The sequence below is a fragment of the Mastigoproctus giganteus genome, chromosome 11, assembly GCF_048544385.1.
Source record: "Mastigoproctus giganteus isolate SK-2022 chromosome 11, ASM4854438v1, whole genome shotgun sequence".
In the NCBI taxonomy this organism is placed as follows: Eukaryota; Metazoa; Arthropoda; class Arachnida; order Uropygi; family Thelyphonidae; genus Mastigoproctus; species Mastigoproctus giganteus.
In genome coordinates this window covers 48,416,731-48,488,819 of record NC_143585.1, presented here as the reverse complement: position 1 = coordinate 48,488,819, position 72,089 = coordinate 48,416,731, and the positions used below count along the sequence as shown (strand labels likewise).

General features: G+C 38.2%; 3 protein-coding genes across 3 annotated transcripts in view; 2 read left to right on the top strand and 1 right to left on the bottom strand.

The window, feature by feature from the left end:
* LOC150077986 (uncharacterized) overlaps positions 1 to 9,935 on the bottom strand; it is a 9,948-nt gene extending 13 nt beyond the window's left edge. The window contains exons 1-5 of the mRNA XM_090385130.1: positions 9,794 to 9,935; positions 7,389 to 7,484; positions 555 to 712; positions 256 to 379; positions 1 to 50 (exon numbers count right to left, since the gene is read on the bottom strand). The exon at positions 1 to 50 is cut by the window's left edge and continues 13 nt beyond it. Of these exons, the coding sequence (XP_090241256.1) occupies positions 260 to 379; positions 555 to 712; positions 7,389 to 7,484; positions 9,794 to 9,875 (456 nt within the window). The 5' untranslated portion in view covers positions 9,876 to 9,935 and the 3' untranslated portion in view covers positions 1 to 50; positions 256 to 259. The remainder of the gene's footprint in view (positions 51 to 255; positions 380 to 554; positions 713 to 7,388; positions 7,485 to 9,793) is intronic.
* A 17,473-nt stretch (positions 9,936 to 27,408) lies between these two features.
* LOC150077985 (uncharacterized) lies at positions 27,409 to 54,289 on the top strand. The gene is made up of 5 exons (XM_090385191.1): positions 27,409 to 27,550; positions 36,209 to 36,304; positions 42,998 to 43,155; positions 43,341 to 43,462; positions 54,192 to 54,289. The coding sequence occupies exons 1-4, from the start codon at positions 27,469 to 27,471 to the stop codon at positions 43,440 to 43,442; spliced, it is 438 nt and encodes a 145-aa protein (XP_090241317.1). The 5' UTR covers positions 27,409 to 27,468; the 3' UTR covers positions 43,443 to 43,462; positions 54,192 to 54,289.
* Positions 54,290 to 68,295: 14,006 nt separating this feature from the next.
* The window catches only part of LOC150077984 (uncharacterized), a 10,371-nt gene continuing 6,577 nt past the window's right edge, over positions 68,296 to 72,089 (top strand). Inside the window, exons 1-2 of the mRNA XM_090384899.1 lie at positions 68,296 to 68,418; positions 68,564 to 68,692. Coding sequence (XP_090241025.1) covers positions 68,355 to 68,418; positions 68,564 to 68,692 — 193 coding nt within the window. The 5' untranslated portion in view covers positions 68,296 to 68,354. The remainder of the gene's footprint in view (positions 68,419 to 68,563; positions 68,693 to 72,089) is intronic.

The following is a 72,089-nucleotide window of genomic DNA, read 5'->3' as shown; positions in this document are numbered from 1 at the left end:
TCTCTTTTCCCAATAAGGTGATCCATGTGAAACATGAGATTCTCATTCAACTGAAATATATAATAAAGCAGAATATTACATAATATGCCAGAGAGATTAAATATTCAAGCACACTATATTTTTACATGAATTGTGCATTTGGAAAAATAATTTTTCACGAGTATGTTATGGATATTTAACAAGATTAACTTAATTATTAATATCTATAAATACGCTTCTAGAATGAAAATAAAATAAAGTCATAATCATGCTTACCTGGTTAAGCTTGGGATATTTCACTACAAGATACAGGTACCGTCAGAGAAAAACAATATGTATGGTACCGCTCCTCTGAGATGAGTAAACTTGATTTTATAAATACGTAGAATAGTGTACTACCCTGCAATTCAGTAAGAAGCTATCAGTACTCGTAATTTATAAACGTGAAGTAAAATATCTTTATAAAACATGAAATTAAACAATCAGAAGATACAGATGTAATTTAAATTACCAATATATTAATCAACAACGTTTAGATAAACATGCAATTAAATAAATTTTGAATGTATACTCACAGAACAAGAGTCACGATGTGGAACTTTTATTAATAAAGTACAGGGGCAATGACTATGACAAGGGCATGCCGATTGCACTTCAGTGACATTATCTGGATCATTGCCAATATAAACTTCAATTTTTTTGGAAAAGATAAACAACAGCATATCGGGATCATCTAAAATATAAATATAGATTAATCGGCATTTGAACTGAACCAGTTGCCACTGAAATATAATGTACTCACCAAATAACGTGTTTGACTCATTTTATTTTCGAAACCATTGACTTTTCGTGCGCATTATTAGATATTCTGCATAAACTTTGACATAAACTGATACTATGTAACAATTTTGATATCTTTTATGATTTTCTACCTCTTTATTTCTTTGATTTTTTTTATTAGATTATCTTTTATAATATTAGTTGTAATATTATCTGTATGAAATCTGATAAAGTAATATAAATGCTTTAATTGAGGTTCTGATCTAACAGTCTAATTCGGAACTTAAATTATTAAGTAATAATTTGCTCCGTTGTGTAATACAGAACAGGATTTTCTAACTGCTTGCTTAATAGACAGAAGAAAGTCAATGAATAGTTTCTTAACCTGTGTTTTTTGAGAACAACGCAACTTCGCTGAAGTCCACTTTACTTGGTGAAAACAGACGTATAAACAAGTGGACAAGAATTTCCTTCAAGTATACAGAATTTCACTTGTACGAACAGAAAAAAAATCTGTGCTTATTCTTCTATATGTTTAATTCGACATGCGTTAAATTTAATGTTAGGGCGGTCCCAAAGTTTTCCTCTATTTTTAAAACTAAACATCAAGTACGTTACTGATGTCATTGTAAGAATCAATCCATTCAAAGAGGCCAGATTAATATTGAGGCTGCAAGTAATATTTTGGGAACTTCCGATGTATAGTCTTTTCAGGTACTTTGCCTCCAGGATTTCGAAATGAACAATCTTGAGAAATGTGGATACGATCAAAAATGTAGAAACTTATTTGGAATACGACTTTACGAATCTTAGGATAAAATTTAACCAATTATACTAAACGAAAAGGCAAAGTACACGAATCAGCAAATATTCACAAATCAGCATTCAACAGCATTTCCCACAAAGTCACCCAGATACTGTCCATCCTGAAAGTGTTAACAGATATATAATTGCACATGAAAATTCCATCGATTATGACATATTCAGATGCAAATATATTTATAATATATGCAAATATCATTACGATAAATATATTTTAGCGAGAGAGAGTGACAAAGAGAGAGAGCAATCGGAACTATGGTCGCTCTCTCTCTACGAAATTTATCTTTAGTTTTATTAACTTCGGATCGCATCCCAGATTTGTCGTTTTTTTTTGTTGATTTCAGTTTTAACTATGTTAATTTTGCACATAACTGATTAATTCGATTGTTGAACTTCGCATATTGACCATTCGATTGTTGAACTTCGCATATTGACCATTCGATTGTCGAACTTCGCATATTGACCATTCGATTGTCGAACTTCGCATATTGACCATTCGATTGTCGAACTTCGCATATTGACCATTCGATTGTTGAACTTCGCATATTGACCATTCGATTATGTCCATCACTATCTCACGACAATGGATATAATCTTTGGTCCTTGAGGTTGTCACAGACATTCTCTCAGATATGCCAGACAAGTTCTATTTGCTACCTGGGAGTCTAAAACGCTGATGTAACTGATATTCGGGTGACACTCAAGTCAAGTGGACCCAACTTCGGCGAAGCCCAGACAGTCTGTGCCAGCCAAATCCCCTGCTTGCATCTTCACGATGGTGGGACTGTTAGTAATCATGCGTATAACTTGGGTGATCACACAGGTGTGAACCAACGTAAGCAGGGGTGGAGGTGTGGCGCCCATACCACATGGAGGAATGCTGCTCCTCGTGTTACTAGGCAGTAATAGTTGGTAGATGACTCTCATTAACCGGAGCAATACCACCACTTTTCTTATTGAAGTCATGAAGTGAGGGAACCCATGTATAGTCTCCAGAGCTAAGTTCCGGTCAACACTTCCCAATCTCTTCCATCATGCAGTACGGCTGATGACTTTTCAGGTTATGATGAACATCGTGCCATATCGAATCTTCCTAACATTTCGAGGGTACAGCTCTAACACGGTGTACGCAGGCCGGCCGCTAGTTAGTACACCGGACCGCACCGATTGGGAAACTTCTAGGAGGCTTCCGGATCAGCTACTGTATAATCATGCTACCTCTGCTCTTCCAGATAGTGACTGGAGGGAGTCTTAGTAGTATGTATATGCAGTGGCATTGTCAAGGCCACGTTATATCAATGATCTGGGTATATTCTTACCATGTGTACGCCATATCCAAAATTTTCATTACTTCATACAGAATGTCCCACCCAATTTTTCTTTCTATTGAATACACCATGCATTGTCAAACTAATAGAGTAAGCTTATCTGCGAAAAGATCTAAACCTCCCAAACACTTCCCAGCTCATTTAACAAATATACGTTGTCTCAATTCTGATCTCAACGATGTCCATTTCCATCTGCAATCTGCCAAACCCCATGTACTTTTTTCTGACAGAAACTCAGTTATCGGTTGATTCAACTACTGCTCATCTCAGATGCCCAAACTATTTGCTGTATGATTCCTTTCGCCTCAAAGGGGATACTTGTGCATATGTCCGTTCAGATATTTCTTTTAGAGACTTGATAATTTGGAATATTTTCTTTTTGATCTTTTCTGGCTTAAAATCTCTCTACCTCCTTGTGTCAAATTCATCTGTTGTCTCTACCGTTCTCCCAACTCCACTAATCACTTGGAGCTCTTTGACTTCCTCTCTTTACAAATTGACTTTCTCCAGTCCAGCTTTCCTAACAGTGATGTAATTTTCCTTGGTGATTTTAATGTTCACAACTCCAGCTGGCTTCCGTTTTCTAGTCACACCGACACAGCAGGTCGAGATGCTGAGGTTTTTGCAATTACTAATGACCTAGCACAGATTGTTCATTTACCTACAAGAATATTGGACAATCCTAAACATACAGCCAATACGCTTGATCTTTTTCTCACAAACAACCCTTTTAAGAACGCGGTCGAAGTGAGAGGTCCTGTAGGCATCTCAGATCACAGCTTGGTGATTGTCTCCTCTCCAATGGAGCCTTTATCTCATGACTATTTCCAACCTTGTATTGTTTGGCATTACAAAAATGCAAAATAGAATGACCTGCGCGATTTCTTTTCTTCTTTTGTTTGGTCGGATTACCGTTTCAAAACTTCTGATGTCAACGTTTTCTCAGATCGTGTCAGTTAAATTATTCTTGCAGAAATGGAATCCTTTATCCCATATTCCACATTAAAATCTTGCCCTTTATCTAAACCTTGGTTTTCCAATAAATGTGCTAAGGCTGTTCAAGAGAATAATGTTGCATATCGTAGTTGTCTTGTTTCTAATTCTTCAGTTTCAGTTTCTGCATACACCAAAGCCGCAACAATTGTAAAGCAGTTATTAATCAGCCCAAACTAGAGTTTGAACAGGCTAAGAGTAGAAAATTTGCTTCTTGCCCTAATGGTTGCCGATCATTCTGGTCTCTTGCCAAAGCTATCGGCCGCAACTTTTGCCCATATCTGCTCCCACCTCTGTCCAAACCAGATGGTTCTGTTGTCACTTCAGCCAATGATAAAGTTGGCCTGCTAGCATCCCATTTTTCTTCCGACTCATGTATCAATGATCTTGGTAAAGCATCTCCGATCATTCCCAACACGCTCCGTTCGATGCCTCCTGTGGTCTTTTGTCAAAAGGATGTCAGAATGATTTTACAAATCTTGATGCTATGAAAGCTCCAGGTCCCGATGGTATTTCTCCACTTATTCTCATAACCTGTGCTCTTGAACTTACTCCTGTTCTTTGCCGCCTTTTTTCACTTTCTTATTCTAAAGGTGTTGTTCCTTCTGCCTTGGCAATTTGCTCATATCCAGCCAATTCGTAAAAAAAAAGGGTGACAAGACCCTCCCATCCAATTATCCTCCCATTGCAATTACTTCTACTCTTTCTAAAGTAATGGAGAAATCAATTAACAGCCAACTCTTAAACTACCGAGAAACCTTCTGTCTGATCAACGATTGCGAGTATGGATTCCGTCAGTGTCACTTCACTGGTGATATTCTGGCTTATGTTACCCATTTATGGACTTTTTTCAATGAAAAGTTCGGTGAAACACAAGCAGTTGCTCTTGACATCTCAAAGGCTTTCAATCGTGTTTGTCATAAATGTCTTCTAAACAAGCTTCCATCTTATGGTTTGCCAACTGTTTTTTGTAATGGGGTTTCCAGTTTTCTCTCTCATCGCTCACTGAGGGTGATGGTAGATGGCTCGCTGTCTTCTAACTTCTCCACTAATGCTGGTTTCCCCCCAACTTTCAGTTCTTTCCCCCATTCTTTTTCTCTTGTATATTAATGACCTTCTTCCATTGACTGGAAATCCTATCCATAGTTTTGCCGATGATAGCACACTGCATTCTACTTTCCATTTTGAGAAACCTTGCCCTGCTCAATCAGCTTGAACTTCTCGAAAATCTGCTACCAATTCCTTAAATGCCGATCTTCAGGTTATTCTGTGGGGCAAAGACAACTTAGTTGATTTCAGCTCTTCTAAAACTCATTCTTGTCTTATTTCTGGCAAATAGGATTCTTCTGCTCCTATGCTTATGTTTGGTGACACTTCGATTTCTAGGCAAAATGATATATCTCTTTTGGGGATTACCCTGACTTCTAATCTCTCTTGGCACAAGCACATTACAAATATTGCTTCCTCTGTATCTAAAAAACTTGGTTTTCTCATTCGCTCTCGGCGTTACTTTTCTTCCAAACAGCTGCTCACTCTGTATAAATCGCAAATCCGCCCTGCCATGGAATATTGTTCCCACATTTGGGGTGGTGCCCCCAAAACCTCTCTCAGGCCTCTTGATTCCATTCAGAAGAGGGCAGTTAGGTTAATTAATGATTCATCTCTAACAGAGTCTCTCCACTCGCTTTCTCATTGACGTACTGTTTCTGCTGCATGCCTCTTCTACAGATACTTCCATGGGCACTGTTCTTCTGAATTGGCTTCTATAATTCCCGCTCTCTCTTTGAAAACAGTCCGAGCACGTGCCGCCACCAGCCAACATCCATTTACTGTCCAACTTCAAACCCACAGAACCAACTTTTCATCTTCCTCATTTATTCATTCAACTGCCGTTTTCTGGAACAACCTTCCTCCATACGTATTTCCTGAAATTACAGTCTACAGAAGTTCAAGTGCAAAGTCAACAAATATCTTCTTTCGTCTTCTCAACCTCCCAACTACGCACAGTACTAAGTACTATATGTTCTAATACCTGTCGTGTTTGGAATTTACATAATAAAAAAAAAAAAAAAACGTCTGGAAGACTATCCAGTTGATAATATCAACATGATGAAAATTGTAAATTTCTAATTCCTGCCAGAGCACTAAACCAAATTGTTTCTGGGCGGCATGCAGTTAGCAGTACACTACTCATAATTTAGTTTTATCCCTTAGATTAAGCTAGATTCAGCTTAAAATTGCATAAATATGTGATTCATGAAACACAATTTCAAACATAACCGCTTATTGAATCCAAAAGACAAAGTTTGGTGGTTCAGTGTTCCTGCAGTGGAAAGAACGTTAAGCAAATGTCTGCGCCTTTATAACATTTTTTTTTTTTTTTTGATAATGAGCAAGAAATGTTAACGGCGTATAGTTTTAATATTCAACATCGTGCTGTAAGAATTTTAAAACAATGATGAAATTTTCAATAGGTGTCTTGTGAAGGAAAACCCTGTGATGGTTGAACTGCAGACCCTAGCACTGTGGATAACGAGCTATTTGCGTGTAATATAATTTCTTATAAATTGTAACCAACAATACTTCATCACTCAACATGATACAAATTTTAGAAACTTGAGTATTATATTTTTAAATCCGTCATTCTAAAATTATAAAAGCTAATCACCCTACAACTGATAAATTACCAAGATCAGATGTGAAAATGCCTTGCACTGAAAGTTTCCGGTTGATTTTGCATGCGCAACAAACACAGCAAGGGTCTGGCTCAAGTTACGGGTTGAAATAGGAACTCTTTCATCTCATCTCATCTCCCCAATTTCACTTAACTCAGTTCAATACTGGCTTGATTACGATCATGATACTACATTACATAAGATACAGAGATAAGAATATCCTGTAATTTTAAGATTCGATGCGATCAAATAACTTGATTTACTAATAATATGGATAATATGGAATGCGAGCATATACTTTGCGCATGAAACGTGAAAGGTTGAAGAAACGAATTTCGAGAATTAATCCAAATCAAAATTGTAGGATTCGTGAAAGATACAGCGTATAATATAATGAATGGTGATTGCGCCATAATGAATGACAGCCACCATCCTCAATTTGTGTCTCTTTCGATACAATAGACAGTTGAAAATTCAAGAGGGTTGCCAAAGGTTTTCTACAACCGAAAGCCACTACAATTCTAAGCAGTCAGTTCTAAAAGCGAAAACTTTTCAAGCAAACAAATATGAATATTAGGAAACACATAGGAGACCATAAGGAACATTTGCGTTTCACGAATTTTTCGCGAAATCTCCATATTTAAAGTCCTCATATATTTTCTAAAACCTTTTGTGAAATAAAAGCTGTAAAATTGAAATCATTAACACTAGTTGAATATTAGTAAATACACTAATGACTTTTCTAATGAAGAATATTGATATTTTAAAGGTATATGATGATACCCCAAACTTGGGAATTTATAATACTTACGTGCAGCTATGCAGATGTTTCTTTCATAACCAGAACCATTTGATTCTTTTACACGTAAAATGGCAGATGATATATTTCCTTTCCTTGTCGAATTACCTACACGAAAAAGGAAAAATCAACATCTGTGAGCTATTGAAGAATATTATAATAAAAATACACCTTATTTATTCATTTTAAAATTGCCTTTCTATAATATTGAAAGAAATACTTTTTCTTGAAGAAGCTACAAGAGCTGTCAAATTCCTTGGTAGACCAAGTAGACAACATAACAGTTATACGTAAACTGCACATAACTATTAATAAAAAGCAAAACAAAAATCTCTTTGGTATAAGTTCAAATTAGGGTATGTATTCGGAACGCTTTCAGAGATTGTACAAATGTAAACTCTGCAAATGATCTTATTTTCACTTGAGTATCCCTTGAGTAAAGTTCTCCTAGAGGCCGGGATAAAGATATATATGTACAGTACATCCTAACGATGCTATTTGTAACATTTAAGTGAGTTTTCAAACTAATTTCGGAAATTTACATTTGAGTTAATTTATCAATTCTCTATTGCAATTGAGATATTATTCTTAATCTTCTAATATCAATTGTGCTTAGTTGTTGGAGTTCAGCTGCTGCAAACTAATATGATCTAAATAGTCATTTAAGGATTTGTGACGTATTCTGCTGTATGTGAAAAAAAATTTAAATCATCGTCTTACGTCATAAGTTTAGTTATTACTCAAGACAAACTTCAAGTCAGCATCTAAGAGGTTGTAGAGGGTACGCAGACTTTATAAACGACGTAATGCACTGTGTATGTCTGTGTGTATGTTATGGACTATTATAGCACTGTTATAATATGACCTGACCTTGTTTTTATTAGACAGGAATGAGAAGAGCAGCAAAGAATATGGCAGAAAGATCGTTTACGGTACACCCTTGTAAATGGTGATATGTGCTTTAAGGTTAGGATGTTTTGCAACAATTTGCCTTCGCTTTAGTATTCTGGAAAAAATGTATATATACCAGATGTTCTCCAATATTGTACAGATAATATATTCATTACTATTAAGGGTTGTAAGTTATAAATGAATATAACTTAGTAATTGAAATTGCAAACTATAAATAATTGGAAATATTAAGATAACGCTCTAAACAGGAATTAAAGGAAAATCAAATATTCAATAGCGATTTATTGCTTCTCACTTTGATTAAAACGATGATAGTGTTTATTATCCAGCAGAACCGGCGATTTCTCCTACAAACTGCGAGGTACGTTCTGTAATGCAATACAAACTCTGTAAATGCCAGAGATAGTGTAAGTTTGTGTTGTGTAGTGTTGGTCTATTGTCCCTTCAGAATTTGGCTGCCAGGGTCCCTTGTGAGATTATGAAATAGTTCTCTAACGGGGGCGAAACCTGGGTTGTGTCTGAGCTTGACATGGAGGGCCCCAGTATAAAAAGAAAAAAAAAAAAAAAAACAACACGCCAGAAGTAGAAAACATGAAGAGGGGATGACAGTGAAAGGGGAGAGAACAGAGCAAGAAGATTAGAGTGGGCGATATGAAAGCACTCCACCTAGAAATAGGATGTTAAAGGGAAAGAAGGGTACCCCTGTGGAAGGAGACTAACTTTCAGAGAGGGACTGTCAAGGAGGAGTGAAAGGTTTGTGGTGGTAGGGTCCACCAAGAGAAAGGCGGAGGTGAGAGGGGTGAGAAATGAGATTGGTGTTTGGGGATTAAAAGCATAGGGCCAAGATGTGCTATGTGTGGGTGGAGATCTCACTGAGGGCTGTGGTTCTGTCTGTTTACTGCTACACCAATCAGACCAGCTTTAGTCACTGTCAGCATATCCTCGCCATGTCGCAATAGAAACACATGACGTCAGCACGGCAGAGGGGTTTCCAAGTAGGTTGTCCCCAGTGCAGTCCGATTTGGGAGAGGACCTGCCAGAACAACATACACAAATAATTTATTCCTCTTAAATATACAGCTACCATACTAACAGTTACAGTACACAATTACACACATTATATATACTTATTTAGAGGCAGACTGGTTATTAACAGTACACAACCCTCACTCACTTATTTACCTTGTTTCATCCATCATCATCCACTCAGGGAGGACACATGTGCCACCTAAATGAGGATAACTATGAAGACAAGCACTTCTTTTTATCTCAAATTACAATACATTCACTCAGCCACTGCATAATTTACAGTGGTGACAATCTCTTTCATTCACGTTTGTACAGCTTAATCCGGGGAAATTTAACAATTTTTACTGCATAGTTATTCAGGAATAAAGCGATTCAGTAGCGATTTATTATTTCTCACTTTGATTACACCGTGATTTGCTCTTCTCAATTTGTAATAATCAAAAGACAAGTGAGTTTAATTGATCCCAAATACTTACACGTCGAATTGACTCCAGTATCCGCGCTGCATCCCGCAGCAAAGAACGCTATCATAATACCGGCGACTGCGATTCCTTTCATCACTACACACTGGAAATGCGTCGACTTCTGAATGTGGTGAACACAAATCGTCTCTCTACAGTCAAGTCGCTAGTGGGATAATTAGCTATATATTTCTATTTGAGACGTGTGTCATGTGACACACGAACCAATACCAGATCCCATTCAAATCTGTTTCTCTTTTACGTCTATTCATTTATTGGCACAGTGACACAATAGTACTACTTCGTGCCATCTCTCGCTCTCGCTCTCTTTCATTTCTTCCACTCTTTCGCTGCTAAATCATCTGCGTATGCGCATTGTTTGCTAATAATACGTAACATATGCCAAGAGATTTACAATGCAAGATATTGCAATAGTTAGTAAGTCTAAAGCGAGGATAGCACTGTTTTCACTCCCGGAAACTCTGGATTTTCTCCCTACAAAACAGGAAATCCGACCAGAGAACACACGCAATTCAGAGACAATAAAAATGGGTGGATGAGGTTGTTTCTCGGGTATGCCTAATACGAGATTTTCTTTTTTTTTTAATTCTCTCTGTTTTATCTGCCAGGATAGCACAGTGGTTACGACCTACCCCAGTCTTCGCTACATTGCGTTGAAAAGGCTTGGGTTATATTCCATTAATCAGGTTGGGATCTTTTAACCATTCTGCTTTACATATTCTTTTCTATTGTCCACTTTATTCAGGCATCTGGTAACAAATTTCTATCAATGACCAGGTCAATTTTGATGCGCCATCCCTGGTTACTCCTCTCAGAAAAAAAACATTTTTTTAACAGTAAATGTACACCCAACTGTCAGTGTTCAGTGTACAATAGAAGTTCAGTGGCTCTTTTCTTCCACACCTTTTTTAAGGGTATTTTTCTTCTTGTAAAGGCTAATAAAATAAAAATAAGAGAAATCAATAAAATGATTTATTATTACATTTGTCAACGCATTTAAATCAAAACTAAAGAAAAATAATTTTTAATTATCCTACGTATATGAACACACATATCTTATAAGATAACATAAAGGAAATATAGCTTTTTTTTTACAAAAAACCGTGTTTTAAGGAGCTGCTTTTTTTTTTTTTTTTTTTTTTTTTGCTTCATTTCGTTGTACAAGCGCAAAAGCCTGTTTCAATTCTCGAACAATTTTCGTACTCCTTTCCATTGAAGGATCTAATTCAAGGATTTTGTGCTTTAAATTTCTAAAGTCTTTAAATAGATCCGCAATAGACTCTAGCGTCCATTGTTTACTTTCGTTTCCTCTTCCTCTTCTTTTTCTTCTACATCAGTTGAACTTTGTTTAAGCTCGTCAAGGTCCTCTTGGGTTAACTCATAATTAGGCTCTTTGTAAGAGTTCTACCTCCACAGGTACCATGTCAGATAATCTCTCCCCTTGAATACAATGTGTCATTTAACAATTTCTTGTATTTCTTTGTCAGCAGAAGGGATTTTCGTGGAATTTTTCATAGTTTTCGGCCATAACTTTTTCAATGCATTGACAGAGTCCTGTTTTAGTTCCTTCTGTGCTTCTTTAAATGTGGTAGTGCAATTTTCAATATTGAATTTATTCCAGGTTTAATTTACACCAACATTTGAATCCATTGCATTGAAAATTTGACGAAAAAATACAATTTTGTGTAATGAGCTTTGAACATCCGAATTATACCTTGATCTAACGGTTGAATGAGAGAAGTCGTGTTAGGTGGCAGAAAGACAACTTCTATATTTTTATTTAGATGTTTTAATTCCTCTGCATGTCCTGGCGCATTGTCCAGGATAAGCATAACTTTGAACGCGAGATTTTTCAGTCGCAGGTACTTCGTGTACAAAACAATGCATAAATCCAATTCAGGCATAATTATCTTGTTAACCAGCTCTTTTTGTTAATTTGCCAGTAGAAAGGGAGTTTATTTTTATTTTTTTTCCTTTAAAGCAGTCGGGCTTCGGGAATGGTAAAGCATAGCTGGTTTGATCGTATCACTTGCTGCCTTTGAACAAACTAAAACTGTCACCCTATCTTTACTTGCTTCAAATCGTGGCAACCGTTTTTCTTCTTGGATAACGTAGGACCTGTTAGGCATTCTGTTCCAGTAAACCCTAGACTCATCTGCATTAAAGACTTGTTCCGGCACGTACGCTTTCTCCTCAATTTCTATTTTGCGAAATTCTTCTGGTGCTGCTTCTTGGTCACAAGAAGCTGCATCGCTGATCACTTTTAAATTTCTTAAACAAAATCTTTTTTTTTTAACTCCTTCAAACTATCCTTTATTTACATTGAAAGTTTTTGTAGAACTTTCAGAAGATGATCCTTCTCCACAATGTTCCTCGTAGAAATGGTTATAAAGAAATTTCGCTTTTTCTCTTAAAATTGTCGAATCGATTCGACAATTATAGCAGATATAAATGGTAGTCTGTAATCAAGTCACAAAGGAGATTAGGCAAGCGAAGACAGATTACGAGAAATCTTTGGCAAAGAATGCTAAGAAAAGCATCTTTTGCCAAAGCAGGGAAATCTTTACTTGTATAAACTCTAGAAGGAAGGGGATGAATCAGATTGGCCCAATTTATATTGATGGTTCGACTGTTGATGATATTGCTCGGATTGCTGATAACCTGAATGAGTATTTTGCAACTAAAATCACACATGGAAAGTTATTAAGGGAGGAAAATGCCGGAATTTTATCAAACTGTAACAGGGTGCTTAATGATTTTGTAATAAATGAGAGCAAAGTGGAGGATAAATTGTTGAAGTTAAACATAAGAAAGGCACCTAGGGTGGATGGATCTATCCACAGTTATATTAAAGGAGGCGGCAAACGAAGTAAGCAAACCCTTAGCCATAATTATGAGAGCATCCTTGGACTCAGGGGAGGTCCCCACGGACTGGAGATGTGGAAATGTATCCCCAATTCACAAAAGGGGAGATAAGGGTGGTAAGAGTAATTACAGACCAGTTAATTTAACTTCAGTTAAAATAATGGAGTCACTGGTTAAAGCTGCATTGCAGGATCATCTAGAGAAGACTGCAGCAATAATTCAGACACAGCATGGGTTTGTTAAGGGAAAGTTTTGTCTGGAAAATTTGATTGGATACTATGATGTGGTTACAAAGGAACTGGAGGCAAAAAAAAAATTATTTTGATATCATATATTTGGATTTCAGGAAAGCTTTTGACACTGTTGCGCATGGAAGACTATTGTAGAAATTGGAGCAGAATGGTATTAAGGGTAAGTTGCTACAATGGATAAAAGGATGGTTAAGTGGGAGAAGACAGAGGGTAATCAATGGTAATCAGTGGTAATCAATGGGTGCTGCCCTTCGTGGACGAATGTTATTAATGGAGTCCCCCAAGGTTCGGTGTTGGGCCCAGTGTTGTTTTTATATTTATCAATGATATTGATGAAGGCATATCAGCCTTAATTTCGAAGTTTGCAGATGATACAAACGTTGGCAGGGTTGTTAATAACAGTAATGGCAGGGTTGTTAATAACAGTAATGGCAGGGTTGTTAATAACAGTAATGGCAGTGTGCTACTGCAACAGGATCTAGAAAATTTGGGCAGATAGACTGAGAAATGGCAACTGAAGTTTAACATTGACAAATGCAAAGTACTGCATATGGGTAGAAGTAACCCAAGAGAAACGTACCATCTGTGTGGTATTACACTTAGGGTGGTAGAAAATGAAAAAAATCTGGGAGTAATTTTGCAGTTAGATATGAAGTTTTCTGAGCAATGCCGACAGGCTGCCAGAGCATGTAAGGGGGTATTGTCGATGATATACAGGAAATTTTGCTAGTAGGGAAAAGGAAGTGATTATCCCTTTGTATAAGGCAATGGTCAGGCCACGCCTTGAGTAATTCGTTTTGGTCTGGAGGCTTCATTTTAGGAAGGATGTAGAGTTGCTTGAACGTGTACAGAGAACGGCAACAAGGTTGGTGAGGGAAACGAAGTGGCCCTCTTACCTTTCTTGGTTTAAGTTCTGCAAATTGCAGGCTTAAGTTCTGCAAATTGCAGCGGCTGAAGACTAGGCACCTACGAGTTAATCTGTTTGAGATGTATAAGGCCTTGAATGGGTTGAGCACGCTGAATTCTTATGGGTTTCGTTCGCTTGCCCAGAATACGAACCTGACGGGGCATAAAATCAAATCGAAGACAGACAGTTGTAGAATAGATGTACGGAAATTTGCCTTTAGCCATCAGGTGGTTAATTGCTGGAAAAAAACTTCCATCTGTTGTTGTGGAAGTTGATAGCTTAAATAAATTCAAGAAGGAACTGATAAACCTTTGGAGGGACTGGATGTGTGAAATTGTTTTTTTTTTTTTTTTTTTTTTTTGTTTTGGCTAATGCTACTTAAGCCCATACGCTTGCTTTTTTCCATCACTTGCCTCCATTGCTATTACTATTAATCACTTTTTTATATTGTTTTCCATCCAGACACTCAGCGCTGTTTCCACTTTACTTAACACTTTTTCGCGTACATGAGAAACAAACTTTGCACCCTTTGGCGCACTAGCCGCAAAACAACCACGGATTTCCTTCTCCTTTTTATAAAAGTACCACACTGTTGACTGGTTAATGCAGTATATCTTCCCTACGGACGTGAAAGATTTCAGATCTTTAATCTTAATCTTAATTTTCCACTTTCTCTGTTTCTGTGAGAACTTTTTTCTTCTCTTGGTTTCACAAAAAATATCACGTTTATGTACTAATTTTAGTATATAAGGGTAAAAAAGAAGTGCTCGTAGAAGACAACACGCGAACGTCACAGTAACAATCTCTCAACCACTCGCAACTGACGAAATAAATCGACTAAACGAATATGTGATTGTGCCTTACAGATGATGACACGTACATATGTACAGCCAGCTGCGTGTTTGTGCACACAGCTAGCACAGTGTGTAGACAGGAAACAGACTAGACGCGTGGCTCTTGCAAGCCAGATCCCGTGCAGACCCACGTGGGTAGCAGGGCTTCCGCGAATAATTCAAACCGCAAAGTGAGAGACCGCAAAAAGCAAAAGGATCACTGTATATACTGTATAATAGTGTTCACTATTACATACCTTGTGGTTATAAAATAAGTTTTCCTGTTCAAGAGATCCAATCTTCAAAACGGTTAAGGTGAGGTGTAAGGTATACTGTTGTCATGCGGCACCGGGGTTTCCCCCATGTCCGCGTTGCTTTCTTTGTTGGTGTACCAGTTTGCTGCGAATGCCAGAAGTTTAAAAATGTGTGGATATTGTACCTGTGTAATGTCGTGTACCGTTGTTCATCTGATCATTTAGCCGCTGGACCCCTGCTGGAGCCCAGCGTTGCCTCACCTTCGCCCCATGGACCATTAACCCAGTAGACTTAAGTTACTCTGGCAGGTCTTTCGGGGGCTAGGTCCTAAAAAAAAAAACTTATGTACACATACACATATAAGAACATACATATATCTGCATATGTACACAACACTGTTACTATATATATAAATAAATATATACCCATCCGTGCAGTCGTAATTACTTTGGATGTTTGCATACAGCACGTGTGCATGAATTCATATGGCAGGAGCAGGGCAGTGCCTGGGATAATTAGGCAGAGACTGGGCGAAGATTATTTTTTGGGCTAGATTAAATTTAGTGTGCAGGGCGTTCGCGTAGTGTATAGGTAGAGTGGGGGAGGGGAGGCAGAAGGTTGGGGGAGTAAAAGAAGAAGTATGGGGACGACAGAGGAGATGCCCCCAGGTGGTTAGTGAGGCACGCCCATGCCTCACCAGAAAGAAAGGTGGGGTAGCAGGGAGCCGAGGCGACTGGTCGGCTCGACCCCCTGCCATGAAGGGGTGTTAAAGGAGAGCCAGGCTAGTGCTTGGTTCAGGCCGCCAGAACGGCTGCTATTCGTCCTTCATTCAGATCTTTTGTCCATCTTCATGATTGCCCGGTAGGTCATCTTTGGTGTTGTGCACATTTTGGCTTCTAGCCAATATGTGGCTAGTGTGCGTTCAGGTCCCGTCTTCTTCTGTATAAGGCTTCAGCGAACTTGGAGAAGACAATATATTCCTGCCTCTCGTCCAGGAGGTGTTGTTCTCTATCTCTGGGCAAAAAGGTGATGGATGAGGTGGCAGCGGAGGTCATCATAAAGCTGGAATTCACGCATGAGGTGATGCTAGCTCTCCAACTCTCCACAAAAGCAAGTAGGGTCATCGGTAATGCCCAGAGCTCTGCGCGGTAGCACAGTGGTATCGTCACCGTCCTCCCCACACCGGGTGGAAAAGGCCTGGGTTAGAATCCCGTCGATGACGCGAGGAACTTTATTGGGCTTTTTTCACTCCGTGGCTGAGTTAGTCTCAGGCGTAGAGAGCAAGGGTTTTCTCCCCAGTAACTGGGGTTTTTTTTCGTCCAGCAAAACAGGCAAATCGACCATAGAACATAGGCAATTTACAGACACAAATACGGGTTAATGTATTTAATTACGGGCAACCCTAAAATAATAATAATAATAATGCTCACAGCTGTAAGCTTAGCCTTAAAGGCACTCTGTACCGTTAGCAGAAAGGTCGCGTGGAGTCCCGGCGTGAACCATGCTGGAACCATTGGGTAGAGTTTTCCAACTTTGGGAAAAAATCGTTTGGTGACTTCTCCCTTTGGGGAATTCTCCCATCTGGTTTGCCAGGCCTGCTTGAGATGATTTGTAAATCTCTTTTTCTCAGTCAAACGGTTTGTGGTAGGACCTGCGTCGAAGCCAGCGAAGGTACAGGCGAATTCATATTCATAATTCAATCCCTTGGAGAATTCATATAATACTCCACAATTAACCACTTCGAGGTCTAATGGTAGGGTTCCCGCCAGCACCTGTAGCGCGTGAGTGCTAACCGTGCTGCAGGCCCGGGGGGGGGAGTTTATAGCGAGCAGCATGGCTCTATGGACAGAGCTCAGGATTCTGCAATTTACAGCCATGGTAACTTTGGGCTACCATGCTCCGGAAGCATAAGCAGCTATCGGTAGGAAGGTGGCTTTGTAAAAAACTTGAAGGTCTTCTTTTTCAATCCCCAGTCCCTTTTTGCAGCTCTGTTAACAAGGGCTATGTAGCCCCGGATCTTCTTACGGATGTATTTCAAGTGTGCCTGGAAGGAGAAAGCAGGGTCCAGTATTACTTCCAGATATCTAAGTTCCTTGGAAAGTCGTAGTGTAACACCATCAATCTTAATCTGTGGAAATCTCCTGTAATCTAGGGCACCCTTGAAAGAACGGATTCCTTTTTGGTTGCAGAGATCCTAAGGAAGTGGATATTGGTCCACTCCTGTGGGATTTTAAGGGCATGATTTCCCTTTCTTTCCAGCTGGATTCTGCTGTTTACCTCTATCATCAGAATGACGTCGTCTGCAAAGGCTTGTCCAGAGGTATTTAGGATTTCATTCAAGACGATGTTCCATAACGTGAGTCCTAAAACGGAGCCCTCAAAACGGTTAGAGATATTGCTGTGAAATTGGTGGCTATGTCATTTAGGGTATGGGGAAGCGATTTGTAGAAGAAAATAGTTCAAATTTCTGCCACTAGGGGAGAAATTGGCACTGTAAACAGGAGATGGAATACTTATCTTAGGATTAGATTTTAATGTCAGAACTTAGAAATCTACAGATATTGTTCTGTGCTTTCCTTCACTTGAGATGACATTCTGAAAACTGCGTGCGACACAGTTTCGCGTAGCATCTCATTGGGGATGTTGGCTACATGCTGTTTAATGCTTGCATTCAAATCGACAAGCGTCTGCATGGCGCCACAGTAAACTGTCTTTCGGGTATCCCCATAGCCAGAAATCACAGGGATTGTGATCTGCTGATCGGGCTGCCCACAACTGCGGAAAGTTTCTATAAATGATGCCGTCATTTCCGAATGTTGAACGGAGCAGTTCCTTTACTTGTCGACCAATGTGGGGAGGGCCACCACCTTGCATGAATAGTACGGTCTCCAAGCATTGCCTTTCTTGCAGAGCTGTAATAATGTGATCTCCTAGAACCGTGCACTACTTACTGTACACCTTACCGGGGGGGTGAGGTGTAAACTCTTCAAAGAAAAATGATCCGATTATAAACTCTGCTGTGAATCCAAACCATACTGTAATATTTGGACTTTGTAGTGGTCTTTCATGCACAGCAGATGAAGGAGAATATGCGACAGTTTTCTGCATTTACAGCCCCGTGAAGAGTGAAACGTGCCTCATCAGACCACAAGATCATTCGAACCCATGTATCGTCAAGTTCCATACGAGCCAGAAATCGTAGAGCGAAGTCCATTCGTTGTTGCTGATCACAAGACTTTAGTTCTCGCATTACGTGAATCTTGTACGAGAACCAGCGTAAAATTTACATATAGAACACCAAGGTTTAAGACTCTTGACATACCTCTGGTAGTCCACTACTGACTGGTAGCGTTCACATTCTGACCGTTGCAACCGACACTTCATCCACTACCTGGGTTCCGAATACATGGTTGTCCCTTGCCTGGAATTACACCGAACTCCCCAGTTGGTCGCTAATGTCAAAGGTCCTTTACGCAAGTCTTTAAGTTTCCGATATTCACGTAGTGCTGCATTAGCGTTACTATTATTCTGGTAGAACAGTTTCACTAAAAGAGCACGTTCCTTTCTTGTAAGTGCCACAATGGTTATTGAAGATGGCGTTGACCTTTCTGCTTTTATCTAACAGGATGTTATTTGCGTAAGCAGCGTGTCTTGAAGTAAATGAAAATTTTTAGATATGTGCAGCGCCTTTTATTCCTGGTGGCCGAAAAATTGCTTCCCCACGCCCTAAATGACATACCCACCGATATATATAATAGTGAAACACTTCCATTCTCGTTTTTTTTCTTTGCTAGTTTTTTTTCGAGGATAAGATTTCTTGCTCTCATTTGTCTCCTTGACTGAGAGCGAGATTTCTTTCTTTTTTGTAATGACTTCAAAATTTTCCTCTGAGAGCACAAAAAAAAGTTTGCCCTATTAAAGTTTTTTCCCTAAAGTAGAGACCCGCCTCCTCGTTGACAAGGACATATACTGGGAATAAGCCTCCCTGTTGATCTCTGCTTCCCATTAAAACGATAGGCCAGACCAAGAGCAAAAGAACCAAAACCTCACTGAACAGATACCACATAACTCACACGTCTGGTCTTTTTTGCAGAACCTGTGACATCACAGAATATTGACGGAGTTGAATTGACATTCCGGTGCCGCATTCCAGAGGATACATACGTGCATACAGTATATGCCGTTTCTGTTTAAATCTTTTACACGTCCCCCTTCCAAGAGGAGAACAACATTTATCATTAATGGAAGAATAAAATTATAAAAGCTTTCACAACCTACATGCAGAAAATATTCAAAATGCATAGATCTATCCAAAGAAGGGCAATTCAGCCCCCCAACAGTTAAATAGTAATGAATAGCCAAAAATGGCCATATCCCAACCACGACGATAACTTTACAAAAACTGTCAGAATTGTTGTAATCAGCACCCTGACAGTAACCTGATAAGACTAAATAGAACTGACCAAGTTGCCCCCAGGACTACCTTGCCATGTATACGGACCTAGAATCCCCACATCAAATAGGTAACCACGACACTCATACATTCACATGTAGTACAGACAGCCAGAGAAGCAGATTAGCTGAAAAATATTAGTAAGCTAGTAGCAAGGGAATGTAATGTAGAATGAAAGAATAATGGATGAAAGGAATGAATGAAAGTGGATAAAAGACATAATTAATGGGCTGTGCACTGAATGAGAGTGAAATAGGTATTATGGTAAAAAAGGGAATAAATGATAGTTTTAGTGAAAGAGAGAGTGACCGATAATGAGGGAAAGAGAGAGTGTATGAGTGTTATGGTAAATGGGAATGAGGAGCTCCTACATAGGGATCCTTTCCCTATATTCTTTCATTCCTACAACCTGGGTTGGTTGATCTCTCACTCCCCCATCCCCATTCCCACCAACATGGGTGGCACCCTCCCCACTTCGCATTGTGGGTTTTCCCACTGCCAACAATCATATCCCATCAGCAGAGCAGGATGGACATCCTGACATGGGGATCCTCTTCTGTCCTCCCTTTCACTCAGGCCTTCAGACCTGCTCCCCTCTATATTTCTACCGCTTTCTCCCTCCCTCCCACTTCTGAGACAACTACAGCTGCTACAACAACTGCTTGTATTATCACTACTACTACAGCAACACTTTCTTTTCAACACTTCTGCTCCTGCTATCATCATATCAAATGCTACTCCTTTCCGATAAACTGTTTCAGAACTTCTTAGCAAAAATCATCTGCCTTGATAAAGTCAGTCCAATATCCACACTGCTCACTCTGGTGTGTTTTAAAAGTAAATAAAATCTTGCAGTGGCCAAAGACAGTGCGGAATTTTATTTACTGTTTCTTCTGCTTCATTCTTTTCCATCTGAATGGCGAAAATGTGAGAGAATCTATGTATGAGCTAATGCAGACTTCGCTGTGCAGGATTTTTCTTTGTTTTCCTTTTCTATTCTGGACTTCGATATGTTGTTATCGAGAGCCGCTTCCTCGTCTCAAAGATGGGTGACTTGTATGTGTGAAACGTACATTCATACATACATACATGTAATTTCTGCCACACATTGTACTCGTAATAATTTCACAAATATCTTCGAGGATAGCACATTAGTTATAATCACTAACCTACCTACACTGGTTGAACAAAGCGAATTCCCTTAATGACTCGAGGACTTTTTGTAGGTTTTTTTCCCACTCCGTGGCAGAGTTAAGTGGTCTGAGGTGAAGATAACAAGGTTTTAAGTTTTCTCCCGAGAATTCTATTTTTCTCGTCCAACGAAAGAGACAAACCAAACAGAGAACACAGGAAATTTACAGCCATAATATACACAGGTGGCTGAGTTAATTCTTGAATGACTTAAATTAGAGTCATTCGAGAATTAGAGGGTTTCTTTTTTTGTACACATTATGTTCAAATTTCGCATCCCTTATGTCTGACTGGCCCCATATCTCCAATATTCCTACAATGTCCATGTTTGATGACTAAGCCAGTATTTTTATAAATATATTTTATTTACTATACTCCTTGCATTAGAGTATACACTAGCATATATGACATGTTTTTGCTCTTAATAACTCAAGCACAGCCCTTGTATTGTGTTTAACAATAATAATAATTCTTATGTTTATATTCCGGAATATAAACTGAACTCCTCTGACCCGGATACAGGGTCAGAGGAGTTCAGAAAGTAGAGAGAATACAAGAAACAGCACTGTATTTAGCACCCAGGGATTTGAACCACGGCCACTCAAAGCACGTGTACTATGCATCCTTGCATTTGACCACTCGGCTACGACGGCCTCATTTTCTCTTCCCATATAGGTATAGGCATAGGTATATTTGGGTCTAACGGCTCCTGGGATTTCTCCTATCTCCGCATATATACACTGTATCGGACAAGCCAGGGATTTAAGAGTATATGGGTCATGTGGTATTTAGCATGTTGTCTTCCCATAAGGGTCTCCCCCCCCCCACCAAGCCTTTTAATCCATGACTTTCTGCTTTCCAGGATGCTACATGTCCCAACAGAATAAATGAAGAATCGCCTTCACTTCTGTCTGCCGCTGCTGTTAATAGTCTCACATTGCTTCGAAAGCATTAACATATATTCTTGCACGTCTTCCATTTAAGTGTAACCCGTCCCTGTAAAATCGGTCTCTCCTGTTAGCAGGAACAAGTTATGCTGCGAAAAATTCAAACCCATGAGCCTTGCACAGCCTCTTCAAGGGCGATTCCTTTCCAAGGCTCCCACTATGTCCAGCCTTTTACGTGTCTGGGTAGAATTTCACACATTTTCAACTTAATTCTAACTCACGAATTCTTAATAATTCCCTATAACTCAGACCAATTAACTCTGTCACGGAGTGGAAAACAAACTAAAAAAATTCCTTGAGTTATTAAGGGGATTCGAATCCTAGCTTTGTTCAACCAGTGTTGAACTCTTCGGATCTCCAATGTTTTTGCAAAAGATGATAGAAACTTTACAACATCCCGGATATTTATCTCTGGAAGAGATAACCTAGTTCTTTTCCACCGAATCTTTATGCTCAGTATCTTTTCCGATTCTTTGACAAAAGAAATAATCGTCAATAGTTATTTCCTGTGGGCCCATATATCTCTGCTGTTGAGGATGTCGTTGTTTGTCTGATGTTCAAATGTGGATTATAGTATTGAGCTGTGAAGATGAGTGTTGGATAGGACCCTTATTTTAACTCATTCGAAGGTCTCAATTGTCCATTAAGCCCTCATATAATAATTTGAAAGCTAAACGTTTGCTAAACCTCCTCCCTAAGAAGGACACACGCAAGGCATCCCTTTGGCAGAAACATGTCCAAGTAGAGATAATCGGGGGGGGGGGGAATGCGAAAGTAGCATATTATATGCAACTTTGAGTTGCAAGAGAACTGCGATCGATTTTTCTCTACTTAGCCAAAGCATTCTCGCAGTAAATTAAAAGAATTCTTAGTTAAATTCAAAACCTAAGCTAGCATATGTAATTATGAAAATTAAACTACTTACTAAACATAATTAATTGCTCTAATTAAGTAAAAAAGACAATTTTTAAAAAAAAATTATCCTTTTTCAAAGGGTTGAAATTTCAGCAGCAGAAATTTTAAAACAGAAGTGATTTTGGAACCAAATATATTCACTAATTAATAATAGTAGTAAATTGCTGTTATTATAGAATCACCACACAATAATAAATTGTAAAAATTGAAAGTTATGTTCCTATAGCCCGCTCTCGAGATTCATTACAGTCTGCCCTCGTGGGTAGCACAATTGGTAGGGTCGTCGTCCTCCTCCCCCACACCGGGTGGAAATGACCTGAGTTCGAATCCCGTCGTTGATGGGAGTAATTTTTATAGATCTTTTTCACAACATGGCAGCGTTAGTCGGTCTCAGGCGAATGTAGCATGGCCTTTCCTACCGTAAACGCGAGTTTTTCGTCCAGCAAACAGAAAATCGACCTCAAAAAAGACACTCAATTTACAGGCAATATATACGGAGCAACATGGCATTAGTCGCCACTGTGTATGAACTATAACTGCAGTCTTGTCTAGATAGTCCTGTAATGCTTCTTTAAACAGTGACTCCATTATTTTCCCCTGATCACAAGTTAAACTAACTGGTCTGTAATTACTCTTGCTACCATTTGATTCACACTTTGTGAATTGGGGATACATTTGCACTTCTGCAGTCCTTGGGTGCCTCCTCTGAATCCAGAGATAATCTCATAATAATAATATTAATGATTAAGGGTCTGCTTGCTTCCTTTTCTGCCTCTTTTAATTTAATTGGATAGATCTCATCCATTCCAGGTGCCTTTCTTATGTTTAACTTCAAAAATTTCTCCTCCATTTGCTCTCAGTTATTACAAAATCCTTTAGATCCCTATTAGACTTTGATAAACTCCTGTCACGGAGTGGAAAACTCAGTCCTCAATCAGTTTGTCAGTTATCTGAGCAGGATTATCAACAGTCGAACTATCGATATCAAGTGGACTAATCTGATTCATTCCCTTCCTTCTAGAGTTTATATAAATAAAGAAGACCTTGCTGTTTTTCTTAGCATCCTTTAACAAATATTTCTCGTAATCTGCCTTCGCTTGCCTAACCTCCTTTGTGACTTGATTATAGGCTTCTGTGTCGCCTGATAATTTGTATGCATCCCATGCATTTTTGTTCTCTGCCACGAGTCTCATTAGTTCAATTGACAACCATTTAGGCCGAAACCTTGAGTAGTATTTCTTAATTGGAATAAAAAGCCTTGTAGCTTCCAAGATTATTTCCGTGAATGCTTCCCATTTAGAATTTGCTGTTGGTAACATCATCAGTTGGTCCCATTGCACAGAATTTAAAATTGCCTGAGAGCATTATACTCACCTTTACGAAAGGAAAAGCTCCTTCCTTTACCCTTGATGATATTTTACCTCTTGAAGTAAATCTCACATCAGTACTCTCTGACCACCGCCACCTAATGTTTCCTTTATCTGCAGATTCTTAATGCCTTAATAATCACTGCTGATAATCACTTCCATACTATTACTCCTTTTGGTTGCCTCTTGAATGTTCTGCTGTAGAAAACCTCCAACAAATCCACAAACGTCCTGATTAAGTGCGAGTGACAATAGACAAGTTCCAGTCTGGATCTAGGAATTTAAAATTGCCCATTATAAGACATTCTGATTTACTGGCCCATTCTATTTCTCTGCACAGTTATTCGTTGTACTTATCAGAATAATTAGGCCTATAACACACTACTACTCTCATTCTCATTTTCCTTTCCCATTGATTATGTTACACCAAACTAACTCAACGTTGCACTGTCCACCCATCTTAACGGGATGCACTGCCTTAGATTTTATTCATTTCTTTTGTTAACAGCATAACCCCTCCTCCCTTCATTTCCTGTCTATTCTTATTGTACACATTGTATCCCCCAAATTCCAATTCTGCATTTCTTATATCTGTGTGACGCCGCATCTCTGACATCCCAACAATATTCGCCTTCGATGTCTTGACCAGCGCTTCAAATTCATCAAATTTATTTACTACACTTCTAGCATTGGTGTACATGCAAGTATACATGCACCTGTTCTTACTCTCAATTATCCTAACACAGCCCATGTATTTATTTGTTCCACTATGACTTCCAGCAGTCCTTGAGTTCCCCAGCATCTTGCTTTCCAGGCTGCTACTCATTCCAATAGAAGCAGTGCCGGAATCATTTTCAGCTCTCCCTGCGGCTACCGTTAATCCATTAATGTGTGATTCCCCCCAAGCTGGCAGTTTTCTGACCCACCCAACACTGACTCGATAGCATCAGCAAATATTCTTGGTCCTTTTCTATTTAAGTGTACCCCATCCCTGTAGAAGCTGTCTCTCCTATTGACAAACACAGACCACGCTGTGAAAAATTCTACCCCATGAGCCTTATGCAATCTCTCCATGGCCGAATTTATTGGCAAGGCTCTCATCGTATACTCCCTCCTATCGTGTCTGGGCAGAATTGCTGACACTTTCAAATTCAACCCTAACTCACGGCTTTTTTTCGACATTGACCTGTACTTGTTAAGTAGTTCCAGAGATCTACTCTATGAAGCAACATGTCGTATGTAATTCAATAATGTGTCTGAATGTTAATTTGCAATTTAGAAATTTTAATAATGCAAGATATCGCAACTCTTTATTGGAAATTTCAGATTTCTGGAAATAAGTTCATTAGTAGTGCGAATTGTGATTAAGCGATCTATGGAAGCAAAAATGTTCTTATAAGATGTGATTTTAATAGTAATATAAGCGTTAAATCGATTTCTCAAACTGAGAAGGAGTTCATTAATTACTCTATGGCTAGTATCATTTGATGGGCCGTATAGCTCTAACACTCCTATCCAGATCATCGCAGAAATAATTCAATGGACTGAGAGCTGAGGGACTGGGCAAAAGTGTGTCAAAAGTACACAACCATTTTATATTGGCTATTCTTTCCTTCTAAAGATTTTAATTCATTATGAGAACTCTGTCATAAAATGTATTCTCCTTCCACGATGTTAGTGGAGTTAATGTGGTTCTCCGATTTCTACAAATGAAAATACGAAGAGAATCTGATTTAAGATCTATTTAGACCGGTCAGTGAAGAGTACCATGATCCATTGCTTCTGAATGAATTCGGTATGCTGTCCACATCAAACAAACGGACTCCCTTTTGTTCATAGGGGTCACGGGAACGAAACATATTGCCATTATAAGCATATTGTCATTATATCTATGCCAACCATTTGCTCTGTAGTACGACCCAATGTCATGTTTGTTTTCGCATTATTTATGTCACACTAGTGTGTGCAAAAACGTAAACTTTTAAAGTTTACTTTAGAACCGAAATATCTTAAGATAAAGTTCATCTTTTAAGCAGTAGGCGGTAGCACCAACCCTACTAGAATAACTCACATAGGAATGCATAACAGAGTTTGTGTCTGCCTGTTGATAACAGTTTGGATTGAATCAAATAGGTCATTTATTTTAATTTATTTTATTATTTATCTATTATTATTTTTATTTTAATTTTTAATTAGTTCATTATTTTTATTTATTTATTTTTTTTTCCAGCGAAGCATACTAATGAAACAGCAAATAGCGCTGTCCAAACTGGGAACAGTCGATCATCTGGGAACTGTTCCACCTTGGAAAAACTCAGAAATGAAATCCTCAGGTGCTGTTCAATCAATTTCCCATCTAAGAACCCAATATTCTAGGGCAAGGAATTTCTTGACAGTTACTTGAGGAGCACCAGACCAGATTTCGGAAGCATAGCACAGAATGGGAAAGATATATCTCTGAACATGCTTAATGACTGGTTTTCTGTCTTGAATCGCTGCTGTTTCTTGTTTGATTAACCATTTTCCTTTTTGAATTTTTTGAGTAACATATAAATAGTGGGCATTAAAGGAGAGATTTTTATCAAAAACAAATCCAAGGTCTTTGTGAACATAAACATTTGGGATTGGGACGTCTGCAATCGTCTGCAATTTTATTTCTATGTGTTTGGGTTGTTTCTGAAGGAAATAAGTAATTTGAGCAGATTTGCTTGCATTTATAGTCAGATGAGATCTTTCAGATACTTGATTTTACAAATCTATGAATTCGCATCATTGATAATTTTGCGAATATCATCACTGGCTTTGGAGATTATAAATAACTTTATAATCTTTCTGTTGTTAACCTTTTGGAGAGGCTATCTGTTTGAAAATAGCACAATACCAAAATAAATCGGTACAAATGCAAGTTTGTGCTGAGAATTAAGACATCTGAAGGACAAGATAGACATTTCATCTGTTTAGTTCTGCCAGCATTTATAAATAAAGAAATGCCACTTGTTTCATGTTTAAAGTCTTAAAGACAAATATGATCATTTTTACGACTGTCTGATTGCTTTCTTTAGTTTCCGGATTGTAAAATGTTAATATTTTTGTAAAATATGCCGAATTTCAACGAGTTCGAGATTACAAAGGGCTGGATTTTGCAGAATTTAATGTATATGATTGATAATGTTTCTAAACGTGATTTTGTAACGTTGCTGATTCATGTTGCCTTTTACATAGAACGGGTTTCATATGTATTTTATCTACTTACTGTCTGCTATACTAGCATTATCCGTTTCTATTGCAAAACATATTTTGAAGTTACAAACCTTGAAAACTAAACTAAAGATTTTAATGAAAGATATTGCAGGTGTTGGTATATATTACATATTATTACGTACTGCATATTATTAGAAAACAAATACGCATACACAAATGGTTTAACAACGGCAGAGAGGAAGAAATGAAAGAGAGAGTGGCAAGAAGGTGTATTATTTCACTGTCAGTAAATGAATGGACGTGAATCAAAACATATTATAATATAGTATAGTAATGATTCGTGTGTCACATGACAAACGTCTGAAATGGAAATATATAGCTAATTATACCACTGCTGTCTTTACTGTAGATAGACCATTTGTGCTCTTATAACACCACATTCAGAAATCGTTCGAAAGTCGACGTATTTCCAGATTTTGTAGTGATGAAGGCAATAGCAATCGCCGGTATTATGATAGCGTTCTTTGCTGAGGGATGTAGCGCTGCTACAACAGACAATTCGACGTGTAAGTATTTGGGATCGATTAAACTCATTTCTATTTTGATTATTACAAATTAAGAAGAGCAAATCATGGTGTTTTATCAAAGTGAGAAATAATAAATCGCTACTGATTTCATTTATTTCTATAGTTATTCTAATATTTCCAGTTCACTAAAGCTTTCTGTTTAAATTGCTCAGTTATATTCATTTATAATTTAAATTCCTCGCTGGTAATGAATTATATTATCTCTAAAACGTTGGGGGACTACTTCAAAATAAATATTTTGCCGCATGCTGAAACAGAGGCAAATTGTTGATAAACATCAGCAGGACCTTAACGGTCATTTCGAGATCTAAAAGGTGTACCGTAATATGATCTCTCTGCCATATTCTTTGCTGCTCCCCTGTGAGGTTTTCTTGTCTAATTAGAACAATTTTGGAAAAACACCAATGGAATAAGAAATTGAAAAGACGACATGGAACAGGAGAAAATTCGAGAACTCAGGTTTTGAGAATAATTGGAGAAATACCATCAAGAACTGTAGCTTCCTTGTTCCAGATTGTTCAGGATCTTCAATGCAAGAGTTACAATAAAAGTTGGATGAGGGTCAATCGATTTTGATTGGGCTTAGGAGATACTATAACCATCCGGTTGTAATAGAGTGAGAGTATAATGGACAGAAGTTGCAGCCAATTTTTTTTTTCTAAGAGACCAGAATGGAGGACTATCATTTGGATAGGAAACAAGTTTTCTACTTTTAGCTTGCTCAAAATGGAGTTTGGTTGGTTGTTGTAGAGTTTTAGGCGCATCAGCAAATTAGGCCATATTGAGCTGTATATAATACGGCTGTTAATTATTATTATTATTATTATCAGTTTATTCAACAAACACCCCTGTACAGAATTTATCTAGGAGGGTGATAATACATACATCCAACTAAATTTATTAGAGTGTAACATAGGATAAAATATCAGCAAATACATAAAATATATAAATATCGAGGAAAAATTACATAGATACAGAAATCATACATTCATAGAAAAATTACAAAATTACAAAACAATATACAAACATAGAAAAATGGCATCGTCATTTACACTATGAATTGGTCCTCATTGTCATTCTCTTAACAAAAGGAATACCCTCAGTCCTATAAGAGTCTTTTGGAAATATAATATATCGTTCATTTAAGATTTTTATGAGTTCGAGGGCACTTGAAGTCTTTCTTGAATTACATTCTTCATCATATTTGTAGTTCCGTATACAGGTCCGCTGCAATGGGCTTCCTGTAAGTTTTCTCATGGCAGTACCTGTCCGGGTCTATTTTGAGGTCTCTCAAGAACTCCAGAGTATTGGCAGGAAACATCCGCCTTAAGCCGTCCGTGTTATTGAGAGCGCTTCGGAGACTATGAGGGTTGTGAAAGCGGGCTCCTGGGCGGGACCTTACTACAAGATTTTCAATTTGAGGGGCATCTAAACTACCAGTCAGAAGTTGTGCCAGAGTGCAGATGTTTCGTATTGTGATCATCTCCACGGAGCTGTGTTCAAGTTTGCGTACAGTATGGATTCCGAAATTGTGAAGGGCTTCTCGGCAATCCTATTTAACCACCGAAGCATGACATCTCGATTCTCTCAGTATAAAAATTTTATACTATGGAGCAAGAGATCACCACTTAAAAACACAATAATGCGAGGCACTGAATTAACCACCGAAAATTATATGTTCTGTGGTGTATTTGCTGGACGAAAAAACAAACCCCAGTTTCCACGAGAAAAAATCGTGCTACCTTCACCTGAGACCGATTTAACTCAGCCACATTGTGAAAAATACCTATAAAATTTTTCTCGTCATTGACAGCATTCGAACTCAGGACTTTTCCATCCGAGTTTCGGGATGATGGTGATTACACCAATTGTGCTGCCTACGAGGATATAGAGTTTGGACTGATCAATAACTGTTTTACAACTGTTACTAGCTGTAGTACAGAGGGAAAATGAAGCTAAGGTTTAGGTACAATACAATTTACATTTGGTGCATTCTTATTTTTAAAGCTTTTGCACATTCACTGAAAAACCAAGGTTTAAATAAGTATTGCATGGAAAGCGACTTCAGTAGGGCAGATATATCCTCGACTGGGAGATGAGGTTTGAATCCGTTCGATACATTCGACACAGATATATCATATACCACGGTTATATCACGGGTCTGATTTTGTTTCCTTCGCTCTGGATTGCAGGAAAGCTTGAGAATTCAGAAGTCACGAGCTGGGAGAAATTGAGCAGAGAATAAATATATAGACAATCGAAAAATACATGTGGACATGTGTTTTTTGTAAGGGTCGGCTACTAGAACGTCTGTTTAACTCCGCTCGTATCTCTATGAAGGCCAGTACCACTGCAAAAGGGTAAGATATGAGAGGAGTAGCGTAGGTTTATGTCAGTAGTGTGTATTGTTTTGGTGTTGTGTTCTGTCCACTTGGCTGTCCAGAGGAATCAATCACCTGGAGAGATGATTCTTATTATTCGTCCACACCACGGTAAGGTGGACCAGTCCTAGTAAATCTCGTGCAGTCCCAATTCGAGACTGACTCATCTGATGTTGCCAAAAGGTGGGCCAATTTCCTCCGGCTACCCATTCCAGAAAGGAAAAAAAAAAAAATAGCGGGACTTCAGAAAGAGAGGGAAAAAAAACTACACTAGTGCAGAGTGCACAGAAAAAAAAAAAACTGTGTGTGCCGAGCACACATAGCGGAAGTTAAATGAAACTTCTTTAGGCGAACAATTATCACTTCACCAAGGATCCTGTATTGTTCGTATGAATGCCGCAGGCGACGAATCTGCATGAATGGAAGCCTCTGAAATATGAGATGTTCCGTTACCAAATCTAGTTTCGGCAAGTGCTGTGGTATCGGATGATATTTAAAACCATTTGATTCCGATAGAGCAGGGATCACTTTGTTCTTGAGAGAGCCACAACAGCTGTTGCATGCCGACATTTGACTTACATCCTCATTTGGAAATGCTGTTTGAAGAACAGCGTGATCTCGAGCATCTACAACCTTAACATCGTTCTTGAACCAAAGCCGTTCACACACGGAACAAACTGAACCGAAATCATTATCCAGGAATGTACGTTTAAGCTGTGTGTGTGGATGCTTCGGTTTTCTTAAAATCCTGTTGCTGTGTATTACGCCCGCTACGTGTAGAACGATTTGATGAAGTATTTCTAGTTTTGGCTTCTTCGCTTTTCGTTTACGACTGGGCTTCGAGGACTCTTCGCCGTTTTCATTTGCAGTATCAACTTCCATGACTCCTTCTTCTAAATTCACTTATAACATTTCTGTGGAGATCATGTAAAGCTCTGAAGATGTGGATGGACCTTCTCTGACTTCTTTGTTTAACTCCATCGCAAGCTGTAATTTCTTCCGCTGTCGAAATAGCTTAGATCTCTCTTTTGTACACAATGGGGGTGACTTCAGTGGTCGCGTTGCATGTACACGCGCTGTATACCGCTTAGACGCTCACTATTAGTCTTCGGCATGTTGATTTTATATTATTTTCCGTTAATTTTTTTTTTTTTTTTTTTCGTTAAATACAGTGGAGAATTAGTAGTGGTACTACTGATTGCGTCATTCTCCATGGTGTTACGGAGTGCTACAAGGGTGGAGGAATAAATCATATTGTGCGCATTTTCTTGGCGATTTATGTCTATCCATTGAGCATTGCACGTGTCCGTGCGCTATACGCCTTACAACGCTCATTAAAGTTGACCGCCGCTTTACGATTGGTTTGCTGCACGATCAAATAACTTTACAATGGACACTCCATAACACAATACCGTTCACTATACGATATGTAGCAGGCGCCTGTCATTGTGATCACGTTTACGAATCGAAATTTAATTCTATTAACGGCGATTCTAATAAGGGAAAATAGCAGGAATATTATCCACAGGCTATCTTTACTTTTATAGACTTACACTTTATTACACTTCCCAATTAACAAAATTAAATTATACGTGCAAATCGGAAGAATTTTCTTTACAGGTTAACAAAAGAAAGGAAGACAACAAGTCAACTAAATCATGTATTACCATGATCGATACCCTTCTGTTTAACTTCGGTGACCGGATGAGAACTGAAGCTTTTATCCTAGTACGCTAATTGGCTGTTAATAGTGCCTGTAGTGCGTTTACTTATGGCAATGGTCGCATTTTCGTTGCTTTTTTTTTTCAGCCCACGAATGCAAGTTACTCCCATCTGAAAACTGCTGGAGCGCGTCTAGAGAAGATGCACTTCAAAATCTCTTGTGTTAAAGAGAAATTATGGGAGTGATTTAAAAAAATGCAATTAATGATGTTGATATTTTTCTCGTTTATTTAATGAAAAACTTTCGAGCCTACAGGCCAGTATGCCTCCTGGTGTTGACGGCAAAAACCCTATAATCTTAGTGGAGGCGGCAAGCGATGCATTGAACCATTGACTAATTATCAGAGCATCACTGGATTCGGGAGTGATTCTGTTGCATAGGAAAAGTGCCAACGTATCTCTAATACATAAGGGCGGTTCTAAGAGTGAAGTGGGAAATTACGGGCCGGTCAGTCTAACTTCAGTAGTAGGGAAAATCATGGAGACTATGATCAAGGGTGGAATTCTGGATCATTTAAATAGAAATGGAATTCTGAAGGATACTCAGAATATTTTTGTAAAGGGGAAAATCATGTTTAACTAATCTAATTATCTATTTTGACAAGGTAACACAAGACCTGGATTTCGGGAATAATTTCGATATTGTTTATTTGGATTTCAGCAAAGCATTTGACTCAGTACAACATGAGCGGTTACTTTATAAACTGAAAGAGGTTGGAATTATAGGGAAAATCTTTGGATGGCTTCAGCGCAGAAGACAGACAGTTCTGATATATGGTTATTCCTGAGATTGGATCAATAATGTAAGAAGCGAATTTCCCCAAGGATCATTATTAGGACCACTGTTGTTTATGATTTTCATAAATTACATCGATGAAGGGATAGAGGGCTTGAATGTCGAATTTTCAGATGATGTAAACATTGGTAGAGTAGTTAATGATCACCGCTAAGTAGAGCTTCTTCAGAGTGACCTAGTTAGATCTCAAGAATGGTCAGAAAAATGGTAGCTATACTTTAATCCAGCAAAGTGTAAGGTATTGCACCTAGGAAACAGTAACCTCAAAATAACTTATATACTTGGTGTAGTTTAACTAAAGCCAGAAGGAGAGGAAAGGGACTTGGGTGTTACGATAGAGTCAGACATGAAGTTCTCCGAGCATTGAAGACAGGTTGCAAGGAAGACCATTGGTGTTCTAATGATGATTTATCGAACAATTGCTAGTAGAGATAGGGACGTGATAATCCCATTATATAAGGCTTTTGTTAGACCACACTTGGAATACTGTGTTCGGGAGGGGGGAACCACCTAAAGAAAGATATTGTGGTTCTTGAAAAGGTCCAAAGACGGGTAACTCACCTGGTGAGATCGGCAAAAGGGCGTCCATATGAGGAAAGACTTCGAATATGTGGGTGCAGAAGTTGCAAACTAGTCACCTTAGGGGAGACTTTATCGGGGTGTTTAAGGCTCTGAGAGGCATCAGTAAAATGAATGAGGACGAAATTTTCATGGTTATAAATGATTCAAAACTAGGGGCCATTAAATATTCAACTTACGGAGGGGGCGTTTTGACCAGATTGCAGGAAATGTTAGTTTAGCTAACGAGTTATAAATTACTGGAATAAGTTACCTACATGTGTGGTAGAGGCTGATAGTTTGGCAAAATTTAAATGTCAGCTGGATAATTACCTATGGGAGGAGGGAAACACATAGGTTGTCTATTTCCTTTTCTCTTATTAATTTTTTTTTCTTCTTATCATTATTATTTTATTTTATTTCATTTATTTATGTATTTTTATTTACTTATTTTTATTGTTATTTATTTATTATTATTTTTTTGTTTTGTTTTTTGGTTGATGCTGAATAAGCCACAGGCTTCCTTGCACTATGTGACAATTGCCAATACTAATAGTAATACTAAAATTGGAGCAATATGGCATTAAGGGAATGTTGCTAAAATGGATAAAAGGATGGTTGAGTGGAGAAGATAGAGTGATAATCAATGGACACTTCTTTGGAAATGAATGTTATTAGTTGAGTTCCCACGGATTCGGTGTTGGGCCCACTGTTGTTTTATATATTTATAAATGATATTGATGAAGGCATGTCAGACATCGAAGAAGGAAGAAGAGGGATGGTAGTGTCACCTTATGAATAAATTCATTGACTGAAGATATAATAATTACTTGCGCGAATCTAATGAATAATATATATCTGTTTATATAATAATAATAAGATTCTTTATTAACATAAATTTTATACAATAGTGATTCTTTACACAGAAAGCCAGAGGAATCTTACAATTCGTTGTTTATACAAGTGATTTTGTTTTATAATAGAAAAATAAAATAAAATAAATAAATAAAATAATAATAACTAAATAATAATTAATAGATAAAAGCAAAGATGATAATCAAAGTGTAAAAATGAAGTAGTGTAAAGTGTAAAAATGAAGAAGTGAAAAAGGACTACAAATTACAGCGAAAAAGAACTACAAGTTGAGCAGAACATGAAATGACATTGGCTAACTAAGATCGGCACTTACATAAATGTCCTTTACAAACAGGAAGATAGGACAAGACGCCATCGCGATATGCCTTGTCTATAGTCAATAAGTCGATGTCGATGTTCAACGAGTTGAGTGTCCAGAGTCACATTTGGGAAGTGTCTCTTGAAATTCTGTAACCGCTGGAGCCTTGAGCGCAAGGAGGGGGTACTACGGAGATGTCTGCCTGGCGAACGCCAACCAACCGTGTTCCAGATGTTGATGTGATCCTGCTTAGCTGAGCACAGATGAAGGAATGACTTTATTTTTAGCACATATACATAGACGACCTCTGGAAACCAGGAGAAAACCAGTTGTAATCAGCCTTCTGCACGAAATGGGGCTTTGCTGTAGTCACCTTTCCTCTTCATGAGCATCTCGTGGTATGCACGATGACTCCTCCTATGATTAAAGCCGGTCCCTTTCAAAATCGGCTATTTGGTAGGCAATGGCATACCATCACATTATCTGATGCCACCGAGACCATAACAAAACCAACTCCAAAAACTGCTGTTAAATGATGCCTGCAACTAGGTGGAAGGATGGGATCAGTGAATTTTGGGCGTGACATTTTGCGATGCTGCTCGTATAGCACATGATCGATGCAGGTGGAGGAATTTGTTAGCGGCTACAACAGCACCTCTGGGAACTATGCGACTGGAAGAAGAAGATATCAGGCTTAAGGTCGAAGTTCGCAGCGACATAAAGTTTGGCAGGATGGATTGTTAATAACAATAATTACAGTATGATACTGCAACAGGATCTAGAAAAGTTGGGCAGATGGGCTGAGAAGTGGCAACTGAAGTTTAACATTGACAAATGAAAATACTGAATATGGGTAGCAGTAACCCCAGAGAAATGTACCAACTGTGTACTACACTCAGGGTAGTGGGGAATGAAAATGGCCTGAGGATAATTATGCATCCAGATGGAAAGTTTTCTGACCAGTGCAGAAAGGCTGCCGGAGCAGGTCATCGGGTCGTGCAAATGATACACAGGAATTTTGCTTGCATGGATAAGGAGAGAATTGACCCTATGTATAGTGCAATGATCAGACCACACCTTGGGTACTGTACTAAGGCCTGGAGGCCTCATTTTAGGAAGGATGCAGAGTTGCTTGAGTGTGTACAGAGAAGGACAACCAGATTGGTGAGGGGAACGAAGGGGTGTTCTTACCAAGAAAGGCTTAAGTTGTGAAAATTGCAGCATTTGGAGGCTAGGCACATACGAGGTGATCTGATTGAGGTGTATAAGGTCTTGCATGGTTTGAGCAGGTCAATTCTGATGGGATTCTTCCTCTTGATTACGAACTTGAGAGGCATAAATTCAAATTGAGGTAAGACAGTTGTAGAAAAGATGTGCCGAAATTTGTCTTTAGCCAGCGGGTAGTTGATTGCTGGAACAAACGTCCATCTGTTTTTTGTGGAAGTTGATAGCTTAAATAAATTCAAGGAAGAACTGGAAAACGTTTGGATCGAATGGATGGATGAAATGGAAAGTTTTTTTTTTGTTTATTCTGCATAAGCTTGCTTTCTTGCTTCATATGCCTCTTCTAATACGAATTTCGACGGTAGTAGGCGTAGGTAAGGATTACTTACGTATCTTTTTCTAGATCTCAAGCAGTCTTGACTCAAGAATTTTTCACGTTAAAATATGACTTAATTTATACCTGCGCTTATTCAATCTCTGAAAGATTTCAAAATACATACACTAATTTGAAATTCTTGTGTACTTTCTGGTACTAATTTTTAACTTACACCAAATTGGCTTTGCTTTTTAAATGTATTGAATTGTTATGTGCAGTTTATGTAGAAATGTTATGCTATCTAATGGAATTTTCAAGGAATTTGACAGCTTTTGTGGTTTCTTTGAGAAAAAGAATTTTTTCAGTATTATGGAAGGGCAAATTTAAAAGGAATAAATAAAATAAAACAATTTTATTAAAATATTCTTCAACATAGCGCAATACTGATTTTTCTGTTTTCGTGTAGGTGACTGGACAAGAAAATTAAATTTTTCATTTGCCATTTTACCTGGAAATGAGTTAGGTGATTCTGGTGATCAGAGAGACCTCTGCATAAATGCAAGTAAGTCTTATAAATGCCCGTGATTTGGGTATCTTGAGATACCTTTAAAATATCAATATCTTCATTAGAAAAGTCATTAATATATTTAGTAATATTCAAGCTAGTCTTAATTATTTTAGTTTTACAACTTTTATTTCATAAGGTTTTAGAAAATATGTGAATAATTTAAGATAAATATTAAGCGAAAACACGTTAAACGCAAATATCCCTTTGGTTCATCTATTTTTTCCCAATATTCATATTTGCGTATGCTTGAAATATTTCATTTTTAAAGACCGACGTCTTAGAAGCGTAATTCGTTTCGCTTTTGGAAAATTTTAGCAACATTCTTGAAATTTTAAATATGGAAAGAAACACAAATTGAGGATGGAGGAAGTTATTCATAATGATATTATCACCATTCATTTTATTCTACGCTGATCTTTCAAGTATCCTAGAGATTTTGATTTGGATTTATTCTCAAAATTCAGTTTCCTTAATCTTTCACGTTTCAAGCTTAAAGTACATTATCGTATTTCATATTACCACTAAACGAATTTAATCGATCGCATTGGATCTTGGCACATAACTCATCATTTTGCTTAAAGATACAAGAAATTATTATTATCATGGGTATTGCACTATTATTATCAAAATCAGGTCAGCATTGAACTAGTTATGTGGAAATTGAGGTCAGATGAAAGAGTTCATATTTCAACCTATTCTTAAACGCAGCTTGAGCCAGACACTTGCTATATTTCTTGCCCTTGAAAAACAAATTTTAACCCGGCAGAGAAAATCACATTAACATCTGCTCTTGGAAATCTATCAGTGTATGATGTTGAACGATGATTTTTTGTTGTTGTAGACTTTTAAGAGCATCAGAATTAGTCCATATTGCTGCGTGTATACTGTCTGCAAATAGCGTGTGTTCTGGGTTGATTTTATGTTTGCTGGAAGAAAGCCCCGAGTTTCCTGTAGAAAAAACTATGCTACCCTTGCCTGAGACCAACGAACTCATTCAACTTATGAAAAAGGCCTATGAAAATTCCTCCCCTCACCAACGGGTTTCTCAGTTCTTTTCCAGGTGTGGTATGAATGAGTGACAACAGTCTTCTCTATTGGGGACCGGTTACTTTTTCGTGATATATATGATTGATGTGGATCTTTTCCTTTCTTTCGGTGTAAACTTTTATCTCCTACTGTCTCTCTTCTTTTCGGCAAAGCGTAAGCTTCTCTCCAGCTTTTAGAAGTCTGTAGGATTAAAGAAAGTTTCATCCCTAAATACTAGTATATACACTTATTATTATTTATTTTATTATTTTTTTTTTTTTTTGGATTTTAGGAGCATTAGCAACTAAGGCCATATTGCTCCGGGGATATGCAGTGGTCATTCCCTGACCTTTCCGCATCCTACGTATTTGGTGGTCATGGGCTCGAACCCTGGTCTAATCAAGAAGCGTGTGCTATTCACTGCTTCTCCTGCCTACCTGGCTACGGAGGCGCCTATATACACTTAAATGGCTGTATCGGTCGTATCTACTGAGTCAGAATAATTAACAACAGTCTTTTCCATTGGGGAAGCAAGTGCTACTTATTCGAGTTATAAATGAGTGATTAATGAATGAGTGTGAGTAAAATGGTTGTGGCTCCTTCTTTTCATTCATTAAATTCTTATTCTATCGTAATGGCCTTACCTTTCACTGTCGAAATTATGGAGCTCTTTGTGGTCGATTCAGAATCGTTCATCTTCACTCCAGACCACTATTACATGGGTCCCTTTTTTGTCTACAATATCATAAATTCTGTTATCGATTCTCCATTTCTTCTTGAACAAATACTTTTGGCTATACCCCGTTTGAATTCTCGTTATAAAATTAATTTCTGACTGCCTGTTTTTCGTACTCAACACTCACTTGGTAGTCCTCTGTTTCGTTTCCTTCAGGTATTGAATAATTACAATATTGATTTTTGTCTTAATCCATCTATCTATAGGAATTTGCTCCTTACTCTGTTTTTCTTAATGTAAATTTGTATATATTTTAATTCTAGTTTTGTATTGATTATCACTGGTCAACACTAAAATGTTTCTGGCTTGAAAATAGTCAATTCTTCTTAATTTCAGCATGAGAAAAACGTATATAACATTTAAAACTCTTAGTTAGCGCTCCTCTTCAGCATGGCAAGTCAAAAAAAAAAATAATAAAATAAAAGGAAGTGGACTGTGGAATACCCCAACATCCCGTCAGCTATCTGGCCAGTGGCACCTGGAGATGGTCTGCCTGTACCTCACCCTCCAGAAGAATACACTTTTGAGTCCGATGAAGATGGGGACAGTGTGAGGAATGATGGTCAACCAATGAGGGTGCGATCATTCTGCTCAGAGGTGTTCACACAATACAGTTTTATGTGGTCACTGCACAAACAGTAGTCATGTTTTTGCTAAATGTCCAAATAAAGAAAGTCCCCCTCAGTGAATAAACTGTAAGAGGAGAAGTCGAGGACGTGATCATTCAGTCAGAGATAGTAAGTGTCCAGAATATATTAGAGCAGTGGAAATGATAGACACGAGAACTCTTAATGAATAATGCAAATTTAATTGAACTCACTACAGGTAATTTAATAAATAATAAATGGTTAAGAGTACTACAAATAAATGGATAAGAATTGCTGCCATTGATAATAACTTTGATTTGGTGTGTATCCATGAACCTTATTATTCTGCACAAGTAGGAGGACGGGTTTATAGAGTAACTGGATATCCTATATCATGTAGAATCATTGCGTCCTCTGATGTTTCTCCTAAATCTTTAATTAAGTTGTCTTTAATCAAGAAATTGTGATAACTGTAGTTACTGGGGAATGTTCTGCCAATGTTGTGTGTGTTTCTGTATCTTTAATGGATTATTCTTTTTACCTGGATTCAGCGTATTGTTCTCCTATGGAGGATTTTAAAATTTCACTGCATAGTATTGATAAGATTAGCTTAAGGTCTGCAGTGCTTGGATTGGTTTTAGCAGCTGATTTTAATGCCAAATCTAATTTTTGGCATAGTGGTTTCACTGATGCCCGTGGATCTCTTTTGGAGGATTTGATGCTGTCACATAATTTATGCGTTCAGAACCTACGCAACAAACCATTTACATTCTCTACTTCTAATGGTGAATCAAATATTGATGTGACTGTTGTCTTCTCAAGGTTTGAGGGGAGAATACTTCATTGGGATGTGTGTCCAGATATGATTAATAGTGACCATAATTCCATTTCATTTTTTTTTTTTTATTCCTCCTGAATCTGAACAGGAGTGTTTCAGTGTTGGGAATTTGAGAAAGTTCTCGATGGAAAAAGTGAATTGGGACAAGTTTGGAAACTACCTTAAAATAATATATAGTGAACCGAATACATTAACTCTAAATGATCTTAATTCTCAAGAGTTTGTAGCCCATGTAGAATATCATTTATATCAAGCAATGATTCAGTGTACTAGAAGGAAGCAGTTAGAGTAACCCCATCCCTTGGTGGACCCCGGCTTTGACTGTGCGGAGGTCACAGGTGCAGAGAGCTAGGCGAGTTTATCAGCGGGACAGACATGTCGGAGCTGGATGTTGAGCTGTTTAAGGAGAGTTATAGATCTTTGCGCAATGATTATCACAAGGAAATTGCTCGAACCAAAATTGATTGTTGGCAGAATCTTGTTAGAGATGTGGGAAACTCAGACCCCTGGGGATTCATTTTTATAAGATCTCACGTGATAAGTTACTGCATGGAGGAATTTATAATAGTGTTGTATATAATGATAAGGAGACTGATAATTGGTATAATACTGTGGAGCATATTGTCAAAAAACTTTTTCCTGAAGATGACCTGGAATTGGATACGAGTGATCAATCTAGGGTACAGTTGGATAATAGTGAGTATATGGGCGCATCTGAAATAGATCCCTTCTCCTTGTTGGAACTTGGAGCTGTCATTGCCAAGCTAAATGTTAAAAAATGCCCATGCTTAGGTTTGATTGAGAACAAAATACTAATTAAATTCTGTGATCTTTGTCCACAAACATTGTTGAATATGTTTAATAAATGTTTGCTGGAGATGACCTTCCCTAGATCTTGGAAGATTGCACTACTCAAGATTTTACATAAGCCTGGTAACTCTAAGCAAACGCACAAGCGTATAGACCTATCTCTCTCTCTTGGAAAATCTTGGAAAGTTGTTTGAGAGACTATTGGCTCCTCGAATAGTCAGATTGTTAGTGGAAAGTCATATTAGTTCAGATTTTCAATTTGGTTTTAAAAAGGGACACTCGACGGAGGAAGAAATATTGGCGTTGCTTAATTATATAAGATCTTCTCCTGATAAGTATGTTCTTGCTGTGTTTATTGACTTTGAGGGTGCTTTTGATTCTGTCTGGTGGGAGAGTGCATTAAAATCTCTGAGAATGGCTGGATGTGATAAGCATATCTATGGCGTTATTCGTTCTTACTTCAGTGATTGTCTTGTTAAGGTTTGTGCCAAGCATTTGATGTTCAGTAAATATGTCACTCGAGGATGTCCTCAGGGATCGTACCTGGAGCCGACATTTTGGAATGCGGTTCTGGATCAGTGTCTTAATAGATCGAGTGTCTTACAGTGTTTTCAAGTGGCTTATGCTGATGATTTGGTCGTTGGGGCTTCTGGAGGATCGAGACTGGCTTTGGAGCAGAGAATACAAGTAGTTTTAGTTGACCTCTCTGAATGGGCTACTTCGAATAAGTTAAATTTCTTCTAAGAAAATCAAGTTTATGGTATTCAAAAAACATTTCGATTACAATCATCCTCCTAGAGAATTACTAAATGGAAATCAGGTTCGATTTGTTTTTAATATTAAGCATTTAGGGGTAATTCTGGATGGCAGACTGGATTTTCATCGACATGTGTTGCATTTGTCTGATAAAGTAAAGAAATTTAATTCTTCAGTGATCCGTATTTCAAGGAAAGAATGGAGACTTAATAAAAGAACTATGTCTTTGTATTACAAAACTATTTTTTTGCCAATAGTTGCGTACGCTGCAGGAGTTTGGATGGGAGCAGTAGTCAAAGTTCGAATTAGAAATAAATTGATGTCGTTTCAGAGATCCATGTTGTTGACTGCGTTGTTTGCTCCGAGAACTGTCTACGGATGCGCTGCAGGTGATTGCGGGGCCCATTCCTCTGGACTTGTATCATGTTTATCGTGGAATGCTGTGTGGACTGAGGAAAGGGATTCCTACCCGTGTTTGAATATTTCTGCTGACCTGACTGCTGGTAGTAAAGAAGAAAAACTTCGAATTTGGAATTGTCTAATCTAAATATGGAGGACTCGTTGGAACTCATCTGAGGTTGGAGAGATAACCAGGAAAATTATTCCACAGGCAGATTTGGTGCTTTAAAAAACAGTTTCGTCATGGTTTTACCCTTCGATGTTCACCAGCTATATACTGACCGGACATGGTTCCTTTCTTGAGAATTTGCATTCGAGGGGATTGGAGCCGGATCCACTGTGTTCTTGTGGTGAGGCGCAGTCATGGTCGCATGTGTTGTTTCTTTGTCCCCTCTATGGTGTCGACTTACTGGAGTGATTTCTGATCTTGCTGAGGATAATGCAGACTCTTCTAGGTGAATTGACTAGTTTTTCAGGCTTTACAGACTTTTGCTGCTGCGGTATTTTCTAAGAGAATAGTTATAAGGAATCTTTCTGATATCGAACTGGAAGCTTATGTGAACAATGTATGAAGACATCTGGGCTTGGGGGCGTCGGATCTGACAGAGTTTTGTTTGGTCTGTGACTTCCGAGCATGTACCATTGCGGTGGTTTTTTTACGGCTCTCGGGTTTGGGCAGCCTGAGAGCGGGATTGCGGGCACCCACCAGTATTGCAGTTCCTCTGGTGGGTGCGGGATTTGTGCTTTGCACAACGGTTTGAAATAATAGTAGATGCAGGTCCGGCTCCACGTGCCGGCGACGGGCATCAGGTAGCAGCTGCCCTGGTGTCAGTTGCTCCCTGATGGCAAAGTGACCTGACATTAACAACATACGACACTCACAAACACATCTTCAATACTTTATTTATTCTTTCCTATACAAAATTTTTATTATTAGCTTTTAGTTATTTATTCAAAATTGTTATCGTATCAAAATTTCTCTTGTTTTGAAAATTCTGTTTCTTTTCTATGTTATCAGACCCATTTTACAGTTCATCTATTAATTAAAAGAGAATTATGTGGAGATGGGCAAATGCCTAGGGACCATCCCGACATAGTATTTATACACACACATGTCCACATGAAGGAGAAATTCTAAAATTCTAAAAGATAATCTAATAAGTAATAAAAATCAGAGAGAGAAGCATAAAATCAAAAATGATAGCACGTGGTCACTTAGTATCAGATAAATGCTAAAGAGAACAAGGTTAGGCAGAATTCACAAGAAAACTCAATGTTCGAAAATCATAACAGAAACAAGTTATTTGGTGAGTACATATTTCAGTTATTAAGTTATTTGGTGAGTACATATTTCAGTTATTAAGTTATTTGGTGAGTACATATTTCAGTTATTAAGTTATTTGGTGAGTACATATTTCAGTTATTAAGTTATTTGGTGAGTACATATTTCAGTTATTAAGTTATTTGGTGAGTATTCTATTTCACTTGCTACTGAATGCAGTTCATTCACTGATTATTCTATATTTCTGTTTCAGCTTATCCAGCTTCAGCGTTATTTATCCTAGCACAAAACATTCAAGTTTATATGGGACATGATCCTGACAATCTCGATGAAGTGCATTTGCAATGCCGTCCTCACCATCATTGTCCCTGTACTTTATTGATAAAAGTTCCACATCTTGAATCTTGTTCTGTGAGTATGACCATTCAAAATTTATTCAATTATATTTTTTTCTAAAACTTATTGTTTATTATCTTGGAAATTTACATTATATCTGTAGCTTACTGTTGTTTATTTTCATGGTTCTCAATTATATTTTAGCCCACAGTTATTAATTCTATACATATATATACTGATAGCTACTAACTGAATTGCAGGGTTCCTCCTTATTCTACATGTTAACAAAATTAAGATTTCCTACCAAAGAGAAACAGTATTATCAGTGTTTTTCTCTGACCGTACCTGTACCTTGTGCTTGAAAATTCCAAACTTTAACCAGGTAAGCATAATTAGGATGATTTATTTTATTCATTCAGCTTATTTCTAATAATAATAGCTATGATTAAGATTCAATTTAATAATGCTGATTAAGAGGAGTTCGAGATATTTGGTTAAACGGAACATCACTAAGGTGGCTATAAATATTTCGTTCTGTAAACGGAATGTATTCTGTGGTTAGTTTACCATTTACTGAACGAACATTTCGAGAGATAAACCATGGTATCCTGATCCGAAACCGACTAAGTGAGCAACATTGTGAAAATGCGGGTACAAGCTCTTGTGCCATTCACAGTATTTCAACAAAAGCCTTTTCCATACAGTAGGGGAGGGGGCAATCATAACCACTGTGCTGCCCTGAAGTTTCCAATATTAAAAATGCAATCTCGGCAGTATCACAGTGCTTATAATCACCGTTCTCTTCACACTTGAAGGAAATAGCTGTGCTCGAACCTCGTCTGTGAGGTGAGGAACTTACATAGTTTCGTTTCACTTTGTGGATGCGTTCCTCGGTCTCAAGCATCGACAGCAAGATTTCATCCTCCCCTTCACCAGAAAATCGGATTTTCCTTCTATAAAAACAGGCAAACAGGCAAACATTTGATGGAGAAACAGTTGAGAAAGAAAAAGATAATGGGGAAGGTAATGTAGATTTGTGAAGAGTAGTTATCAGGATAGAGAGTGAGTACGAAAATAGAAGGAAGATAAAAAGGAATAGCAAGAATAACAGGAGAAGTGATGGAGATGGTACATGAAATAAAACATCATTAAAAATGCAATACTAAATTATTATTATTATTATTATCCGTTTATTTCCATAAGGAAACCACCCCGGGACGGCAAAGTGCCAGGAGGGTGCTAAGTACAAATCAGGGTACGAGATACTACGTGCAGTGGGTTACATATACTGAACACGTAGTCTCGTCCCGAAATATTATATACACATTTTATGTTTAATATATATAGTATTTACACATTGATGATTCTGTACATACATTATACAACTGATATATTTACAATTCACTAATAATTCCATCTATAAATTACATATTTACATAACTGTTACAGAAGGTATATTTTTACAGTCAACAAATTATTATTGTTCTGAAAGCAGAAAGTTTCTCTTTTACTCTAAATTCTTTGGTACTTTGCAGCCGATTCATATTTTGGTAAGTCTGTACGAATCCTGGAAGATCTCTTTCCGGTATGTTGCATCCTCACACAGTTTTTCGGCATCTATGTGTAGTGAGTTAAATATTTTCGCTGCATTTGATGGGAAGAATCTTTGCAGGCTACTAAGATTGTTCAGGACTGGACGCAGTGGATTATTTACTTCCCCGCAACGTCTAGCAGTGATACGCGGTTTGACTAGAATATTATCCAGGACTGGAGCATCCACTCTGCCTGTGAGCATTTGTGCGAGAGTGTGTATGTTCCTGTTAATTGTCCGCTGCATCCAGGGTGTGATGTTAAGGTTTGAGTAGAGAATGGCCCTTGAGATAGTAAAAGGGTGGCCAGCAATTCTGTTAAGCCATCGCAAGAACCAGTACTCGATCCCAAGGACGGACTTATAATGTGAATCTGGAGCTGATGACCAGATTTGCGAGGCATACATTGCAATTGGCAGGACACACCTTAAAATGTACTTGGTCGCTAGCTGAGGATCCCTAATTCCTACCAGTTCCTGTCTAGTAGCCCATAAAGCGGCGAATATTTTTGTCTTCATATGGGCGAAGTGTTGAGCAAAGGTGAGTCTGTCATCCCACTTAAGACCCAGGTCCAGGTGAGAGTGCACTTTTACCACATTAGACCCGTTCACAGAGATCGAGATGTCATTTTTATTCTGCTTGCAAGTTATGGTCATTTGGGCAGACTTCTGCGCATTAATACGGAGCCCGATGCAATCCAGGTAGCTCTCAAATTCTCTGATTGTGCTATTTGCCATCTGACAAATACCTTCTGCTGATTCATGGTCTTTGGAAGTGATGAAGAATTTTACATCGTCAGCATATGTTATAAAATTGTAGTACCGTGCAAGAAACGGCTCCAGGGCGGCCGCGAAGAGAGTAGCCGAAAGAACTCCCCCTTGTGGCACTCCTCGCGAGATGGTAAAGCAAGATTGTAGCTTTTGGTGCTTAACAATAAGTTTTCTATGTTCTAGCAGGCTGGTTATTATAGTTAACAAATTTCCTCTTACATTAAAATAATTCTTTAAAATCGCAATGAGCGCTGGAATTGAGACGTTGTCGTAGGCTGCGGAGATATCCAAAAAAATAATATCAATTTGCTCCTTCTCATTTAGTGCTCTCTGCACGCGAAAAAGGGTTTCCAGTAAGTTTGTTATTGTTGATCTACCCGAAATAACTGAGTGCAAATGCGGTGGTCTATGGCTGAAGCAGTGTTGATTGATGGTGGGAAGCAGTGCTTTTTCGAATACCTTCTGTAGGGTGCAGCTGACAGAAATTGGTCTGTAATCCTTAGCCAATTTTGGGTGTTTAATCTTTGGTATTGGGGTTACAATGTAATTTTTCCAGGCTTGCGGGAAAGCTCCTGACCTGATGATTTCCTGATAGATGTGCAGTAATAGATCTATTATAAATGGGCTACTTATCTTAAGGATGAACATTGGAAATTTGTCTGGTCCAACAGTGGCCTTATTGGGCAGATCGTTGATTGCTTTCATTACGCTCTCTTTGGTGATTTGTATTTCACTCAAAGGAGGTCTTGTTGGTTCCTCTATTGCCGAATGGTTTCGCTTGTTTAAATCTTTCAGGAATTCAAAAATTTTGTTACCATTATCAGTGTTCTCAATTTGATTCAGTCCATGCAGGTTACTAAAAGTGTTATTAGCCCATTCCTTGAAAATGCATTCGGTCATATTCTCTGTGCTATTTCTATTGCTAGTAATTCTTTTTGCTCTTTTTAGTTTATTATGAACAACACTGCAGTGTGCCTGTCTTTTTGCTTTGATGAAATGTGCTCTTTCTTTCTTATAACGAATGTGATCGGCAGGATGACCCGTTCTTTGCCATTTTCTATACAGTTTTTGCTTCCTGAGGAAACTTGCTTTCAGTTGTGGGTTAAACCATTCTTTTGTTCTCTCAGATATTTTGATTTCTTTTGCTGCTCCTTCCAATGCTGTTTGGTATAGCTTTTTAGTGATCATTTCTAAAGCTTCGTCTACTGGCTTTTCTTGCAGGTCATTCCAGTTGTAACTAGTCAGGTGACTGAGAATGACCTCTGATTTAATATACTTCACGGAGAAAAGATACTTACTTTGCTTTTCCCAGTTCGTGTGGTTACCCTGCATGTATTTGTGTATCTTCAGTGCTGCTTCTATTTCAATGGGATTGTGGTCCGACTTAAATTTTATGCAGTTTTGCGCTAGCCTTATGTCTAAGGAACTATGATACAACAGGTCAAGTTGCTGCATTCCCCTTGTCACTGGTGTCGGAAGCTGCGTTAAGTGCAATGCACCCAATGTAGCATCCAGCTCTTTCTTGGCCTCCCTGTGTTTCGGAAAAGGCAAATTAAAATCTCCCGCTATTATTGTGTCGACTGATGGCTTTAGATTTGCAGCAAGCCAAGCATAGAGTTCGTTTCTTGTCTCCTTTGAGTGCTCAGGTGGGAGGTATATGATGCATAACTGTATTTTCACGTGCTCCTTTGAAAAGGTAACGCAAATCCCTTCAAAATTATTTGAATTGGTTTTTCGTTCTCTTATAGGCTGGTATTTATTTTGGTAGCAAATTAGAACTCCCCCTCCTCGCCTATCTGTTCTTCCGGTTCCCACACATTTGCAGTTTGCTGCCGCAGTTAGCCGATCTAACTGTTTTCCATTTCCCAACCAGGTTTCGATTAGGCAAATGAAATCCAGGTCCTCGTACATCATCATCGTTTGTAGGGTGTGGAGCTTATTTGAGATGCTCCTCACGTTTTGTACAAACAGGTGGATGTGATGTTCTGCATTCCCAGCTGGGGGTAGTTTTCTTGATTGCTATTGAGCCCGATTCCTTGCATCATTTTTAACCAGTGGTCTGGCCCATCTGTCTCTGTAGGGCTTGACTAAGGTACCTACTGGCCAGGCGCTTACGTCTTGTAGGCGAGTTGCTTTATCTGGTGGACAAGAGATTATAAAGGAGGAGTAAGCTGGGTGTCGTGTTTTCACCTGCTTTACTTCCACAGTTATCCCATGTTCGCCCTCACACGTGGCTTTAATGTTTCTGGGCTGTGTTGTGGGTCCCAGCCTTGATACAAAAATTTGCTCTCTGGTTGCAACGGAAGTAATGTTGTACATTTCAGAAAACCGTTTGTTTGTTTCAGGTGTGTTACAGAAAGACACGTTAATACTTTCTCTGTGAACTGGATTACGTCGTCGGCTGTCCTCGGCGAGAGTAGGCATGAAATTTTGGGATGGGCGGGTTTTTCTACCCTCAAAAGTGTTATGCTTTTTAGGTAGCATAGTGATGTGCGCATAAGTGAGTGGGTTTGCAGGAACATGATTTGAGGGGGAAGATGTAACTCTGGAGTTCGTACTCTTGGAATACATGCATGCTCCAATCATTTCAGTTGATTCCTGTTGTCCTAATATTTCTGAGGCTTCTTTATTTTGGTTTCGACTTTTCCTAGTGGAATGTGTGGAGCCATTTCCTTGTGCTGCCCCTAAAGTTTCACTGAGTTTGGTGCTATTGCTTGCGAGGTCCTGCTGCAAACAGACAGTTCGCGGCTGGGCTTGAGATTCACATATTATTTGGCTGTCTTGTAGTTTTGCAATTCTTTCTGATTTGTTTTCCTCCGAATTCAATTCTTTTCTTGTCTTCTGTTTGTGATTTTCAATGCTTTCTGTCCTCCTGTACAATCCATGCATATCACTTCTACTTTTCTTTGGGTAGCTCTGCCTCGCATAGCAAGTTTCGTCGGTTACGGGAGCCGTTGAGCCACCTTGTGCAACGAGGACGGATTCAAAGCATCCTAGCTTTTCCTCCAGTCGTTTAAGGGTGTGCAATATTTTACTGTTTTGTTCTTTGAGAAGAAAATTCTCTTCCTGCAGTTCCTGTAGCATTTTATGTACAGGGATGAAATTGCTCGCGAGGTTTTCAGCGTATTCCACAGCCTGCATCGAAAAGGGGCTGATGCAGTCTGCAAGGATATCCTTTAATTCCGTAAGCGAGACATATTCTTTACGGTTCTCTTCCTGCCTTTCATCCGGGCTATGATTGCTCCTCTTTCTAGCGAAACCCCCTTCAGAGTGCTCGCAGTCTTCCGGGCAAATATCGCATCCCAAGGTTTCAAAAATTGATCCTTCAGGATGGCCCAAGATGCCATTTCCAAGGTCAGTCTGCGAGAGGATTTCTCTTGTTGCTTGTTCAAGGTCATTAATCTGTTCTGTGCAAGAATCTTCACAAATGACTTCATTAGGTAATTCTTCATTATTTTTCCCTGTTTGTTGCCTACAGGCGTTACATTCAAACTTGCGTTTTCTAGTTTTGTTTAATTTCTTAATATCTACAGAAGTACAATCAGGCTTATTGCAATAGTTTTTGTGACAAGTAACGCATTTAATTATGAAGTCATCATTGGTCAGACATATACAGCAAGTAAGCGGCACGGCTGATGCGCTGAAATCTGTCATTCTGAAATGCAAATGGGGGCTGGAATTTCAGTAATTTCGAGGCAGGTAGTCTTTAGTACAACAAGATAGGGCACTTCTATCGTTCGATGACTAGCCTATGAAATATGCAGGTGGAAATGGGGGAGGTTTTAATCCCTAACTTTGTCACCGCTTGACCTTGTTCAGAGCTTAAGTGCCGTATTGCCTTAAGCAGAATATTGCTATGTTCCGCTGCACTGAATAGCTATAAACCAACCGTTCCTTTCAACTATTACCCGAAGTATGAATGCTTAAAATCAAGATTAGACATATTACCTGTTCAGGATTCCATTAGTAGACACTATATCCAGATTCCACTTCTCATAAGCTCTCTGTTAATATGCAGTTCATTTATGATCCTTTCAGGTTAACTTAGGTATTTGAGTATTTTTAGGAGCACATAATTCAGTAACTCACTGACCTTCGCCACCTAGCGGAACCGGAAAATGATATAATATCTAAAGAAGGGTGGATACTGTTACAAAACGTACAACTCAGTGTCTTCTTCAAGAAACAATCGCTGGATTTGTACGTAAATAATAACATTATCAGGTCTCTGTTTCTGATATAAAAAATGTGCCAAATAGGAAGTAATTATTTAGACTATTTATGACGAATTAGAATTTTCATAAAAAAAGTTATAAAGAAATTTTAGCAGAAAGTCAAAAATTTAATAGCTGCAAAGAAAAGAAAGGCAGAACAGGGAAAACATTAGAATAACTACAAAAAAAAAATTAAACATCATATTGAAATAAATAAATTCTTATATAAAAAATATATATGTTCTCGTATATTCACAATCATGGGGTCTCAACAAATGTCAACCACCAGAATTTCACGACAAGATGACAATACAGCGTCCTCTGTTAATAACATGAAGTAAAGTAAAATTAATGGCAAAATACAATTATTAAATAACATAAAGGAGAAAACAAATTGAGAAATCCAAAGTAAAAATGTATATGAACATAAGGGTGTAAGGAAAGATATATAGAGAGCCAGCATGTTATTTATGGATGGCAAAATCAATATATATATACACTGAAAGGACACAATTCATTGGATACTTGGTTCCTGGGCAACGCGACGCTGTCATCCCTCCCGCCAGTGGGCAAACCCACCGCTTGGCAGGTATATAGGTACGCTGTATAAACGTCGTGAGTTAACCGACTTTGAAAGAGGGATGGTAGTGAATGCCCGACGTATGGGTCACTCTATCTCTGAAGTGGTGCAGAAATTGCACTATTGCAGTTCGACAGTATCAACAGTGTATCGGGAATACGCCATTTCGGGAATGACATCTTATCGTGGACAGCGCTGTGGGCAGAGAAAGAGGGTGGATGAACGAGGCCGTCGATGTCTGCCTCGTATTGTTTAAGCCAAACAGAGCGCGACAGTGGCACAAATCACCGCCGATTTCAATGAGGGAGGTGTCAGAAACGTCTCCACTAAGACCATCAGGCGATTATTAGCCGAAATAGATTATCTTGTCGATTCTTGCAGACTATTTACATCCCTTCATGGTCATCGTGCACCCACAGGGAAATGGTCTCTTCCAGCAGGACATAAACAAAATAATCCAATACATAATAAAATAAAAAGTGGGGGAATCAAGATAAAGGTTATGGCTCTCCTAAAGTAATTTGGAAAATTTCAATTAATAAAATGCTAAATTAGCTAAATTTATAAAATACCAATTAATGCAAATTTACCGGTGCGTGGAAGATAGAACCAAGTGACAATTACATGAAATATCACCTAAAAACGGAGACGAAAAATACTGCTATCTATAGACTAATTTTTTCGGATATATCTTCATTTCATTTTAACTTTTTCAGTAGTTTGGTGTTGCCATGGGAGTGCTTGGATCAGTTCTGTTATCATTTTTCACTGCATAAGGGCCACCATTATTCAGATCCATTGCAGTTGTGAGTTGATCGGTGGATGGATTTGGGGTTCATGGTTTGTCTAATGTTCGAAATGCAGTGATTCCCTGACCATTATTAACCTTGTGGGCCTCCGACGATATGGGGCATTATGGTCTATCCATTTTGTTTATTTATTTTTATGATATTGGTCACGTGTTGTAGGTGTTGTTTTCCTACACTTTTAGTGATATTTCCCACAAATTGGACCCGGTGCTGCTAAATTTGAATTAACTGGCATTTTATAAATTTATGTTCTTTGATGTTTTATTATTTGGCTTTTATTTAAATTATTTTAGTAGCGTTCTTCCGCAATACTCTTTATCTGGATTCCACCTCCCCCTCTTTTTATTTTATTATGTACTGGTTTATTTTTTTATTTTTCGTTTTACAGGTTTCCATTCTACTAGCACCATTTTCATTTATTTTTTTTTAATTATATATATATATATATATATATAGATGTTGTTTTGTATTAGCTATATGTACAAGCTATTCATGGTCCTTAGCCGATATGTCTAGAACGGTCGTGCAATAACACACGCTCTTTGTTTAGACCTGGGTTTCAGCCCCTGACTTCTAAATACGTTGATCTGCCGAAACACACTGGACAAGTGTGGCAGATTATGATCCATTTTACTCAACATGGCTGGATAAGGAGGTCTATGTCCTGCACTGGATTGACAATGGCTGAAGATTTATTTATTATATTGGATGGTTTGATGCGAGAATCTCCCTTACACCAATTTACTTTGTGTTGATTACAAATTAATCGATTGTTATTCTGTTATGTTTAGTTTTATTAAATTAGCATGATTATAGTCAATTCGCTACTGCATTCTTGTGAATCAACATAACATCAGTTTATAAGGAACATTTCTTAAAGCTTGATTTTATTATTGATAAACACATTAAAGAGCATGCCACCGAATTGTTCCTGTAAGGCACATTAATCTACACTCTACCTGTTACTTACTAGGAATTGATAAAATATGTTTATGGGAGCTTCATATTACTGAAGTAACAATTATAAATACCGTGTATAATAGCCACATCCAATAATAATTTAATGGCTTAAATGATGTCACAATTAACAAGCTTGCATGCATCGTTTGATTAAATCTGTATAATAAGTCGTTGTTGTTTAAGTAAAGATTTAGTTAATCCATTAATTAAATGAAGGATTATATATCTCTCTTCTTTTGTTATGAGTATATATTTAAAGAACAATTTCTTAAAATAAGAGATGCGAAAAATCATTGTTAAATTCCTGTAAACATTCTCTTGCAATATTAACTTTTCTGCAGTCAAAATTTTAATAAATAAGAAAATAACTCAGCATTTCCTCTGTGCTGGATAACACCACTGAGGAAATGCAGACCTGCTAGCATCCCATTTTTTATCCAACTCATGTATTAAAGTTCTTGGTAAAACATCTCCCACCATTCCCAAAACGCTCTTTCGTCAAAAGGATGTCAGAAGGATTTTTACAAATCTTGATGCTAAGAAAGCTCCAGGTCCCGTTGGTATTTCTTCACTTGTTCTCAAAACCTGTTCTTTACTCCCTTTTTTTGCTTTCTTATTCCAAAGGTGTTTTTCATTCTGCTCGGAAATTTGCTCATATCCAGTCAGTTCCTAAAAAGGGTGAAAAATCTCTCCCATTTAATTATCGTCCCATTGCAATTACTTCTACTCTTTCTAAAGTAATGGAGAAGTCAATTGACCGCCGACTCTTAAACTACTTAGAAATCTTCTGTCCGATCAACGATCGCCAGTATGGATTCCGTAAGTGTCGATCCACTGGTGATATTCTGGCTTATGTTATACATTTATGGGCAAATTCAATGGAAAGGATCGGTGAAACACAAGTACTTGCTCTTGACATCTCAAAGGCTTTCGATCGTGTTTGGCATAAAGGTCTTATTGACAAACTTCCATCTTATGGTTTGCCAACTGTTTTTGTAATTGGTTATCCAGTTTTCTCTCTGATCGCTCACTGAGGGTGATGGTAGATGGCTCTCTGTCTTCTAACTTCTCCACTAATGCTGGTTTCCCCCACTCTTTTCCTCTTGCGTATTAATGACCTTCTTCCATTGACTGGAAATCGTATCCATAGTTTTGCCGATGATAGCACATTGCATTCCACTTTCCATTTTGAGAAACCTTGCCCTGATCAATCAGCTATAATTTCTCGAATATCCGCTACTAATTCCTTAAATGCCGATCTCTAGGTAATTCTCCAGTGGGGCAAAGACAACTGAGTTGATTTCAATCCTTCTAAAACTCAGTCTTGTCTTATATCTGGCAAAAAGGATTCTTCTGCTCCTATGCTTATCTTTGGTGACACTCCGATTTCTAGGCAAAATGATATTTCTCTTTTGGGGATTACCCTGACTACTAATCTCTCTTGACACAAGCACATTAACAAATATTGCTTCCTCTGCATCTAAAAAACTAAGTTTTCTCTTTCGCTCTCGGCGTTACTTTTCTTCCAAACAGCTGTTGAATCTGTACAAATTGCAAATCCGCCCTACCATGGAATATTGTTCCCACATCTGGGGCGTTACCCCCAAAACCTATCTCAAGCTTCTAGATTCCATTCAGAAGAAGACAGTTAGGTTAATTAATGACTCCTCTCTAACAGAGTCTCGCCATTCGCTGTCTCATAGACGTACTGTTTCTGTTGAATGCCTTTTCTACAGATGGGCACTTCCATGGGCACTGTTTTTCTGAATTGGCTTCTATAATTCCCACTCTCTCTTTCAAAACAGTCCGAATATGTGCCGCCACCAGCCAACATCCATTTACTGTCCAACTTCAAAACCACAGAACCAACTTTTCATCTTCTTCATTTATTCATTCAACTGCCGTTTTCTGGAACAACCTTCCTTCATACGTATTTCCTGAAAATTACAGTCTACAGAACTTCAAGTCCAATGTCAATAAATATCTTCTTTCGTCTTCTCGACCTCAAACCCAAGCATGGTACTAAGTACAATAAGTTCTAATACCTCTCGTTTGGGGGTTTTCACATAAAAAACAGGACTATCTGTATATGGAATGAGTGTTGTTATTTTATGCAAATATATAATGTGCTTGTGTGAGGATTTCATCTTCCTGACATATTGTATAATATTCTATTTTATATATTTCAGTATACGGAAAAGGTACATTTCACGGGGATCATCTTTTTGGTAAAGGAGAAGCCAATAAATTTCAATGTTCGATTTTTAGTTTTAAAATAATTTTCAGCTGTAATGGGTACTAATATTATTTTTCATTTCTTTATGAATTAAGGTTTTGGAATCGCACAAAACTGCAATGTAGGTAGGCCAATAAAACTAAAACAGACTATTTGTAGTGTTTTTTTTTTTGTGCTTTTCTCATGTTTATGTTTACGTGTAGTACCAGAAACATAAAGACAGTAACTGAAGAGGCAAGAGATATACATTAGAAGAATTCTTTTCATATAAACTTATAACAAGTATCGCTTTGTGGAAGCCAAATTTCACAAATTACCAAAATTTACATGCAGCGAAATTTCCAGTATTTTAATAATTTAAATGAATATACTTATGCACATAAATGCTCAATATAAAAATTATAAACACAATTTATAAATTATATGAAAGACATTACGTGGAATTTAATAATTAAATTTCGCTATGCAAAAAACAGATCTCATATATTTCAAATTAAATAGTTTTTGATTTTCTTTTCCAACCAGAGTTATAAAATATTATTTCAAACACAAACACACGTTCAGTAAACTAAATAAATTTGATATTGATGTTGAAATTTTTAAAGTTAACGTTTGTGCTCCGGATTCTGTTCTCAGGCATTGCCACTTGCACTCTTAAGACAAACTGAAATGGCTCCCAGGAACGACCCAAAACACTGACATCAGTTCCAATTTTATTTACTTATAGAATAGCATAAATAGAATGCGCCTGTGCCTAAGGTAACATAAGCCATTCAATTTGCAGATATCTCTGATTATTTTTATCTTTTAATTTAAAACGCTTTTTTCTTATTACGCTAGCTGATAATAGCTGCGCAATATTTTTAAAGAAAGAAAATAAAAACTTTTTAAACCAGAGTTATTCTAGATCCAATATAATCCCTAATTAACACAAGAAAAAAAATTAACAATTAAACATGAGAAATACATGCGATTACATGTTCTCTTCATGGTGATATGATAGGCTGCCAAATACTTTACGTCACATTTTGTTCGATGTCTCGCATCAATTATATCAAAAATGCTAACAGTGAAATTTGTGAAATTGGATCGGTTTTTCATAACGTAATAAGCAACTTATTAATACAGAATTTCTAATTTGACAAACTCATAGTATCGTTCTGACTAAATGCGTGGTGTTCCAAACCCTTATACTAAAGCCCATATTTGATTCGTAATGTTTGGATCTACCGAAAGGTAATGTCGTTTTTACATCTACAGAGTGTCTCAAAAATATTGGTACAAACGTTTAGGGGAGGTAGGTAACATCTAAAGGAATGTGAATCGCGTAGGAACCCATAACCGGAAACGTCACGGGAAAGTAGTAGCAGAGTGGTGGTGGCAAACATTTATTTGACATAGTATTAACAATGGAGTACGAGATGGATACATTTCATGATGTTACAACAGATGCTCCAAGGTTCCACCATGAGACGCGATTCATGCGTGACACCGACGCAGCATGGATTGGCGGACACGGTCGAACACACCTGGAGTTTCTTTGACAGTAACAGCAGCGCAGACGAGTCTCGCCACGAGATCCATTTCCGTCTCCACAGGCGATTCATACACGATAGATTTGAGGGCCCCCCACAGAAAGAAATCAAGGCTCGATAAATCAGGTGAGCGTGGAGGTCAGGCCAGGCAACGGGTCCACCACGGCCAATCCATCGACGCCCAAAACGCCTGTTCAAATGGTCACGAACACACCTTCCATAATGGGCAGGCGCCCCGTCATGTTGAAACCAAATGTTGCATCTCACATTTGCTGGAACATCGTCAAGTAACCCTGGTAGAAATTGTTCAAGAAAGATCCGATATTTAGCGGAGTTCATCCGGGATGGTAACAGGTATGGGCCGACTAAGCAGTCACCGACCATACCTGCCCACACATTTATTGCGAAGCGATGTTGTGCGGCATGGGGGCGCACACCGTGTGGGTTGTCGTGAGCCCACACATGAGCATTGTGCCGATTGAATAAGCCTTCCCGAGTGAAATAAGTCTCATCCGTGAACAAAACATAGGCTGGAAAATTCAAGTCTTGAACACTGTCTTGGAGAAACCACTGCGCAAAAGCCACACGTGCAGGATGATCTTGGGGGAAGAGTAACTGAACCCTTTGGAGATGAAAGGGGTGTAAGGAATCGTAGTGCCAGACACGACGATTCCTTACTCTGCCTTAGGAGACACTCCTAAGGCAGAGGCAACGACACGTGTGCTGGTAGAAGGATTATTCCGGACGGCATTCAATACGCTTTCTTCCATGGCGGGAGTTCGCGTCGAACGTGGTCTGCCCGCACTACTCCTGTTACCTCTAAATGACCATAATCGCACAAATTTTGATGCACACGCGCAAACAACCGGTGGTCCGGTACATGTCTGTCTGGGAAGCGTTCTCCATAAATTCATTGAGCGGCTCGTCCATTGCCCTCTGCTAATCCATACACTAGGTGCATGTCTACCAGCTCACAGTTCGTATATCGATGCATGCACTTCGTGCGGCGACTACTGCTTGAATGAGTAAACCAGAAATTTTCCTTCTCGCGAACTGATGAACAGCGCCGTCTACCGACTTCGGTGACGTTCCCGGTTAGAGGTTCCTATGCGATTCACATTGCTTTAGATGTTATCTACTTTCCCCGAAGCGCCTCCGTAGCCAGGTGGGTAGGAGCAGCAGTGCGTAGCACACGCTTCTTGATTAGACCGGAGTTCGAGCCTGTCACCACCAAATACGGAGGATGCGGAAAGGTCAGGAAATGACCACCGCATATCCTGGAGCAATATGGTCTTAGTTGCTAATGCTCCTAAAAACCAAATAACAAACAAACAAACAAACTTCCCCTAAATGTTTGTACCAATATTTTTGAGACACCCTGTATAAATAGTTGAGTAGTTCTTTTGGTTCCCGAGTAATAGCGATGCAAATTTGAGAGAGTTGAAAAATGCGAGCATTTTCAAGATTGTTTTGGCAATATCTTGAAAACTATAAATTTCAAACAAAAACAGTAAGCAACAAAATTGTTGCCCTTTGAGTGCTCTACAAGGATGTGTAACTAAATTTCAAATCGGAATTTTAGTTTTTGAGAGTTGAACAACTCGTTAAACTACTTCGTTCAGTTATTTCGCATTTGTCGAGCAGTGCCGTTGTGTTTCATTTAGTTAAGGTGTGACGATGCCGAAAGTTACGTCAATTAAACGTGTTCAGAAATTTCGACAAAATCACAAATCTAACGTTGAAAAGCAAGCAAGTCGGCAGCGGAACACAAGATATATTTTCATTCCACATGTCGGTAGAATCATCATCGAGATTTTCTTCAGCCATTCGCTTCTTGCTCTTCTTACTTTTCGGGCGCTCGTGTGGCCAAGTACTTGGAATGTACACAACAGTTCTACCAGCCTCAGACTTTGGCTGGCCAAGCAAATACCAAGCTGCCTCTTTTCAGCTCATTTCAGCGCTGTTCAACATTTTATTGCTAACGCGTTTTAACAAGTCGTTGTAGTCTTGTTCTGGATACTCTCCTTGCAATTTGATCAACACTCGATGCATATGGCTTATTCCACTGTTGGTTTTGTTAAAATATTCTACAACGTACGATGCGCATGAATCTTCCTCGAGTATGAACTGTAAATCCATGTTCGAATTTAATATACTAGCTATCCAAGAATTGAAGGTATTCGTCCAAATTTGTGTCATATTTCTTTTCATTAGAACGATAGGTCTCGTCAATCCTGATCGAATAACATCCACCTAAGTTTTCATATCCGTATTGTGCTCTTCTAGAAACTGCTCGAGTGTATCGTAATGTTTCTCTTCGAGATCTTTCTTATATTGTTGAAACAGCCGTTTGAAACTTGGTAGATTGTGCTGTGTGTTCATCGGTATTAAAAGTAGAGTTTGATCCATAGGCCAATATGGAATATTGAATCTTCATTCTTCTTGAAACAAGTGAACGTATGTTTCTGCACTTGATTTGAGTAAAACGTCGGAAGATCCGAAGCATCGACGATGCTCAATTCATCTGTTATTTCTACAGTCTCTGGCATGTCTTCCGAAACCAATTCTTTAGGATCTTTTTGTAAACACAGCGAAATGTGAGTATGCGGACTGCCACGATGCTGGAACTCTATACGCTAGAAGAAATTGATTACTTTGAATTTCCCAAAAGGATTATACTTTTTAGATTGCAGTACTGTATATGCATGTGACTGGATCCTCGTTGACTAGCTTCGTACGCAGAATAATAATAACGATAGCAATCGAATACAGCCAACTACCACATGCACTTAGTACCAGTATCTGTCACGTTGAGAAAAATCATACAAAGAAAAATCAGTTTGTTTTTTCAATAATAAAAATAAAAGGGCGTGATTAACCTAGTGGTTACGATGCCGGACACCCAATATCATGGGCCCTAGTTCGAATTGCACCGCGAAAAAATCAAAAAAAATCGCGGGTATAGAAAGCAAATTCGCAGGAAGAGAAAACAAAATTGCGAAATTCGTTTCATTGGACCTACCCACAGGTTAAAGTAACGGCTGATACTGAGAGTGGCGCCATCTGGTGTCACTAAATGAACTACTACCAACAGCGGTATACAAAAGCCAAAACTAAACAGATTCTTCTACATAGCGGGACGAAGATGTCGTCTTCTTCAATGTGAAGCAGCATACGACCGCGTCACTATTGACACATTAATACGTATTCTGGAGAATTATTTCAACGTTACTGGTAATGCTCTACAAATTTTAGAAACAGTTCTAAAACCTAGACGTCTTCTAGTTACTCATAAAAATTAGCAATGTAGATGACTGGTCACTAGAGGAAAACCGCAGGGAGGGATCCTTTCCCCCTTACTGTTCGCTGTAGCTCTTGAACCCTTCCTTGTATCATAACAAGACTTTTTGTTTTATACGAATGGCATTAAACTGTACATAACATCATATAATGCTAATCAAGCAGCTACCATCAGTCATCTAGCCAATCAAAAAACACAACTAGAAATGTATCTAGATTCAATAATTTTAGATTTAATCACGCTAAATCAGCTCAAACGATCTTTACAAAAGGCTAAGGAATAATATAGAAATCTATATCGCAGGGAAACCTGTAAGAAATGTCATTACGCATGAGGACTTAGTCTTAAGGATGAGCGCGTCACATTTCAACAAAATCTAAGCGTCACCAGAACGAGACCTAAGCAGCAATGTGAGGAATACATAACCCTCAGCTTATTATCCGATATGTTCAATGCTGCCTTTATCCCATACCATTTTATTTCTCCATCATTAAAAAAATATTAAAAATCAGTTATTTAAAAATTAACATTAATTTATTTTGTAATCATTGGACCAAATATAAAATGCAATCAAATATGGAAAAAAAATACGTTTCAAATTACCAAATTTGAAAGAATTTGATTTGTGGAATGTTTTGAAAAAAACTATATTCATTAAAATATGATAAATATAATAATAACTTTACTCTGTAGAATATCTTGGGAAATGATTATATAAGTAATTTTGAAATTAGCCCAGAAATATTAGTGGCAACAATTAGCAAATTTCCAATGAACTAATACCAATTTGGATAGTATTCCAATGGCCATTTGGAAGAATTGCTATATTGTATTACGTAAAAAAACTTTACATTTCATAAAAATTATATTTAATACAAATCATCTACCTAATAAACTGAAGATTACCACTATTACTCCCTTATATAAGAAAGGTGATAAAAGTAATCCTGCTTCTTTAGGCCAATCCACAAATCAAGCTCACTCACTAGAATTGTGGAATACATAGTTTATAAACAAATAACTGCTTTTTTCCATAATAAAATATATCACATTCATCATAGTTTTATAGAAGGTAGATTGACAGTTACAAATTTATTGACAATGGAACATGATATTAGGAAGGCACTTGATAATAACGAACACATTTTTATAATCTATTTAGATCTTCAAAAAACTTTCGATTCAGTTCTTCGTAATAATACTATTTTTGTCTTAAACTTGCTGATGTGAGGGTAACGGTATTGGCTTTAACCTGGTTCTAAGATTACTTTAAAAATAGAAAAAGTATTATCTGTTTTAATGATTCTTATTTGGATTATATTAATATACAAAGGGTGTTCCACAGGGTTCCTCCTTGGGTCCTTTCCTTTTTTGGAGATTCTTGAATGAGATACGTGTACTTGTTTACAGAAGGCCAAGTTCAGTACCCTCACTTATGCTGATTATATGAAATTGTATATAGAGATTAACCAGTCTATGGTTAATCTCTATATACAATTGGGGACGCGCCCTCTAGGGGTTACAGGCTCCCCCTCGGGGGAGCCTGTAACCCCTAGAGGGCGCGTCCCCAGGTGGCGGATCGGGGAATGCCTCCCATTGGGTGGTAGAAGGGAAATCAAATACCTTCCGCGGACCAACAGGTAGAAGTCCAACCTCTCTACGGCAATGGCAATCCTTTTTCCATGAGAAGTCAATCCACAGATTTAAACCATGCTACGGCGTACGGAGTAGCCGACGCGTCAAGCTCCGCAGTCCGGGAACTTGATGGGAAATGTGCTACGAGGACAATCAATATCCTACAGCTAAATATTAATGGAACACAGAGGAAAAGAGACGAATTACAGAGTCTTTTACTTGAAAATGATGTTCACATTGCCTGTCTTCAGGAGACATGGCTGAACGACAAAATACAGCTCAACATTAAAGGTTACACTACGATTCGAAAGAATAGAGAGAATAAACGTGGAGGTGGATTAGCGTTCCTAATTAAAGACTCTGCTGTCAAGTATAAAGTTATCACCGCAGGGCAAGATACTGGCAACACAGAAGTCCAGGCACTGGAGATCATCTCTCCAGAGCGCTCCTTCATCTTGGTCAATGTGTATCATCCTGATAACTCCTCCATCAGCCCCAATTCATTCAATGAAATTAGCAACATTCCAATAGACTCTGTTATTATGGTAGGAGACTTTAATGCAAAAAGTCCCACTTGGGGATCACCTGTCCTGGATGAAAAGGGACAGCAGGTAGAAGATATCCTAATTGATCTAGGTCTGATCATATTAAACAACAAGCAAAATACCTACTTATCAAGAACTACTGGCACGGAATCTGCCCTTGATCTCACAGCAGTCAGCTATCACATCTCAAGCCTTTGCAGCTGGAGAATCTTAAACAGTGCCATGAGTGATCATCGCCCTATTATAACCACACTTAAATTTCAAGTGGAGGAAGTTGACCAGAAAAAGAGATCATGGAACTTCAGAAAAGCAGATTGGACAGGCTTTACACAGTTACTGGACAAACTATGCTTAAATGAGCCTCGAACTGATTGTCTTGAAGAAAAGGCTTCAAACTTTACAAAGAACATCACAATTGCGGCCAAGAGGTTCATACCCAGAGGTAAAAGGAAAAAACAGTGGGTCCCTTATTGGAAAGATCTCAACATTGATTCTTTGATTAAAGAAAGGGACCATTTAAATGAACTAGTAAAGACCAACAACACAAGCCTAAACAGAAACAGGCTTGCTGAAGCTAGAAGAAAGGTAGAGGAAGAGATAGCAAAGGGTAAGAGTAAAAAATGGGCAGAATTTTGCAACAGCTTAGACCCAAGGAAAGATGCAAAGTATTGGAAAGTCGTCGGAGCCCTAAATAAATGCTCTTCTAGTACAACAGATCAGAATTCAAACATCATTAACTCTTCTGGTTCTGATGCAGATACAAACAAAGCGGCAGCAAATATGCTAGCAACACACTACTCCAACATCAGTAAATTATCCTTCAATAGGGAAGACAAGAAATTGAATAGAAGAGTTAGAAGACTTCTGACAGAAGCAAGAGGATACAAAAATGATGATATCTTTACTCAGGCCATAATTTGCCAAGAACTTAAGACAGCGATCAGGAATATTGATGCAAGAAAATCTCCAGGCAGTGATCTAATTTTTGGGGAGATGGTCAAGCGCTTTGGAGAAACCGCTACAAAATGCTTACTGGAAATAATAAACATAACTTGGCAAAAGGGAAAACTCCCCAAGACATGGAAAACCTCAATCATTGTCCCCCTACTTAAGCCGGGGAAATCGCCCACCGAGTGTAAACATTACAGACCCATTGCACTCACTAGTATTCTCTGCAAAATCACGGAACGTATAATACATTCTAGAATCATGAATGAACTCACAAAAACGAAAATATTAAATTTCTACCGAACAGCGTACAAGAAACAACATGCCACAGAAGACCAACTCTTTTATCTATGTCAGTCAATCATAGACGGCTTGCAAGAAAACCCCTCAAAAAAGACTATTGCTGTCTTCCTCGACATGACATCGGCCTTTGACACAGTCTGGAGAAAGAAATTAATTGAAATAGCACACAAACATGGTATAAAGGGCAACGCCCTAATATGGATTGCAGACTTTCTAAGAGACAGAAAGATCAGAGTAAGATATAATGGAGCCTACTCCAGGGACAGAAGAACATGGCAGGGAGTCCCATAAGGCTCTGTTCTCAGTCCCCTGCTCTTCCTGCTATACACCAATAACGTCCATCAACATATAGACGAAGACACCAAGATTGCATGCTATGCAGATGACATAGCAATATGGCATACCAGCAGAGACATGGCAAAATCAGAAATATCCATAAACAGATCACTAAAAGGAATTGTGGACTGGGCAAGAGAACTGAAATTACAGATAAATCCCCATAAAACTAACCACACTGTTTTTACCACAGACAGAAGCCGCAGAAAGAACTTTAACCCAGCTATCGCTATAGACGGCGTGCCCACTTCAAAAAAGGATAACCCAAAATATCTGGGTATAACCTCGACACAGAACTACGTTTCACCAAACACATTGAAAACAGCTCCAATAGAGCACTGAAGAAGTTAAACATCTTAAAAAGCTTATGTGGTACGAACTGGGGAGCAAATCCGAAAACACTCAAAACAACTTATACCACACTTATCAGGGCTAATTTGGAATATGCAGCACCAATATGGGCACATGCTTCTGAGTCTGCACTTGGAAAACTGGACAGGATCCAAGCAAGAGCAGCCAAAATAATCATCGGGGCTGTTTCGTCTACAAACAACACCAAAGCAGGGCGGGAATGCGGCCTTCAGACACTCAATCAAAGAAGAAGATATCACACAATTAAATTCACTAATAAGGCTAACAGCAGAGACATTGATCATATCTCCCGTAGGACCTTTATAAATTGTAACTGCAGGTCAAGACTCAAAAGGTCATCTACCATGAAATACGATAAGGAAATCAGAGAAAGTCTTGATCTTGAACTCACAAAATATGACATACTTCAAGAGCCTACCTTACCATATTGCATCCCCCAAAATACCACAATAAATTTGGATCTCGTGGAACACTGTACAAAAAAAGAAATCGAGACCATTGTCAAAGCTATAGGAATCAAAACAATTGAGACTTATTCGAGACGTGACCTAGTACAGATGTATACCGATGGATCCTCTGACGAGACTATCCTCAAGGGCGGAGCAGGCATACACATCACCCTGACAAATACTACAAAAATGCAACAAAGCATAGGTGCAGGCAGCATCGCCTCTAACTTTACATGTGAGCTAAGGGCAATCCTTGAGGCCCTAAATAGTTATATTTCACTAAGAGACATAGACAGAGCCAGAGGGCTTGTAATCTTCTGCGACTCAAGAGCGGCCCTGCTGGCAATAAAACATGGACGAACAGGACTCACACAGGACATTCACCGACACTTGGAGACAGTTCATCAATTGGGAAAGAGCTGCACACTACAGTGGATGCCCGCGCATGTGGGTATAGAAGGAAATGAGGCGGCCGATAAACTGGCAAAAGAAGCAAGAAACTTAAATCACAACACCTCAAAAACCATAACTCTAGACGATGCTAATGCCATCGCCAGATACAGACTCAGACAGAAACATATAGAAACTGATCACCAAGTCTGCGAGATTAATGCAAATAGGAACATCACTAAGACCATTGCCAGACTGAGAACTCGACACATGGCAGGTATGAAAATTAGTGCGGATGGTACCAGAACTTATAAACTTTGCAGAAACTGTCCGAACGAACAGCTTACTCCGGAACACATCTTCAGCTGTCCTGCAATTCAGGCGACTTTGCAAAGCATGGACGAATCCCCTTTTCAGGGAGAACTCTACAACGAAAAGATCGTGGACTTAGCTAAAGCAGTGATATCAGCGCATGGTTCAATTTGACTTCAAATGGACACGACACCAACCAACCAACCAACCAGTCTATGGATTGTGAATAATTACAAAAGGGCATTCAGTTGATTTTTAATTGGATTAAAATGCAAGGCCTACCTTACTATAGCTGATTCTCACAAAACAATTAATTGTCCGTTATAATTATGCTTCGGAATCCTTTCACATAAAAAGAAAAAAAAACATACACTAAATTTAGGGGTATTAAGAACTAGCAATGGTTTTTATACCTCTCATATTATAAAAATAACTGCTAGAGCATCTAGAAGGCTTGGATTAATAAAAAGAGCCCGCTTTGATTTTTTTTGGCCCAGACATTCCAAAATTGGCCGCTATCTAATTTGTTGGACCGATTTTAGAGTACGCAACACAGTGTGGTCCCTCTCGAAAGATAGAAGAAATATGTTTGATTGTAATTTTCCTGTATTCTATAGTTCAAGGTAAAACTGTTGCCCCTATCCCATATTAACTTTAACTGTCCACTTAGACGATTGAGAGAACATAATTTATTCAATATCACCGAATTTAGAACAAATCATCTTAAATTTGAATATTTTAATAGAACCGCCGCATTTCTTAATGAAAACGATATTGATATAATTTTTTAGTAAAACCAGTATTAAAATGAATTTTATAACCTGTTTTGTAGTTTATAATATTTATTATTTTTATTTTATGTGCTATTTTAAATTAATTAGAAATTTATTTTTATAAATGATAATAAAGTAACTTTATGCTTATTTTTAATGTTTTTCTTTTTATCTGTCATTTTATAATACTGTATATTATTTTTAATATACATAAAAGATAATACTCTATTAATTATTCTACTCTTGCTTTAAAAATTCTTTATTTACTAAACAATATATATGTCTTTTTTGAGATTGTACAAAGAACTGCAATTATCATAAAACTCTTCTTGCGTTGCGTAATATTACATTAAAAACATTGTTTTGAATCTTTTTTTTTCTTCGTTTTCTTGTAGTGATTGACCATTAAAATCATTACGATGGGCGAATTGGGTATTTATAAATTCGAATTTTACATTTAATCTTTCTGCCAAACATTTTGCTGATCTCAAGGCTTCTTGAGATCATAACTAGATCATAACTTCTACATAACTAGAGCTTTTGTATTTCTTTAGAAATTCTGTACAATTCTTTATAAGCATAACTGTAGACATAGTCAGCTCAGTGCAGTGCCGTGGCATGACTATGTCCATGTCATGTCATGTCCCTGTTAAAGACTGATGTGCTTACCATATTGATTTTAAATAAAATATCATTCCACATGCAAAGGGTAATCAAAAAGCTAAAAGCTCCGATTTTTACTATTAGAGATTCTGCTTTAGATGCATAAATGGATTCAGTGCTTGGGTTTTCGGCCAACTCATTTAAGGCATTCCTTAATCCTCAAATTTCATTTTTAATAGCTTTAACGTTTTCAAGATTTATATATTCCCACCTAGTGTCACACAAAATGGTTTAGGGATCACGTGTTTAATGTATTTCTTCAGCAATCCCCTTCTATAAGCCGAAGGTGAAAACAATACGTAAATTCTTAAAAATACGTAGTAGACCAAAAATATCTTAAAATGTTGAACTTGCTAAACTGTCCTCGATTACTAAATTTAAAGAGTGACATCCACAAAGCATAAAAATTCTCGTCAGTTGCGCTTTAAAATTCTAGCCTAGACACCTTTGTTTTTGCCTCTCATATTGGCATCATTGTAATAACACTGGCCTCTGAATTTGCCTAAATTAAGTTTAAAATCTGTTAGCATTTCAGTGATTGAGTCGTATATTTCTTCACCTGTTGTTTCTGAGAGTGGATTGAAAGAAATAAAATGTTTTTGTATTTTGATTTCATCAATGTCTGCAAATCTGATAGTTAACGAAAGCTGTTCAATGTGACTGACATTCTTAGAGCAATCAGCTTTTATGTTAAAGTACTTTGCTTTCCTTGCTTGCAGGCAAAAGGAGATCAAGGCCCGCCCGAATGGGAAATACAATCAAAGACTGAGAAGCCTACTAAAATCAAAGCTGAATAGATGGAATAGGGACACAGCCATAAACACGTACGCAGTCCGAGTACAACCTACTGCTTCAGCGTCATAGATTCGACCAACATCCACTTGGAGGAGATTAGGAGATCGGTCAAGATAACGATGACGATGAGCCACAAATATCAACCAAAGTCAATGGGTGACTGACCATATTCCGGAAAGAAGGGAAAGTGGACTGACCTCGTCGAACAAGAGAAGAAGGCGATTAAGAACATATGTGATTACTTCCAGGAAAATACTGGCACTAATCTACCCAGTTAAAGCTTTCGTGTGTAGCACAGTTGTGAGAATCGCCGTCATCCTCACACTGGGTGGAAAAGAGCACTGTACGAGATATTCCCCAGTCACAGACAACCTCCGATCTTCTATCTAAAGTGCTACAAGCCAGCATTTAATTACCTGTATATCTGTTATACCCAAACCAAAGCAGGATCACAGCCATTCATTCGTTAGGTAGCCCATAGGTGTGTAACCAGGAGACAGAGCTTTTCACCATCAGAATAACAACTGTAAGGCCCATGCCCGTTTCCAAAGAGAAGTGTTTTTCATCAACTCAGCCCACACACACATCCGCCCATGGGCATGTCATTCATCTCATAAAATACGCATCATGTTTTCAACACGATAAGCGCACAAAATGTATAACCAGACAGTATCCGTATTCGTTTAATAACATCAGTAGTTCTTCCCTGTGCGTCTTCACGATTTCCGCCGAGTTTTCAAAACACCAAAACATATTTTTGAATTCACAACAGAAAATGACAACAATTTAAAATACACTATAAAAAATAAATAAAACATATTTAGTATTAATTATAAAAAAACATTTAATATTGAAGTTAATATTATAAAATTTAATATTGTACTTAATATCCTGTCGGAGCTTCAATTGAATATGCCATTAAGGATAATAAATAGTAAATAGTACTAAATAATAAATGAATAAGTAGTCGAATGGAGGGATAAACAGAGCAGGGATGGACTGGTCTGTGACGCTGGTGAAGGCATAACGGCTGATATAAGTTTGTTAGAAAAAGGCTGTTAAACTTTAACCAATCAAAACCCCAATCTTTTCTGATTTCTCATAAAATAGCGATTACTGTACCCATGGTAATGGTAACCCTCCGACAACGCACAGATCTCTAAAGAAGAACCCAAATTTCCTGATAAATAATGTCTACAGAAATTCAAATCCAGTATCAACAAGTGTTTTTGTATTTTCAACCGATAATAGAGTAGAGTAGATTACGTAATTACCTTTCGCTTTGGGGCTTCCATAAGATAAAAATAATAAATAATAATAATAATAATAATAATAATAATATGCTTCCAAGTATCGACATTCCGATTTTTGTTGTACTTTTCCATTGTGTCGGTTTTAAAATTTAATGTAGAGGCTTTTCCAGAAAATACTCAGTGATTATCACCACATAATCCATTTTTAGCGTCGAAGTTGAGGCAACTAATAATTGACTGCAGCTAATTTACGTCATGAAAATTAAAATACGGGATTATTATTGGCCACAGATTTAAAGTTTACGTTCTTCATCAATATATTGTGAAACTTTAATGGCAGTGTTCCAAGCCAGGAATCGGGTGGAGTAGTACGTCAGATAAATATTCTAGCAGTATTTTATTTACTAAATCGCACCTCCCTTTGTGTATACACAGAGTACGTTGGAAACCAGACCGATTAATACCACTTAAAAGAGAAGATTCATTAGGAGCATTGATCAGCAACGATGAAGACGTGTATAGCAATACTAGTACTCTTCCTTGTCGTCCAGTGCGAAGGCGCAGGATTATGTGAGTTTTTCGACAAACTTTCTGATAACGATATCGGTATACTCTGCTTTGAAATGTTTCATTTACATTATTCAACCATTTATTTAAATTATATATTGAATATAATGGCTTTTAATACATTTCTTTCTGTCGATCTCGACTGTAGGCATTGGCTTGGACGTACCAATTATATCTGGTGTCGACGTAAGTGCATGCGGTATGATTGATGGATGTTACTGCTTGAAAAAATGCGAGATGATGCCTGGACAGAACATCACTTTCTGCGTTAAGTCAGGTAAACAGAGAAACTCAAAAATATATCTACAAGGTGTTTCACTTGAAAAGGCGCCGGATTAATCTCGCTTACTTCTAAGTACAGATCATTTTTCGTTCGGATCCTTCTTGTCGGATTTGGGCTGATATTTTTAAATTTGATATTAAAACGGAAGATTTTATCATTTCTAAATTGAGAAAAAAAATAATTAAGCAATTAATTTTTAAATCGTAAAATATAAACAATAATATTTAAATCAATTTTAATACCAAATTCAGCAATACAACCTACAAAATACGTTACAGATGACAAACAGCAAAAATTAGAAAATAAACCAGACCCGATGCCTTTTAAGAAAAACGTTCTCTGTACGATATATTGTATTGAAAAAAAATTTAGTCAATTTTTTCTTTGTCTGACATTATTCCTTCGGCATCATTCTTTGTGAAGTTCATTTTAATATCTCAATAATGCATCAAATCTTATGTCTCTGTGTGTTTTTCTTTCTTTCTCTTTTTCTCTTCTCCCTCCCTAAAAGAATAAGAGGAGCATACATGCAGATCCTACGTATGCAATATATTTGTAAACTATGTTTAGTTTCAAGATTTTGTTCTTCAACTGAAACACTACGTCTCTTAGTCATCAATTTATTGTGTCGGTAAACAGATCGTGTTGTATGGTTGGTGCGGTGGAACTTCAGCTGTAACCATTGTGTTACCCGATAAGGCCTTAAAATTGTCTTCATTTATTAAAGTGATGCACATTTCGTTCGATTAGTATGACACCTAGAGACAAAGACACTTAGATGTTATCCTCACTAAGAATTCAAGAAAATAAATTTTTGTTTGCGCTTCGAAGTCTGTGTGAATGTTTGGCGCATAAAATTCTAGCCGGTGATATTTCCTCAATCCTCAAATTTCCTCAAGGGATGATATTTCCAGAATTCCTGATGGAGCTGCAGTGTTACCGCTGAAAACCACAAAGATTTAATCAATCCGCAAGACAAGAAACACCTGAGTAGTTATAGAAACGGGGACACATGAAGGGGTAGCGAAAATCCTTAGCAACGCAAGAATTCAGTCGCTGGGACTAGCGGCCGAAACTCCAAGAAAAAAAGGCCCAGCGATAATCATTTTTGATGTCGACAAAGACCTGCCCCCGAATGAACTTAAAGAGGAGTTATACTATAGAAAAATACAGAGGGACCTTCTGTAGGCGGAAATGGATCAACTAATAACCCGAAATATAAAACAAGGTCTAGGAATGGAAATGCCACCAACTGGGTGGTTGAGCTTGCCCCATCAGTATGGCAAAAAATCAATAATCAAAACAGAGTTTATATTCAATGGGGAAGTCACCGTTTTAAGGAGCATGTGGCTGTCCCCAAGTGTTTTAAGTGCTGCCGCTTTGGCCACACCACACCACACCACACACACACACACACACATGCACCCAGGCTGAGCCAACCTGCGGACACTGTGCCGAAGAAGGGCACAAATACAACGCACGCCCTAATAAATCCGCCGAGCCCGTCTGTGCGAACTGCAAGGCACAGAAAATGCAACATGACCACTCAATCATGGATAATAAATGCCCTGTCTACCTAAAATACAAGAGCATACACCAGGCCCGAACCGATTATGGGTACATCGCATAAATGCTATAACACCAAGGAGATTATTATTTTTTTTTTTTTTTTTTTGCAAATTAACGCGCAGCGGGCTCGAGCGGTAGTAGACCAAATAATAAAAAAGCTGACGAAGAGAACATCGACGTTATCCTAATATAAGAGCCCTACACGCATAATAAGGAATTCAGGGGGTATCCCCCAAATTAAAAAAAATCGCCCAAGTGTATGGAAACACGCCATTGGCTGCTGTAGCGGTCTGAAATCCTAATATTACAGTCACGAAAATCGTACACTTTTGCTTGGCCTGGGCTGCATGTGTGCACCTTATTACACCTCTAAGAGAATTATATATCATCTCGCTGTATTGTAGGCTAGGGGAAGACATCCTACCTGCAACCAGATATATGCAGACAGTCCTTGCAGAACTCCCCAACGCAAAAATCGTCGTTGGCGCTGATGTTAATTGCCACTCCCAGCTGTGGCACAGCGAGACTGAAGACCGACGTGGGAATGGCCAGCGACTGGAGGAATTCCTTGAAAATTCCACTCTCACCGTCATAAATCAACCAAACAACCCAGCAACTTTTCCATACTCTTTGGAAGGCATGACATTCCAACATGAACATGACATTTCAACAGATTTTCATGGACATGACAATCTGTTGAAATGAAGAAAATGTAAGGAAGTTAGATCCAAACTATTAAATGAAACCAAATTTAAGGAATATCGCTGGCAGTTATGTGATGATTTTAAGGTCGTGTTCTCTTCGATTTAGTTTTATGTAGCGCCTTTATTTATCCAAAATAAGTGATTCTTCTGCTTGGACGATACTCGTTCAACAGAGCAGTACTACATTGTCAAGGGCTGGCCAGGTAGAGAAGAGTTCGTTTACCAGAAAAGTAATTCTGCAGCATTCATGTATCTTCAATTAGTGCTCCTTCTTCTGTTGAATTTAAAGCCGAAGTTACCAGAAATAGTTTATGAAGACTATAAACAAAATTTTCCAAATACTAACGAAAACAGAAGAAGAAAGCTTTGTCAGAATTATTCGATATATAGTTGAATTCACAAGTTTAGTGTATATATATACAAAGGGTACTAGGAAAGTTTTGCAATACAGCTTTGTTTATTTAATTTTTTCAAAGTAATTTCCTCTACATTCAATACACCTCTCCATCCTCCGAAACCAATCTTTAAACCAGTTCTGCCAAGTTTCACTAGGGAGTAAAGCACACTCGTTGTCCCAAGCCCGTAGAAGGTCCTCATCACTGGAAAACCGCCTCCCTTTTAGCTTCATTTTCACATGCGGGAACAGTGCAAAGTCGCAGGGAGCAAGGTCTGGATTGTAGGGAGGGTGCTCGAGAAGTTTTCAGTCCTGTCGTGGTCAAATATTCGGTGCAGGCTTTGGCGCGGTGAGCTGGAGCATTATCGTGATGGAGGTACCAGGTGTCCATTGTTGACTTTGGCCGCAGGTTCTTCATAGATCCAATGACTTTAGGCAGGCATTGTTCAGTATACCACTTAGCTGTGACTGTCTTCTGCGTGTCCAAAACGACACGTTCCACAATTCCACTCGATTAGAAAAATACAGCTATCATTTTCTTCTTTACAGATCGGGATTTTCTGACAATTACGGGTGTGTCGTCATCATCAAAGACCCAAACTTTGTTTTGAGCCTTGGTCGGCAGATCGTAATAGTACAGCCAAGTCTTGTCACCTGTCACGATGTTGTTCACATACCGAGATTGTCCCTTATCAAACTTTTTTAACATCTCCCGGCACCAAGT

Coding starts and splice junctions, on each gene's coding strand:
- LOC150077985 (XM_090385191.1), top strand. CDS start 27,469: ATGAAGGCAATAGCAATCGCCGGTATTATGATAGCGTTCTTTGCTGAG. Junction 27,551..36,208: donor TACAACAGACAATTCGACGT/GTAAGTATTTGG, acceptor GTTTTCGTGTAG/GTGACTGGACAAGAAAATTA. Junction 43,156..43,340: donor CACATCTTGAATCTTGTTCT/GTGAGTATGACC, acceptor ACTGAATTGCAG/GGTTCCTCCTTATTCTACAT.